At 41.2% G+C, this 72,089-nt stretch overlaps 1 protein-coding gene and 1 non-coding gene across 2 annotated transcripts; one reads left to right on the forward strand and one right to left on the reverse strand.

Moving 5' to 3' along the window:
• The first annotated feature begins 12,262 nt into the window (after positions 1-12,262).
• On the forward strand, positions 12,263-12,338 carry TRNAV-AAC (transfer RNA valine (anticodon AAC)). Its single transcript is given in 2 exon segments — positions 12,263-12,299; positions 12,303-12,338. It is a non-coding gene; the product is annotated as a tRNA-Val (tRNA).
• A 745-nt stretch (positions 12,339-13,083) lies between these two features.
• Positions 13,084-35,280, reverse strand: LOC138366747 (cuticle collagen 19-like). Its single transcript, XM_069328024.1, has 2 exons — positions 34,836-35,280; positions 13,084-13,250 (listed from the first exon to the last, which is right to left on the reverse strand). The coding sequence occupies exons 1-2, from the start codon at positions 35,278-35,280 to the stop codon at positions 13,084-13,086; spliced, it is 612 nt and encodes a 203-aa protein (XP_069184125.1).
• Between the last annotated feature and the right edge of the window lie 36,809 nt (positions 35,281-72,089).

Genomic DNA, 72,089 nt, shown 5'->3' on the forward strand with positions numbered 1-72,089 from the left:
ATTTGTTATGAATGCAATTTTTTTAAACTCGTATAAATAAATAAGATGTAAAATAGGTAATTTTTTTATTTTTAAAATAGGTTAATTTGATTGATTGATGAAGATTAAGCCATCCAAAAGGTGGCACGGGCATGAATAGCCCGTAAGCAAAAAAAAAAAAAAAATAGGTTAAAATTGGTACATTTTTCATATGGTTTCCTGCTTGGACCAAGATGTCCAGGTGCGTAATGGGGCTCTGGTATTACGATCATGCAGATAAAGCTTTATATTCAAGCAGATAAAGCTTAATATTTAAGCAGATAAAGCTTAATATTTAAGCAGATAAACTATGGGCTCACCATAACCTATGCTACTTGGAACTTTTGTTCCTAGTAGCTGAATCTAAAACAACAACAACAACAGATAAAGCCTTAGGTTCAAGCAGACAAAGCTTTAGGCTCAAGCAGATAAAGCTGCACTCTCAAAACACACTTGTTATCGTCTTACAAGACAACTAGAGTCCAAATATCTCTAAATTAATAGGTTTGCTTGAGACACTGTCACACGGACCGTCTAATCCGGTCATTGTTGTTTTTTTTTGCTTCTGTCTACGTGGGTTCGATGATCTCTTATGTTATCTTACCCAGCATCGGGGCCATTGGACAAGCAAACTATGATGCAGTTCATTTGGCAGGCGATAACACAACATTCGCTAACTCCACAAAAAACTAATAGACACCACCTAAAATAAATCTTCCTAAATACATTAAGGTTATGTGAAAAAGAGGTGAAGATCTTTTATTCACATTAAACATGACATTTACACAAAATGAGGCAGAAGTCAATCAAAATTACATGTAATTACGTCATCACAAATTGAAATTTCTATGCTTAGAATTTATTCCTGTCAAATTAATGAACCTGTAATGCTACATATGACCTGATATATATATATATATATATATATATATATATATATATATATATATATATATATATATATATATATATATATATATATTAGTATATTTTGGTAGCAGTCTTTCCTGTAGACATATATTATTAAATATGACCGAAAAAGTAAGATTAATAATTCTAACACGAATTTTCTCAATCTTTCGTACATTTCTTTTCACTGTTGGAGGTAATTCAAAAATCAATTCTCCAAAATTCATTTTTATTTCTAGTCTGACGCGACACTTGAGCGCGTTTCGTAAAACTTATTACATTTTGAAAGACTTTAGTTAACATATACACAACTGAATAGAACTTACTGAATAGAATAGAACATCTCCGATTTTGTTTATATCTACATTTGAGTGAGGTGGATGGGGTGAGGTGGTATTTAATAAGGTATTAATTTCATCAACACAAGCCAGAACATGAAACAATGGGTATTGAATAGAAGTGATTGTAGAAAGCCTATTGGTCCATATTTCTTGATGCTTCTATATTGGAGCGGAGTCTTGAGGTGGGTAGAATATAGTTGTGCATTAATTGGCTGTTGATTGCTGGTGTTGACTTCTTGATGTGTAATGCCTCGCAAACGTCAAGTCGCCTGCTATCGCTGTATCTATCGATGATTTCTGTGTTGTTTACTAGGATTTCTCTGGCGATGGTTTGGTTGTGGGAAGAGATTATATGTTCCTTAGTGGAGCCCTGTTGCTTGTGCATCGTTAAACGCCTAGAAAGATATATATATATATATATATATATATATATATATATATATATATATATATATATATATATATATATATATATATATATATATATATATATATATATATATATATATATACCTTAAAGCGAGAGAGAGAGAACTGCTAGATACCTGGGTAAAGGACCAATCCATAGGGTCCCCAGTGAGAGAACTACCAGGATTCTGGAGAGAAGTGGTTTCCTGTTGATACAAACTACATGATTTATGGGGTGAGTTTGGGTCCAAGTGAATTAAACTGAAAATGATTTGATGACGGAACCAGGCAGGAGGTTCTGAGAAAACCCGGTTCATGACGACAGAACCAGGCAGGGCCATAATGAAAGAACCTAGCAAGGTCTTGAGAAGGATAGGACCCCTTGCCAGGGGTCCTTACTAGGACCTCTGGCAAGGTCCTAGTAAGGCAGGGACGACTCAGATCCTGGTGAAAGAACTTCCAAGTTAATTACGAATCACATACTTGGTGATCCACAGCGCTGTGCCTGCACCAAGATCACAGGCGCGTGCGACAGCTCCTCTGTAAATCATACTATAATTTTCTCTGTCGTATAATTAACATACAGGATAAATGGAACTTGTATTGATTACCGGCGACGCTAATGACCGTGTCTCCCCGAGTAATTATTAATCATCAAATTATTGAGGTCAGAAAGGTGAGTGACCATAATTGTTATGTAACAGAGGTTCGCTGTACCCTCAACGGTGCTGTAACCAACGGTGCTGTAACCAACGGTGCTGTAACCAACGGTGCATGGTATACCCCTATTATGCAGGCGATGAGTCACAATAACGTGGCTGAAGTATGTTGACCAGACCACACACTAGAAATTGAAGGGACGACGACGTTTCGGTCCGTCCTGGACCATTCTCAAGCCGATTGTGAGAGATCACAATCGACTTGAGAATGGTCCAGGACGGACCGAAACGTCGTCGTCCCTTCAATTTCTAGTGTGTGGTCTGGTCAACATACCCCTATTATATTCTTAAGTAAATCACATAATCAAAACAATGACAGCATTAGCACATAAGTTGAGGATAACTTGTTTTTCTTGACAAAATGGTTTGGATAAAATCTCTTTTATTGTATTGAAGGATTAAGCAACTCACAGCTGACAATAGGGTATAGACAATCTAGAATGTTGTTTATATACAGACTAAAGGCTATTTAGAGTGTAGACTATATTGACTATAGACCATATGCAAGGCGGCTGGGAGCTATATTATGAATGTAGGGAAATATTTACAAATCTTGATCATCCTTTGTTCGAATCCGTCTACCTACCCCCCTCGTTCTCGTATCCCAGCTGCTTGTCCTCGTATCCCAGCTGCTTGTCCTCGTATCGCAACTTTTTGTCCTCGTATCCCAGCTGCTTGTCCTCGTATCGCAACTTTTTGTCCTCGTATCCCAGCTGCTTGTCCTCGTATCGCAACTTTTTGTTCTCGTATCCCAGCTCATTGTTCTCGTATCCCAGCTGCTTGTCCTCGTATCCCAGCTGCTTGTCCTCGTATCCCAGCTCCTTGTCCTCGTATCCCAGCTCCTTGTCCTCGTATCCCAGCTCCTTGTCCTCGTATCCCAGCTGCTTGTCCTCGTATCCCAGCTGCTTGTCCTCGTATCCCAGCTGCTTGTCCTCGTATCCCAGCTGCTTGTCCTCGTATCCCAGCTGCTTGTCCTCGTATCCCAGCTGCTTGTCCTCGTATCCCCAAGTGTTATATAGTCATACTGGTCTAGCGTTAACTCGCGATAATTACCTTAATAACACACATTACTCCACAACAAGAGAGACATAAATGGAGACGATAATTACAGAAGAAGCGAGGACTAGTGCCCTGCCCCCTCGCGAACCCCCAACAAGCGGTCGTTACGGGTGGATTTCGCTATTTTTAGGCAGGTATTTTGGAAGTAAGGGAAAGGAAGTAGTGAGGGGGTTACACCTATACTGCTCCTACGTCAAACTTAAGGTCAGACTTTGGAGTATATTTTGTTCTATTTATTTCCGCTATCATTATAATTGCTATTATAGACCTATAACTGTTATTATTGCAACAAAAAGGAGTATTATTTTTTTAAATAATTAACGTGATGTTTGCCACTGTGTAGTAGCCATTGTGAGTTGGTATGATGATCCGAGATTGTTTTTGATTATGCTCGTATCAGAGCTCAGGTATCGACCAGGACTCAAAGTACACAAGCTAAGGCTCTTTTTGCTTCACTCTGGGGGCCTCCTGCCTCCACACTCTAAAGTGTTTCGCGGTTTACAGTCTACATGATCTAATATAGGATCGATATAGTTTACTAGACTTCCAGGAAGGTACAAGAGGCAGGTCTAGCAACAGAAAGTTTAAAAATGTTTTTTTTTTTGCAATTTGCTGATGAAGATCTCTCTCCCATTTATTGAATCTGCTTCAACAGAAATATTCAATGGATACAATCTGAGTATAATTAATGGTTTGTACTCTTTGAATCCATTATTTATTGATCAATTAAAAACAATGTTTTTAATAAGATGATTAATACACACATTTCCATTCTATAATGTATATAATACACATTAAGGGTTTCTATAGTAACTCTCATGAATTACTGTTTCACTTGGAAAGAAATAGTTAACAAAAAGTCTTCTTCCTCACAGACACAAACGCAAGTGAAGATCTTGGGCCTGACTGTGTAAGTCACTGCCCCATTGATAGATGTACACTGCCCCATTGATAGATGTACACTGCCCCATTGATAGATGTACACTGCCCCATTGATAGCTGTACACTGCCCCATTGATAGATGTACACAGCTCCATTGATAGATGTACACTGCCCCATTGATAGAGGTACACTGCCCCATTGATAGATGTACACTGCCCCATTGACAGATGTACACTGCCCCATTGATAGATGTACACTGCCCCATTGATAGATGTACACTGCCCCATTGATAGATGTGCCAGCCTCCTGTGGAGCTCTCTTCAACACTTGCCTTGAATACTAAGCTTTAATACCACTAATCTAGGAGAACACTAATATCAGGATTCACAGAGCACTTATACGTGTCCATTTAAGAGGACACGTAAGTGCCTTGTACCTCTTGGCCTCGATAATGGTGGTTTTGTCTGTGTTTACTACTTGAGTTTACGACCTCTGAAAGCACTATACGAGGTTAATGACCTTGAGTTGAGTGCAATCTCGTAGCGCTCCGAAGCTCGTAAGATGTTCAGAAGATACGTAGTTTGCTTCCATAGTAATCTAAGAGGCGGCGAGGTCTTAAGTGGATAGGTTATAATTCTCTAAATCATAGCTTTGAGTTTTTCTGAGAGAGATTAGGAAGACATATTATTAAGAATTATTTTCTTTAGTCCAAATAACTTAATATTAGAGATATCAGAAGCGGATTAGATCTGCTGTTGTAAATGACAAATAAATCAAATAAGTATTAAAAATCAGAAAAAAGAGCTATGTTATAATTTAGAATATTGCTACAGTATTTTATAGTTTGGGAGAGAATACTGATGACAACGTTCCAGAGAGTAGGTTAATATGGCAAGTGTCTGTCAACTTGGAAACTCATTAAAAATCGGAGTTTGTTCTGGCTATTATTTATATTTAATATTGAATTTGTTCTGCTTATCATTAAAAATTTAATTTTAGTCCAGCGGCAGTATTACTGGACCGCTCCTCACTCACTCTCCCTTCGACACCATGTTGAATTCAATACAAAAGGTTTGAAATTGTGCAAGTTTTTACTATTTATTCTTGTAAAGAATAAAATGCCTTAATTAAATCCTTTATAAACTATCTGGTCGTGGTAGGCCTGTTCTCAAGTTATATTTTTATATGAGACCAAACTACCAATGTAAACAGACTATATATCGCGAGCTATTACACTTTACTATCAGACAGACGACATTAAATATAATGTTATTCGATCAATTTCAAGTACACTAATATCACCTACAATAACATTTAAATAAATATAATGCAATGGTTAAGACTGGACACCCAAATATTCAGATCAATTTACCAAAAATGTTAAATTTAAACTTGCAATCACCATATGATATGACGTGTAAGCCAAAATTACTGATAATGAAACTTATAAATAGAAATAATGAATGCTGATAACAGTAATTATAACTAATATTACAGTAAAAAAAAATGATTACATACAGGAAAACTCACCTTCCAAATACAGGATTGAATTAACATAAGTCTCGTACCTCAGCTCTTTCACTTAAAACCTTCAGAAGAGAATAAATACTGCTACAAAAGAAACTTTAAGCATAATTATATTTTTGATTGCAGAGAATTTCAGAGTACACCACTCTGAATGTATTCACTCATAATATGCTTTTTTGTACAGTCAGTGTGGTCTAGAGGTATTGTCCATGGAGCCCTGGCTGTCTGGGTTCGAATCCTTCAGGGGTGAGGAGTATATATATATATATATATATATATATATATATATATATATATATATATATATATATATATATATATATATATATATATATATATATATATATATATATATATGAATGAAAACTCACACCCCAGAAGTGACTCGAACCCATACTCCCAGAAGCAACGCAACTGGTAACTACAGGGCGCCTTAATCCGCTTGACCATCACGGCCGTCAAAAGGAAGTGATAGCCGAGGCTATTTGAGCCACTTCCCCGACGGCAACTCGGATGGTAATCTTGGGCATAGCATTTCACCAAATCACCTCATTCTTTGGGGCACACGTGAGGAACACAAATGCGAACAAGCCTGAATGGTCCCCAGGACTATATGCGAATGAAAACTCACACCCCAGAAGTGACTCGAACCCATACTCCCAGAAGCAACGCAACTGGTAACTACAGGGCGCCTTAATCCGCTTGACCATCACGGCCGTCAAAAGGAAGTGATAGCCGAGGCTATTTGAGCCACTTCCCCGACGGCAACTCGGATGGTAATCTTGGGCATAGCATTTCACCAAATCACCTCATTCTTTGGGGCACACGTGAGGAACACAAATGCGAACAAGCCTGAATGGTCCCCAGGACTATATGCGAATGAAAACTCACACCCCAGAAGTGACTCGAACCCATACTCCCAGAAGCAACGCAACTGGTAACTACAGGGCGCCTTAATCCGCTTGACCATCACGGCCGTCAAAAGGAAGTGATAGCCGAGGCTATTTGAGCCACTTCCCCGACGGCAACTCGGATGGTAATCTTGGGCATAGCATTTCACCAAATCACCTCATTCTTTGGGGCACACGTGAGGAACACAAATGCGAACAAGCCTGAATGGTCCCCAGGACTATATGCGAATGAAAACTCACACCCCAGAAGTGACTCGAACCCATACTCCCAGAAGCAACGCAACTGGTAACTACAGGGCGCCTTAATCCGCTTGACCATCACGGCCGTCAAAAGGAAGTGATAGCCGAGGCTATTTGAGCCACTTCCCCGACGGCAACTCGGATGGTAATCTTGGGCATAGCATTTCACCAAATCACCTCATTCTTTGGGGCACACGTGAGGAACACAAATGCGAACAAGCCTGAATGGTCCCCAGGACTATATGCGAATGAAAACTCACACCCCAGAAGTGACTCGAACCCATACTCCCAGAAGCAACGCAACTGGTAACTACAGGGCGCCTTAATCCGCTTGACCATCACGGCCGTCAAAAGGAAGTGATAGCCGAGGCTATTTGAGCCACTTCCCCGACGGCAACTCGGATGGTAATCTTGGGCATAGCATTTCACCAAATCACCTCATTCTTTGGGGCACACGTGAGGAACACAAATGCGAACAAGCCTGAATGGTCCCCAGGACTATATGCGAATGAAAACTCACACCCCAGAAGTGACTCGAACCCATACTCCCAGAAGCAACGCAACTGGTAACTACAGGGCGCCTTAATCCGCTTGACCATCACGGCCGTCAAAAGGAAGTGATAGCCGAGGCTATTTGAGCCACTTCCACTAAGACGCCCTGTAGTTACCAGTTGCGTTGCTTCTGGGAGTATGGGTTCGAGTCACTTCTGGGGTGTGAGTTTTCATTCGCATATAGTCCTGGGGACCATTCAGGCTTGTTCGCATTTGTGTTCCTCACGTGTGCCCCAAAGAATGAGGTGATTTGGTGAAATGCTATGCCCAAGATTACCATCCGAGTTGCCGTCGGGGAAGTGGCTCAAATAGCCTCGGCTATCACTTCCTTTTGACGGCCGTGATGGTCAAGCGGATTAAGGCGCCCTGTAGCTACCAGTTGCGTTGCTTCTGGGAGTATGGGTTCGAGTCACTTCTGGGGTGTGAGTTTTCATTCGCATATAGTCCTGGGGACCATTCAGGCTTGTTCGCATTTGTGTTCCTCACGTGTGCCCCAAAGAATGAGGTGATTTGGTGAAATGCTATGCCCAAGATTACCATCCGAGTTGCCGTCGGGGAAGTGGCTCAAATAGCCTCGGCTATCACTTCCTTTTGACGGCCGTGATGGTCAAGCGGATTAAGGCGCCCTGTAGTTACCAGTTGCGTTGCTTCTGGGAGTATGGGTTCGAGTCACTTCTGGGGTGTGAGTTTTCATTCGCATATAGTCCTGGGGACCATTCAGGCTTGTTCGCATTTGTGTTCCTCACGTGTGCCCCAAAGAATGAGGTGATTTGGTGAAATGCTATGCCCAAGATTACCATCCGAGTTGCCGTCGGGGAAGTGGCTCAAATAGCCTCGGCTATCACTTCCTTTTGACGGCCGTGATGGTCAAGCGGATTAAGGCGCCCTGTAGTTACCAGTTGCGTTGCTTCTGGGAGTATGGGTTCGAGTCACTTCTGGGGTGTGAGTTTTCATTCGCATATAGTCCTGGGGACCATTCAGGCTTGTTCGCATTTGTGTTCCTCACGTGTGCCCCAAAGAATGAGGTGATTTGGTGAAATGCTATGCCCAAGATTACCATCCGAGTTGCCGTCGGGGAAGTGGCTCAAATAGCCTCGGCTATCACTTCCTTTTGACGGCCGTGATGGTCAAGCGGATTAAGGCGCCCTGTAGTTACCAGTTGCGTTGCTTCTGGGAGTATGGGTTCGAGTCACTTCTGGGGTGTGAGTTTTCATTCGCATATAGTCCTGGGGACCATTCAGGCTTGTTCGCATTTGTGTTCCTCACGTGTGCCCCAAAGAATGAGGTGATTTGGTGAAATGCTATGCCCAAGATTACCATCCGAGTTGCCGTCGGGGAAGTGGCTCAAATAGCCTCGGCTATCACTTCCTTTTGACGGCCGTGATGGTCAAGCGGATTAAGGCGCCCTGTAGTTACCAGTTGCGTTGCTTCTGGGAGTATGGGTTCGAGTCACTTCTGGGGTGTGAGTTTTCATTCGCATATAGTCCTGGGGACCATTCAGGCTTGTTCGCATTTGTGTTCCTCACGTGTGCCCCAAAGAATGAGGTGATTTGGTGAAATGCTATGCCCAAGATTACCATCCGAGTTGCCGTCGGGGAAGTGGCTCAAATAGCCTCGGCTATCACTTCCTTTTGACGGCCGTGATGGTCAAGCGGATTAAGGCGCCCTGTAGTTACCAGTTGCGTTGCTTCTGGGAGTATGGGTTCGAGTCACTTCTGGGGTGTGAGTTTTCATTCGCATATAGTCCTGGGGACCATTCAGGCTTGTTCGCATATATATATATATATATATATATATATATATATATATATATATACAACTTTAGAACACTTTCCCACCAGGAGACTCGAACCCTAGCCAGCACAGAAGCCTTCCAGCAACTGGCATAACAGGTACGCCTTAACCCTCTTCACCACCTGCTCAGACCCTTAAAAGAGATGGTAATTTCGGAGTATTTAAATACACCAAAGATCAACACCTCCCAAGAGCACTAGAGCAAGTGAGGGGTCATTTAGACGTTAATTTCATCAAGTCCCTGTTAATATGGGAAGACACAGTGTCTATGCTTAAGGCACAACTCTCCTAAACACGAGAGTGAAGTATACAACTTTAGAACACTTTCCCACCAGGAGACTCGAACCCTAGCCAGCACAGAAGCCTTCCAGCAACTGGCATAACAGGTACGCCTTAACCCTCTTCACCACCTGCTCAGACCCTTAAAAGAGATGGTAATTTCGGAGTATTTAAATACACCAAAGATCAACACCTCCCAAGAGCACTAGAGCAAGTGAGGGGTCATTTAGACGTTAATTTCATCAAGTCCCTGTTAATATGGGAAGACACAGTGTCTATGCTTAAGGCACAACTCTCCTAAACACGAGAGTGAAGTATACAACTTTAGAACACTTTCCCACCAGGAGACTCGAACCCTAGCCAGCACAGAAGCCTTCCAGCAACTGGCATAACAGGTACGCCTTAACCCTCTTCACCACCTGCTCAGACCCTTAAAAGAGATGGTAATTTCGGAGTATTTAAATACACCAAAGATCAACACCTCCCAAGAGCACTAGAGCAAGTGAGGGGTCATTTAGACGTTAATTTCATCAAGTCCCTGTTAATATGGGAAGACACAGTGTCTATGCTTAAGGCACAACTCTCCTAAACACGAGAGTGAAGTATACAACTTTAGAACACTTTCCCACCAGGAGACTCGAACCCTAGCCAGCACAGAAGCCTTCCAGCAACTGGCATAACAGAGGGTTAAGGCGTACCTGTTATGCCAGTTGCTGGAAGGCTTCTGTGCTGGCTAGGGTTCGAGTCTCCTGGTGGGAAAGTGTTCTAAAGTTGTATACTTCACTCTCGTGTTTAGGAGAGTTGTGCCTTAAGCATAGACACTGTGTCTTCCCATATTAACAGGGACTTGATGAAATTAACGTCTAAATGACCCCTCACTTGCTCTAGTGCTCTTGGGAGGTGTTGATCTTTGGTGTATTTAAATACTCCGAAATTACCATCTCTTTTAAGGGTCTGAGCAGGTGGTGAAGAGGGTTAAGGCGTACCTGTTATGCCAGTTGCTGGAAGGCTTCTGTGCTGGCTAGGGTTCGAGTCTCCTGGTGGGAAAGTGTTCTAAAGTTGTATACTTCACTCTCGTGTTTAGGAGAGTTGTGCCTTATATATATATATATATATATATATATATATATATATATATATATATATATATATATATATATATATATAGGGGTAATACCTCTGGTGCAATTGTAGGGACCCACATCCTCGAAGAAGAAATTAAAGAGTATTCAGAGAATACCTTGTGGATTCTAACTGAACTCTTTAATCTTTTCTTCTCTTTTCCTACCACCCCCCTCTCTCTCTCTCTCTCTCTCTCTCTCTCTCTCTCTCTCTCTCTCTCTCTCTCTCTCTCTCTCTCTCTCTCTCTCTCTCTCTCTCTCTCTCTCTCTCTCTCTCTCTCTCTCTCTCTCTCTCTCTCTATATATATATATATATATATATATACATATATATATATATATATATATATATATATATATATATATATATATATATATATATATATATATATATATATATATATATATATATATATATATATATATATATATATGTGTGTGTGTGTATATCACGAAAATAAACACGTGATTAAAAATGTGACAGTGTCAGACCACGGAGGAAAATTGAAACAGGAATTTCCTTAAGTACTTTCGTATATTAATGTACTCCTTCTGAAGATGTATTCAAAAATTCCTGTTTCAATTTTCCTCCGTGGTCTGACACTGTCATATATATATATATATATATATATATATATAAATATATATATATATATATATATATATATATATATATATATATATATATCTAGTCTAGACTAAAAATTAAATTAGAGACTATAAAAATGAATTTTGGAGAATTGATTTTTGAATTACCACCAGCAGTGAAAAGAAATGTACGAAAGATTGAGAAAATTCGTGTTAGAATTATTAATCTTACTTTTTCGGTCATATTTAATAATATATGTCTACAGGAAAGACTGCTACCAAAATATACTAATATATATATATATATATATATATATATATATATATATATATATATATATATATATATATATAATATAATATAATATGTCCAACAAACACTAAGATATCTTGAAGTCTATTCATCTGCATATTGAAGCACTCTGGACATAATTAGTTCTAACTGTAGTGAGTATAAAAGATAACTTTAAAACAAAACCGACCTTGGGGTAGCGTGTGTAACGAAGCCTCCAGAGAAGGCATCTCGAGATCTCACAGGAGGACTATAATGCTAGTCTCTGACTCCAGCAGCAGCACACAAGACCAGTTTTTGTCTAGGTACAACTTGGGGCGCTGCTGGCAATCAGCCGTGTTGATCTGTCCACGTGGGGGCCTTGTTTAAGAGCACAATGGGTTATTTGTAGCGATTCGGTGTTATTGCAGGTCTGGTTGGTCACTATTAACGTTGATAAGCTTGTGTTGTGTGTGGGAGATATTCAACGGGTTTCTTGTTTTGATCTGAAATTCTGTTTTATTTCACTCGTGTTTTTTCTGTTAACTTTTTCTCGTACGTCATGCTTGGATGTAACCTTGATTTATAGTCACGCACATATATACACACACACATGCACACACACAAACACACACACACACCCGTGCTCATGGTGTGGTGGTTATCACATCTGTCTAACGCAACACAGAAGGTCCCAGGTTCGATCCCTGGTGAGCACAATACTTTTCACCTGTTGCTTGACGGTTGAGAGGCGGGACCAAAGAGCCAGAGCTCAACCTCCGCAAACACAACTAGGTGAGTACACACACACACGCACACACACACACACACACACACACACACACACACACACACAGTACATCTAGCAGTATACATATGGCCAAGTCTCTCTCTCCACGGGCCCATGTAAACAAAGTGTCAAGAGTAACATAGGCAAAGCTGGCAAACATTTCTGGAGGCACGGAACCGTCGCCCAAAAAAAGCACAAGACCATACTTGAGAGTGTTCAAAAACATGCCATAATAATTCTTTAATATTCATTCCTGAAATACGAGGAAAGACTGAGAGAACCTGAATCTTATTACATTATATAGGAAAGGGCAAAGAGGAAACATGATTGCGTTATATAGGATCTTAAAGGCACTAAATAAATTAGATAAATGCGAAATATTTTGTATGAACAACATCGCTGCAAGAGACATAGCTAAGTCATAATGATACAGGGTGACATTTTTTTTAACTAAAGTCATCTGGAAATTTGAGGGAATTAGTGAAGGAGGTATTGAAGGTCAATGACATACATTGTATTGAAGGTCAATGACATACATTGTATTGAAGGTCAATGACATACATTGTATTGAAGGTCAATGACATACATTGTATTGAAGGAAGATGCAACAGAACTGTAGTAAGTGGAAAGTCATTCCTGGGATCGCAGATCAATCTTCCCGCATGATATCATGCTCAGTCCAAAGGCACAATTAGAGGAACAAGATAACATTGGCAGTACATGTGAAAGTTACCAACTTCCATATAGCCTTCACGAACATCGACAAACGTGATTTCTGAGCGCAATATGCCACCTACAGGAGTGCCGCGCTTGAGTATGCAGCGCCAGCATGGAACCAGCCCTTGGGAAAAAAATCTATAAAATGTAAATTTTTTTAACAAGGGTGGTTCCTGAGCTGAGGGACCTGAGACACGAGGAGAAATACATCACTGGTTCACCTCAAGCAACGAAAAAGAAGAAACAGAGATGACAGAGTACCGATATATATAATTTTATTAAAAAATTGACTAAACGAATATGCCAGGCTGACTTATGGTATATTCTGCTGCTGCGTTCTGCTGCGAAGGGCAGCAGAACGAGAGGTCACTGGTAGAAATGAAGATGGTGAGAGACCAGAGCCAACATAATATTTTAAGAAACTAATGAACATGAGAAAGAAGAGAGAAAGAGAGAGACCAAATGGGAATGACATGATCTCCCCATGTTATTTAAAAGCTAATTAAGAAAGATTGACGAGGAAAACAACTGTTTGAAACAGGTCCCACGTAAATAGAAGTACAGAGGAGGAACTAAGAATCTGGATGAGTAGTAGAGATATTATTGATGTAGAATCAGAGCAGTATGTTGAGAGTACTTGGGGAGTCAAAGTGGTAGACAAAAGCCTGCATTTACACCCAAGGTAGAAAGGTCAGATCCCAAAGGGCTTGGGAGCCTGTATATTAGTCGAGTTAGGGAAGAGAGACTACGCCCAGTTCAAACACCTACACTTTTCAATTAAAGAGTTAATCGGGGAACTGAGGTGTCAGCCACAAGTCTCCTTCGTCGACACTAAAAGTCCCTGATCTCACTGCAGTGAGAAAATTACGTGTCAGGGGAACACAATTCACAATTTTTTGTTTGTCAGTGCATCCTTTTTAGTCGTGTGCAGAGAGGCGTGGATCACATGGCTTGCCTCGAATCGTCTTCGCTAATTGGCCTTAACTGCTCAAGATATACATATTCAATTTAACTTATCCATTTTTGAACTGTTGACCATAACAAGCTGAGAACAGGAAAATTCTGAGGATTACCCCAGTCGTTTGTAGATTCATTTTTAAATCCATCATTGTTACGTGTACAAAATATCTCTTATAAGTAACTGTAATTATATTGTTGGACTTGAATGCCAAGATATCTCGAGGAAAAAACGAGGGTAGTTTAAACAATTACTATTTATAATTGTGGTCCTATTTCCTTTCGACTGAAAGAATTAATTACTTCTTGTAGTCCACACTATTCAAGGCCCTTGATTCAAGATTATTTGTAATATGGTAAAATTCGTATTTAAAACGTCTTACAAGATTGCCCTTAGTTTGCAGATAATCATACTTATCCATCAGTCATAACCTGTCAGTGTCTACGTGGAGATAGATCGATCGGGCTTCTTGGGCCACTACCTCCAGGATCTAAAGATTTCCGGAGGATATCTTTACAAATAAATTTACATTCTAGGTCTGTTATAATGTGATGTGGTGGCACAGGAACCCTTTATCTTGCATCATATCCTGTTATTAGATCGTTGTATACCAAGAATTCCTTTCGTTATACATTTGAGTCCACAAAACATTATTGAGAATATCAGGATTAACAGTAAATGTAGTTTAGTGTTAATCATTGCAAGAACTAAACAGAGGGGAGAATTGTAGCTAACATTAATTAACACTAGGCAAAAAATATGAGGTCAGTGTTAATAACTATGATTTATGTGTTAAATGGTTAATAACTCATACTACTCTGATCAACTTTATATTAAACTCATACTATCTTGGCTAACGTTACCTGTAAATCATACTACGATGACCATCCCTATTCATTTAATTCAAACTTCCAAGGACAATGTTATTCACACTACCATCGCGAAGGTTTTAAATAATGCAGACGTTTACAGCTTTCTCTACAATCTCATTCATTAAAGTCATTGAATCAACGTTTCATATATTACAGAACCATTGTATCAACGTTACATATATTACAGTCATTGATGTGGAGGACAATAATATTCTCGTTTTGTTAGGGTGAGATAAGGTCACACGCATTGAATTTCTGATCATTAAAATATGTCTCAGAATAGATCAATTGACATTTGTTGCTCTAATCTGAGAGATCACAAGATCATTTAATTGTCATCTCAAAATCGTGAGTTATATTTGATGAGCTTTGCCATGATGATGATACTCTTCATACCAGTTATCGATGTTGGGGTCAGTTATCACAAGTTATCGATGTTGGGGTCAGGAAGCCTGTATTTAGGCTAGTATCGTGGCTCCCTCTAGGTGAAACTACTGAGCTTTTCCCAAGATGCAAATTACACCAGTTGTCTAACTCCTAGATACTTATTTTATGCTAAGCGAGCGCAGGCATCAGGTGAAAGGAAATATTCTCACCCGTCTCAGTCTCGTCCGGGAGATCGAACCAGGGGTCTTTATTTGTAAGTCGAAAGTGTAGACCACTCTACTAATTGTAACATGTTCTCTACATCAAATGTTTGAACGTGATTCACTCTGATGTTCCATCTCATTTATTTTTATCTAACACCCTGAAAAAATCCCTTTTTCTGAAATTTATATCCCTGAAAAAAGAGACAAATTGGTAAATTTTTCACAAATCAATAAGGCGAATTTAAGTAATTAATTCGCATACAATATTGAAGGAGTTGGGGATGTGGGAATATGGCTTCTTCACCTCTGTGTGGAGCAAGGTCATCCATCTCCCCTTCATAATACAGCTATAATCCTTCCATTCACCTGGGCTGTAGGAGATTCGAACCCTGGACCCCATGCTTGTAACGCCGAAGCTCTATTAACTATTAACGCCGATTAGTTTGAATGGTAAATGAACGAGCTTGGCAAAGACTCCAAAGGTGGCAGACTGAGACTTTAGAAATTAGGAGTCAGAAAGTGGGGTGGCGAGGGTTGGGGAAAAGATAGTTGTGATCTTGGAAGAAAAGAGTGTTATGTTGTGCACACAAAGAGAGAGTTGGAAGTGATCTCTGAGCAAGAGAGTTTGTTTATGAGTACGTAAGACAAGCTCTATGTGATCTTAGAGCTGGAAAGGGAGTTGGTGAATGTACAGAGTTAGGAGTCATCTTGAAGCAAGACAAGATACATCTCAGAACGAGTGTAAACATTGATTTTCTTAAGAATATTAACATGTCTTTGGCTGAGCACAAATTGGTAGAATAAATTTCTATCAGTTTACTCTCTCTAAACACAGAGAAAGAGAGAGCCAAAGCTGTTTGACTACCATACCTGGAGACTTGCTTCTGATGAATGAGAACTTGTTACCCTTCTAATCCCTTCCTTGATGTCACGATCAAACTTCCCTCTGAAAGCCAAGAATATCAACAATAATTCCTTAGAATCCAAATTTCCGACAGTCTTTCATAGGTCGAATGAAGTGGAAATACGAAAATAAAGTTCCGTCTTGATATGTGTCTTTAAACTCACAAGAGAATGCAAGGCAATTCCATAATAATAATCCAGCGGCGAACTCCATCTTGGAACCAGTTATGCAACATCCACTTCTCTGTCTCGTCCAACCCAGTCACTCGGGATGGCCTGAAACTACAACAGAGCCACACATGAACACTCAAGTCACACCTTCCCCTCACACACACTACACCTACACCTCCTCTCATACACTTCAGCAGAACCTCTCCCCCCCCCTCATACAACCAGCCCACACCTCCCTCACTCACCATTTGGTCACCATTTGGTCACCATTTGGTCCGGGAGACATCTCCCGTCACGCAGGGTGCAGTCGCACCTCCACAGATCTCCAGTATCATCTTTTGATACTGGTAATGGCTCAAAAAGGGCCACCACTTACGGGCTATTCATGCCCGTGCCACCTTTTGGATGGCTTAATCTTCATCAATCATCAAATCTCCCTCACTCACTTCAGCCAAAATATCGACGACATCATTTACAACCAAACTGTGGTTGACATCCTTCACAACGTATGTTCGACAGAAAACTTTTTTACAGACATACCGCCAACGACAACAGTTTTGAAAATCACACTATCAGCGAGAACAACTCGCTTCCCAGCCACACTGTTGAGGATTACAACTTTGACAACAACTTACAAATTATATCTTACTTCAAAACCAGCATTTCAGATGATATCCTTTTGTTATAATTTCACTATTAACCACGTCATTTACAACCAATCTACCACCAGCCGTTTTTCACAGTCACTCTATCTACACAAAGTACCTGGGGGTTGATATCACACCGGATATCAACAGGTGTGATATCCGGTGTGATATCTGTCTCCTGAACCCTACATGAAAAGGATGTCATCAGCGGCATATTCTAGGTTGCCCAAGATAAGAACTGTATTTATATATTTGTGTAAGGAATCATTCAGATCCTTGCATACCACATATGTCAGACCAAACCTAGAGTATGCGGCTCCGGTGTGGAGTCCATATCTAGTCTATGACTAGATGAAGTTAGAGAAAGGTCAGAGGTATGCCACCAGACAAGTTCCGGAACCGAGAGGTATGTGTTACAAGGAAAGGTTACTGGAATTAAACCTCATGTCCCAGGAAGACAGAAGAGTTAAGGGGAGACATGATTACCACCTACATAATTCTCAGAGGAATTGACAGGGCAGATTAAGACAGCTTCTTTACCACTGGTGAAACACGAACAAGGGGACACAAACTGAACTTAATGACCAAATGAGCTACAAAGAAATTAGAATGATTTTTTTGTTTCAGTTTCAGAGTGGTTAGCAAAATGGAATGACCTATCAGAGTGATGTGGTGGAGACAGACTCCACACACAGTTTCAATTATAGATATAATAGAGTCCAATAGGCTTAGAAACCAGTTAACCAGTTGAATGATATGTGTGAGGCGAGATCAAAGAGCCGTAGCTCACCCCCCACCCCCCGCCCACAAGCACAATTAGGTACTCACCTAGTTGTCTTTGCGGGAGTTGAGCTCTGGCTCTTTGGTCCCGCAGGTGAGACCTGGTCCAGCAGGTAGACCTGGTTTGGTAGGTGAGTACCATATACAACCACACTACCGACATAATCCGTTGTTTTCTGTGTGTGTGTGGAGGGGGGGGTAGGGGTGATGGTTCAGTGGTTCAACATTCACGACGGATACGCGGGTTCGAGCCTCACAACCATATCACATGACCTGTAAGTCATAGTATCGTGGTTACAAAGTTTGCAACTACTTGTACAATAGTTGTTCAGATACTTGTACAATAGAAAATAAAATTCAAATAAGTGTGGCATTAAGATGCACTTGATTTGGATATTTTACCAATGCACTCTAATGAAGTGTTCTTCAAAAAATATATTATAAGTGCATTCAAAGATACAGTCGTCCCTTTATCACCCCGGACTAAAGTGCTCACAGTAAATAAGGCCTCGAGAAGCAGCTTGAAGCTGTCCTCTCAACTAATTCATCTCCTTTTTTGTGTGTGTAATGTTTTCCAACGAACACAATAACAGATACACTGTGAAAGGAACCCACTTACATATAACCTCGTTTTCTATACGTGCGCTGATTAGTTCAAGGGGGTGACTTGGGTATCGCGGGTCATGGTACCGCCGCTTATTTTTCTTCGTTGTGAAAAACTGAGAGAACGAACTGAAGCAATATGCCCAAGAAGCACCACGGCACAATAAACTTGAGGTTATCTTGAGGTTATCTTGAGATGATTTCGGGGCTTTAGTGTCCCCGCGGCCCGGTCCTCGACCAGGCCTCCACCCCCAGGAAGTAGCCCGTGACAGCTGACTAACTCCCAGGTACCTATTTACTGCTAGGTAACAGGGGCATTCAGGGTGAAAGAAACTTTGCCCATTTGTTTCTGCCTCGTGCGGGAATCGAACCCGCGCCACAGAATTACGAGTCCTGCGCGCTATCCACCAGGCTACGAGGTGGATATCATCCAACTATATAGCAAATGGAGAAAATGAATCGAGGTCTTGCAAAAAAAAGCTATTTCGAGGACTGAGATCTATGTCTAATTTATGAAAATAAAACTAATCAACAAATGCCTATTTTAGGGCTGATAAGCTACTGTGTATGCAAACTCGAGTCCCGAGACTCCCAGGAACAATGACAGCGAGTCTGCATGCTCCCTCCACTTAAATGTTCCCATGCATATTTTGCTGTGCTTCTGGAACAAATGAACAATCTAAAAACAGAACAAAAAGAGAAATGACCTTTAGCGCGCCTTCACCTAAGTACTACATAGTTGTTACAGTGAGAATGGCCAATTACCAGCTCGCCGTAAAGCTATAAACATGACACCTTAGCGCAAGATTCATTCAGGCAAGGAATTTTTATAGATCTTTTACAATAGCATCTGTCTGCTTTTGGGAGCAGACAGACAGACTTTTGGGAGCAGCTCCTTGCCTAATAAAATATCGGTTGAGCGCTTTTTTTTTGAGGGGGGGGGGGGATCGTAGTGAAATAATGCATCTGGAGAAAGCTTGACAATGGGAGTGTATTCTATTTAGATGCATTATTTTATGAGTGCATTCAAGGGACGAGTTCATTTAGATATCTTATGACTGCATTCAAATGACGTGTTCTATTAAAATGCATTATGAGTGTATTTTACGGATGTATTGTATTAGGATTCATTATTAGTGAACACTAAGGACGTATTCTATTAAGATACATGATTAGTGAACACTAAGGACGTATTCTATTAAGATACATTATTAATGACAGTGAAGAAAGCATCTTCTGTAGCAAGCCAAAACTAAATACTTCCATTAAGCCAATAACATTTTCGTAGTAGTCAAAGACCTAGAAGAATTAACTTGCTAAAATGCTATCTAGACTCTAGACACTCACGACCATGAAAATAGTGATAACAGTCTCGGCCTTTCCTGGATGAGTTAATAACAAAAAACAAGAACCATCTCTGATCACCAGCGACTATACCAAGCCAGCGACTATACCAAGCCAGCGACTATACCAAGCCAGCGACTATACCAAGCCAGCGACTATACCAAGCCAGCGACTATACCAAGCCAGCGACTATACCAAGCCAGCGACTATACCAAGCCAACAAACACAGGTTGATGTCTAAACTGTAGGAGTGAGGGTCCCCTATAGATATAAAGCCAGTGTTCTCAATGCTTATCTTCGTTGACCTTTTACCCACGGCTCTGAATGGAGCAACGTGAGTAGGGAGTTTTTAAGGATAACACAAGTACTGGTGAACAATAACTGGTGAACAAGTACTGGTGAACAAGTACTGGTGAACAAGTACTGGTGAACAAGTACTGGTGAACAATGACTGGTGAACAAGTACTGGTGAACAAGTACTGGTGAACAAGTACTGGTGAACAAGTACTGGTGAACAAGTACTGGTGAACAGTAAGCATGAGATAAACACTACCACAAGATGACACTTGGACCGGTGGTATAATCCTGAACCTAGAACAGAAATCACAACACCTCCAATAAAATTATATTGCAAATCCTCCATGCGCAGTGAATATACGAATGAGAAAAGAATAAGGAAATAAATAATCCGTAAATGAGCAACAACCCAAACCCCCTAACCAAAACATAGACATCTTTACATACTATAAAACAAAGACCACTGATCTTCTCATTAAAACCTGCCCGAAGCCAACTAAGAACTCTCTACAGCCGTCGAAGATGGTGTACATGTACACCTGCCCCCCCCCCATGAAGGATGTAGCCTTCAATCTAAGTACACAGGTATGACGTCGACTAAGCTGACGAGGCGCGTGACCTGTCATCTTCAATCAGATGCCCCCCAAAAAAAATCATAGGAGAGAAGCCCTTGCTACATAGTAAGGACTGACGATTTAAATGCGCGCTTAGCACACAGTATATCCCTAAGCCACCGCTTGGGTAGCTTAATCTTCATCAGTCAATCAATCTGTCTCCTCACTTGAGAATGAACCTTGTAGGTTCGAAACGTTGTATAAATTATAATACGTATGCTGGATTCCAGTCATAGGGATAGAAGCCCTAAACAAGAAAATAATGAACACGGTATATGCAATCATATACAATGACGAGAATACTGTACTAAACCCACTGCAGCCTGTCCTCTTAAAAATAACGTCGCTTTTGGCCCGTATTGCCGAAAGTGGACGTAATTTGAGACTGAAAAAAATGAAAATAAATTTGGGATTTTTTTTCAGCAATAGTAAGTTAAGGGACCTATGATAGGTTAGGTGGGCAGGAAATTCTCATAAAATTTCAAAACGTTATGAAAAACGTTAATTGAAAGTCTCCTATTCTAACCTTACAGAGTCGGCCGGACGACTCAAACAGAAAACGGAACAGAACGTCACTTTTGTGAGTCGATTTCATTTCAAATTACGTCCAAATTTGGCCATAGCGCGCATATTGACGTTATTTTTAAGAGGAAGGGTTGCACTCACACTACAAACATCACATCACACCAAAAACGAACTAGTTCGAGCTTCAATGCTAAGCTGCTAGTTTCTGCCACGTATTGTATAAATCTATTCCATTAGTATGGAGCCACAATAAGCTCCCTCACTCTCATTTGCTTTTCTAACTATCGCGTTTCCTATTCAGGTAAGACCATACCTCAACCTGTGAGCCATAGATCTTGTCTCTCTCTCTCTCTCGTAGCTCAATATTTCTATAGGAGCCAAATACGGGAATGGGATATAGTGGTAAGGTCGTTATATAGCGCCTTATGTGTTCATCGGACTGTGTTTACACTCGCCACATTTGGCTCCTAAAATAATAATTGGTGGCTGAGGCGGTGTAGAGTCTACCACCACCATCAGCCAATAAGCAGCCGCCGCCATCATGGAATACCGGTACCATGATGGCGTATCACGGCGGCAGGTGACGTAGGGGTCCAAAACCTGTAACATCTACAGTTTTGACCCCACATCAGGTGTGGTGTAGATAGCAGGATAACATGATAGTAGGACAGGTAATCCGATTACGGGTTCACTATAGCTCGTGCTACGTGGAGATTTTGTTCAGATTGGCTGACTATAAAACAACAACGGCAGGTAATCAGAGTACTCGTCAGCGTCCTCTTGCACGTATCAGTGACGTTTTTCTGTTAGCCTGTTTGGCTTCCTCCGTCATAATACCGGAACTCTTGAGTAATTAGTTGCCTGGCTCAGCCAATTACCCTATCAGCACTTACGTCCGTCCAATGAGCACACTCAGGGTTACCACTGTCATTCATTAACTCACTTGATGAGTGTCTGCCACTTTCCTTATCTAGATTTAGCCCCAGTTAATATAATTCATCAAAATGAAGACGAGGAGTCACAATAACGTGGCTGAAATATGTTGACCAAACCACACACTAGAAAGTGAAGGGACGACGACGTTTCGGTCCGTCCTTGACCATTCTCAAGTCGATTAATTCATCAACTGTGTCATCAACATTGATAACAGCAGAACCCCAACATGCAGACGTCCCGATATGTTGGACTTAAATTCCATGCTCATTTACCCTACCCTCTATTTGACCTCACGTCCATTTCCCCTTGTCCTTCCGGTCATTTGACCTGAGTTCTATGCTTCTTTGTCCTACCCTCTGTTTGGTCTGACTCCCCCCCCCCCCCTGCTCTCCCCCACAATCTTGCTCAACTCCCTCAATTTTGCCTCACCTGATTGCAAAATATATTCCATAATAACTGAGCTGACACGACCTTTGTCACCTGCCTGTAGAATAAATTCCCCGCACGCATTATCATTCTGACGTGACATTACAACACATTTGTTGAAATATCGCCCCAATATGAAAGTCTGCCTTTAGAGACGGCATACCTTATACGATTTACTTAGACAGGAGAAGTAAAAGTCGCAAAAACACACCATTAAATGTCTCCCGGGACGCTAGTCTCTTATAATTGACCTTTATGGTTTTAACCTGCTCTCTCTCCCCCACCGAGTTTATACCAAACTTTATGTTGACAGTGTCACCCTTTGCGGGCGGCGGGAGGGATTTTAACCTTATTTAACGCTGGCTCCAACTTGGGATAGACAGTGTATCATCCAGGCTTACTAAATACTGCTTTTATTTCTCTACTAGAAAACTTTGTGTCTATGACTATTGATAGGATGCATGTGGCCTATCTTAAGGCCTTTGCGGAAGTTAATCTGTATATTAGGACAGTGTGAAACTCTTCGGGTCCACGGGAGACATCTCCCGTCACGTAGGGTACAGTCGCACCTCCACAGATGTCCAGTATCATCTATTGATACTGGTAATGGCTCAAAAGGGCCACCACTTACGGGCTATTCATGCCCGTGCCACCTTTTGGGTGGCTTAATCTTCATCAATCAATCAATCTCTTCGAATCCACAGGAGACATCTCCCATCGCGCAGGGTGCAGTCGCACCTCCACAGATCTCCAGTATCAGCTCTTGATACTGGTAATGGTTCAAAAGGGCCACCACTTACGGGCTATTCATGCCCGTGCCACCTTTTGGGTGGCTTAATCTTCATCAATCAATCAATCTCTTCGGGTCAATATTAATTGGACGCATGCTTATCTTGGGTGTTCCTTCTTCATCACCTGCACGTTGAATGCACTAACTTGTCTCCTGACCATACTGAGTCTCGTTGCATGCTCCGAGATAGATCAGATAGACGGACACTCTTCATATTGCGCACCTCCCTAGTGCAGTTTATTTGGGGATTATGTCTCACGTGTATTCGGTATGGCTTCAACCTCGAGTCTTCATCGTTTGGACGCTTTGCATCGTATACTGACTTTAGCCTCAGCTCGGGAGCACTTCGTTCTTTTCCATCCAGGAGTTTATGTTTGGAAATCATTGTATGGTTGTCAAATAGGCACTGTGATCGACACTACTTTCAATGCAGGCGATGAGTCACAATAACGTGGCTAAAGTATGTTGACCAGACCACACACTAGAAGGTGAAGGGACGACGACGTTTCGGTCCGTCCTGGAGCATTCTCAAGTCGATTGTGATCGACTTGAGAATGGTCCAGGACGGACCGAAACGTCGTCGTCTCTTCACCTTCTAGTGTGTGGTCTGGTCAACTACTTTCAATGCCTTGCACAGACCCTCCATAACCTTTCCAGTCATTACGGGTTATTCATGCCCGTGCCACCTCTTGGGTGGCTTAAATTTAATCAATCTCCCGCCACCAGTAGCCGGTGCCTTGACGTTAAACACCACATGTTTAAATGAATTTCCTTGTTCGTGGAAAGTACAATGTAAAAACTCAGGAAAGCCTCAATACACCTTTTCCTTTAACATCTTCACCAGCATTTACAGTCTACTGCTTCATTTACAAACTGGTCAAAATCTCTCATGTTTAAGATGGCTTGATTGTGTTGGCCAAATTCAACCTTTGTGTCCCGTCTTTTCCCAGCGACAACACGTACGATCCTGTTATCATAAACATTATTCCACGAAGTCATAGTCATAGATCCCTTAGACACTTGTCAGCGTCTAAGGAATGTTACACTTAGATATCTTGACCCTTAGACATCCCTGGGACACTTTATCCCAGAATGTAAGTCGTATGCTGATGACGCCATCTGTTTGTTTGCTCTGAGAGAATGAACATTATTGTATAATATTGTGGGAGATTGAGCATATGCGAGACACCTCATTTTGTTGACATTCATCAGGATAAATTATCTCAGTGTTAGTATTTATTTTAGGCTGGTTATTCATAATTCATATGATTATCAGAGAGCCTTAGTTTCCTGTGCAATTTTTTCAATTATATTTTGTCGTTGGAGGTATTTGCTTGGTGATTGTTTATATTGTAGTATATATGGATATATGTAGTATATATGGATATATATATATGATGTATATATATGTATATATATGATGTATATATATGATATGTATGATGATATTTTTATATATATATATAAGTATATATATGATGTAGTATATATGGATATTGTACTATATCGAGGGCTATATGGCTATATCGATAGCCATAACTATTTACATTGTGCACTTGTGCTTACGAGCGAGAAGTTCTCATTCATGGCTCTCAAGTCTTTATTCACGTGAAATACAATCATACACATTTTATCATATATAAAAAAGATTTTGGGGGTGTAAAATTCTGTAATGTAAATTTATTTTACACGAATTTCTGTTTGCTGGTATTTAATTTTCAGCGCTTTGGGATTATAATGAAATTTTGGACCTTTATGGCAGCAGGATATACGTAAACGCAGTCACATTTTAATATCTGAATAATAACCAGCTCATGAATAATATGAGAAATGTAATATCTTTCCTGAATATTTAAATTCTCGTCTTTCTTTCTCTCTACCTTCTAGCTCTCACTGTCTCCATCTGTCACTTTCCGTCTCTGTCTTTCTGCATCTCTCTCTCTCTTTATCTCTCTCTCTCTCTCTCTCTCGTTGTTTTCCTAAGTTTGGTTGTGTATATTTTCCTTTGGCAATTATTTGTATTTGAAGTACGTGGGTTGAAGAATTTCGAGAATTGAGATTCGAACATAAAATGTGAGTGAGGAGTTGGCTGTTCGAGATTAAAAATATCGAACATCATCAGTTATGAGCTGTGTGTAGTGTTTTTCTTTCCTAAACTGGTGAGGTGGGATCCGGATTAACGGGCATTGAACAAATATTTATGAAGACAGAGTGAATTATCTGCACGCTAATTACGTGGGTGAGATAATAAGAGAGGTACTGGACTTGAAAGAAATTAATGAAGCATTTTGTCAGAGGTTCAGAACCCTCAGGCAATGCTCGTTCATTCACCGATCATCCTCAAAGAGGAATTTATCCAGCCCGTCCTCCAAACAAAGATCCAAAAGTGATTCCATGCACCCGCCAAACCCCCTGTTTATGAATGAAAAGCGGTTTACACACGACTCACAACTGCTGACGTTCGAACATGAACATATCCGGAACAAGTGTTTCACTGACGAATTTTGTTCGAATCACAACGCTATAAATGCTTCACCCACGTACTACAAATACAAATAATCGCCAACAGAACCTAAACACCTAACCTAACCTAACCTATGCCTATATATGCACAATATTATAATATTAATTTATACTTGAGAAAATTCCCGTTTTGAATGAACAGCATATTAAAATTTATGAATGCGTCTGTGGGGTCGACCGCTGGATGTAATGGACTTGAGTCGAGGACGGGTTGTCCTCAAAGAGGAATTTATCAGTGTTCATTCAAACTAGTATTCATTCAAAATTAGGATTTTCTCGAATATTTATTAATGTTTTTCTGTATACCAATATGTGCATATTTAGGCGTAGGGAAGGTGTTTAAGATCTGTTAACAATATATTTGCATTTGTAAAACTTAAGTGAAGCATCTACAGAGAGTTAGTTTGAACGGAGAATTCGAACAGCGAAGCCCTTTTCGAGAAATGTTCGAACGTCATCTGATATGAGTCGCGGGCAGAAAGCGTTCTTCCTTCATAAACAAGTGGCTTGGTAGCCGAGTTAACGAGCATTTGGCTTTTATTAATGAAAACGGCCTGATGTTTTAAGGCTGGACTGTGATGAAACATTATCTAGTTACTAACGGGGTTTAAACCACCGTCTCGAGAAGGGTTTGAGACTATTCAAACTATTAGGCTATTTCTAATAGTTTGAACAGTCAATTCAAACTATTAGGCTACCTATTTGTTAGGCTATTTCTTCCTCTGGTGAGTCTCGTTTAAGGGGGCAGCTGGTACCCCGAGACGCAGTTTTCCCCCACTTTTCCCAATCAAAATAAGTTTGTTCACTATATAAATTTATATAATTATACAATAATAATTCAATGTACTGTTATAGGCATAGTTTAGGTTAGGTGTTTAATTTCTGTTGGCGATTATGTGTGTCTGTAATACGTGGGTGAAGCAGTTGTTAGCTGTGTGTAAACCGTTGTTCGTTCATAAACAGGGGGTTTGGCGGCTGGTTTAACGAACCCTTGGCCTTTGTTAATAATGACGGGCTGGTTAATGAGCAAATACATTGAAAACGCGAAAGAAAAGGTATTGATCTCTTCACTTCTGCTGATGTGATCATTAAGGCTTTAGTTATGGTTGTTCCTTGATGCGAACAACGTTAACATGTGAAGTGAAGCCTATTCATTCTACCTTGGAGTGTTCAATGAGCTATATTTGCTGGTTACTGTAATATTGGAACGCAGTCAGCGAATTGTCATTAGTTGGTGTGTGCAACCCGTTCTCACACTTGCTTATAGTCAATATTGGCTTATTTAATAAGGGCATATGTGACATACTAATTGATTGTGAATATTTTAGTTTACCTTGAAAAGCTTCATAGAAAACACCGACCTCACCTAACCTTCTTAGTATGTTAAGATAAGCATCTTATTGCTTCTTATTTACAATTATTACTTAACCTATACCGTCGGCGCGTCTCTGTAGCGAGTGTTTTAATTATTCGTTCCTTTCGAAACCATTGTTCTGTGGTTGTGTTGGTTGGTTAGGCCAGGTTCCCCAGCGCCCGCACCCTTCAAGGCATGGTTAGTATGTTCTTAATACTCAGATATATTCGCCGCAAGGTGCGTAATAGTTTCAGCCAACGGGAGTTAGAAAACTGCCACGGGCTGCTTCCTGGGGATGTGTGTGTTCGTCAGGAGACGTCAGGAGACGTCGGGCCATGCGTTTTACCCTTCAAGTGAATGCCAGAGGGCGCTTCCAGCACCACTGACGTCATGGGCCTAAACTCAACAAAAACAATCGCCAAAATTACCTTTATCTGAGGTGATTGTTATATGGATTAAAATATGATGGTATAGAGGTGATTGTATTATAAATATATATATGGTGTATGAGCAATGAAATGCATCGAAGCTTTTTCAACTGATTATATAATTAATTCGATTTGATGCGATTTCAGGTATGCCCAGATCCTCGAGGGACAGGAAACGATCAATTTTAAGGTACGTTCTACCTTGTCTCCACAATTTTACATTTTCATCTCGTCCTCGAAATAGAACGTCACATTATGACGTATAATTTATCTAAGTCCAATAGGGGGGTAGAAATAACCTAAGCTACTCTATCCCTTTGAGATGTATTTCTTTCTTATCTCAATAAACGAACTTGAACTTGAAGTCCAATAACTGTCGTACTAGAAAATAGTAGCGGTTCACGAAATTGATATACTGTTCCGTTTTCTGTTTTGGGGTCCTGTTGTAGGTTGGGAAAAGGGCACCTTAGTACGACTGTTTTTTGACGTTGGGGAACATTAGGAGGACGGGCTGATATGTTTTAGAGATCAAGTAAACTGTGGGGTGTGGGAGGCGGTCATATTTTTTGTCGTTTAATAATTGTAATTGTGGATAATTGCGTGTACAACCTAGGTTGGATGGGCGCCGTGTTATGCCAGCTTCTTAGTCTCTTGTTAATAGACTTGAGATTCCGGGCAAAACGTACTTAAATTAACCCCATTGTGGCCATATTATGATGCTCAGTAATTATTCTCAACTTTACAAAACTATCAGTTTTTTAAGTGAGAAAAACAGTCTCTGCATTAAGCTATTAATGGCAGAGAGGCGGGGCTTAGGAACTGATACTCGCCCTTTGCAAACTCTGTAACTAGGTGAGTACATCTAGGTGAGTACGCACAGAATAGGCAATTGCTGCTAGAATTAATTAGGTGACAAAACCGAAAACCTGTTTCAATACTTGGTTAAATTGTTCTTTCTCCTTGAGCCGTTGCTCGCACTCCCCCCACCCCCAACACCCCACAGTGTGTGGGTGTAGGTGTGTAGGGGTGTGTAGGGGTGTGGGTGGGGGTGTAGGGGTGTGTAGGGGTGTGGGTGGGGGTGTAGGGGTGTGTAGGGGTGTGGGTGGGGGTGTAGGGGTGTGTAGGGGTGTCGGTGGGGGTGTAGGGGTGGGGGTGGGGGTGTAGGTGGGGGTGTAGGGGTGTGTAGGGGTGTGGGTGAGGTGTCTTAAGCAGTTCATCTGCTCAAGGCACCCACTGGAGGGAAAGTTGTTTGGGTAGGACTCAAATGTGAATGAGTTTATTAGTAATGGTCGTGAAGAGGAGAGAATTGTTTGTGTTAGTGTCCTGGAGAGGTGATAATTGTTGGCAAAGTGTCCTTTAGAAGAAGGGGATTGTTTGTTGAGTGTCTTTAGATGATTGTATGCGTTGTTGCTGGAAGAGATGATTAGCAGAGTGTCTTGATGATGAAAGAATTGTTTGCGGAGTGTTTTGAAGAGTAACTAATTGTTTGGGGATTATCTTAAAGAGAGTGGAAGACAAAAATGTATGCAAAGAGTCTTGAAGAAAATTTATTGGGGTGAAACCTTTGAAAATAAGAAAATTGCCTGGAAATGATTTTGAGGGTAATACACATAAATTGTGAGGGGTGTTAATTGTGAGAAAATTTCTTGGAAAGGAACTAAATGGGTGAGCTGCTTGGACGGCCTCTAATAAGTGTGAAAATTTATATAGTGTGTGTTCTGAAGTGTGAATATTGCTTTGGAGGATTCTCATGGTGAAAATTTTACTCGACGAAAGTTTTAACTGTTGAGACAACTGCCTGAATAGAATTTTTAAGCTGAAATAAATGCTTGACAAGAGTTTTAAAAATGAGAGAATTTCTTCCAGATTATTTTTAATGTGGAAAATTATTACTTCGGAAGTGTTATGGAGAAAGACATTTCCACAGATATTTTAGACAGAAAATACCTTAAAAATGAAGAGTGAAATAGTATAACTACTTGGAAAGGAAAATGAGCGAAATATAATTTGTCTTGGAATAATATGACGAAGAGTGATTTTCATGGGATGAAAATTCTAGGCAACAGTGTTACTTAATTAGTGATGTAAATCAGAAGTAATTATTTAAACTAAATTCAAATAAAAAACTGAATTGGATGTATTCTAAAAGTAAAAGCATTTGCTGATAACGTTTAAAAAGGTAATAGTATTTAGTTTGTATTCCTCTGAGGATAAAATAATTACTTGGAAATAGTAATAAAGTTGCAATTGCTCGATTAAAGAGATAGTATGGAGTGAAAATTTGCGTGTGAAAGTTTCACAGGTTATATAACTGCTTAAGATGAGGATGCGGAGCTGTGCTGGGCTTAGTTTGGGAACGGACGGGGGTTATGTGGGCTCTGGGAAGTGTGTGGGGGCTGCGTGGGGTGGGTATATGGAGAGTGTGGAACATATTGGGCTGTGTTCGTGTAGGCTTCGTCACAGAAGGGTTAGGGGGGGGGAAGGGGGGAGGTTTGCTCTCAAAACAGAAGAGTTTCTCTGAAAACGTGTAGAGGGTACTAATCTATACTGTAAAATGGAATGTCTGTCTGTCTGTCTAAAGTTAGAGGCCTGACGTTTGGGGTTAGACGGGAGAGGAGGGAAAGAGGAGGAGGGGGGGGGAGAAGGGAGAGAAAGGCATTCTTAATATTAAATTGCCTGGGAGAAGGGGATGAGGAAGGAATATTGGTGGAAGGGAAATGACCAAGGGGGAAAGGGGAGGAAGAGGCAAGGAAGGTGGACAGGGGGAAGAGACGAAGGAGGTGTCCGGAAAGGAATGGGTAGTGTAGGGAAACTGCAAAAGCCTCGTCTGGTACAGCCCTAAAATAACTTATTAAACGTCCTGTCGAGAGGCATAACTTGGCATACTATGGCATAATATAATGGCCATATCTGTTGAGTATACTGGCATGTGGAAGGGAACTTGGCGGTATATCTAGCTGGAATAACAGAGGCTCGTAACTGGACAATGTGAAGGTGATTAGGGAAAGACATTATGGAAAAGGAAAATAGAATAAGTGGAGTCAGGAGAAAGTGCTAAGCCATATCGACTATATAGCACTTGGAAGGGGTCAGGATAAGGATTTGGGATGGGACGGAGGGGAAAGGAATGGTGTCAAACCGCCCGTACAGTCAGGGATTGAACGCCGACCTGCATGGTGACTTGTTCGAGGACACAGTGATGGATGGCGCATAACGACTCACATGGTAGTTAACTCTGCTGAAACGCGGTGTAACGGTCCCTATTGATACAGTCCTACACCTTGTTACAAAGTTGTTGCAACTTGTTACGAAAATTTTATGACGTGTTAGAAAGTTGTTACAACTTGTTATAAAGATTTTATGACGTGTTAGAAAGTTGTTACACCTGGCTATTGATAGTTGTTAACAACTTGTTCGAAAGTTGTAGCAACATCGTAGTTACGTCGTGTGTTTAGAGGGGTTAATTAAGATTATGGGAATGGTAACTTGAGGGCAGAAGTGAGGAACCCCCAAGAAGAGGCTACTGGAATTTGCTCGAGGGGGAGATTACCCTAGTTAAGGTCGCGGGAAGATGTCACCCCAAAGAGGTCACGTGAGACGTCGTGAGAGGAAGTCACATGAAGAGGTCGCGGGGCGGCGAGAAGTAACTTTTAAAATGTCGCAGGATGTCACTGTGAAAGGTCGAACGAAGAGTTTATAGTAAGGTATTTGTTGGGAGGTGATGAGAAGGGGTGTGTGGAGGCAGCACCCAGATGAGGCAGATAGTGGTTGTGAGGGTGTGTGGAGGCAGCACCCAGATGAGGCAGATAGTGGTTGTGAGGGTGTGGAGGCTGCACCCAGGTGAGGCAGATAGTGGTTGTGAGGGTGTGTGGAGGCAGCACCCAGGTGAGGCAGATAGTGGTTGTGAGGGTGTGTGGAGGCAGCACCCAGGTGAGGCAGATAGTGGTAGTGAGGGTGTGTGGAGGCAGCACCCAGGTGAGGCAGATAGTGGTTGTGAGGGTGTGGAGGCAGCACCCAGGTGAGGCAGATAGTGGTAGTGAGGGTGTGGAGGCAGCACCCAGGTGAGGCAGATAGTGGTTGTGAGGGTGTGGAGGCAGCACCCAGGTGAGGCAGATAGTGGTAGTGAGGGTGTGGAGGCAGCACCCAGGTGAGGCAGATAGTGGTTGTGAGGGTGTGGAGGCAGCAATCAGGTGAGGCAGATAGTGGTAGTGAGGGTGTGTGGAGGCAGCACTCAGGTGAAGCAGATAGTGGTTGTGAGGGTGTGGAGGCAGCACCCAGGTGAGGCAGATAGTGGTTGTGAGGGTGTGGAGGCAGCACCCAGGTGAGGCAGATAGTGGTTGTGAGGGTGTGGAGGCAGCACCCAGGTGAGGCTGGCCTGTTATCTAGGAGTGGCAGAGAGGACGGGCCAGCCAATAGTGGTATGTATTCACTTGCTGCACATGACTTGTTGCGTCCTGGGCCATAAAAGGTGCGGCTATTTACAGACCATTCAAAGGCTGCTCCGGGAGCAGGCAGAGAGGTCTGCGTGGCCTCTGCCAGCAGCGCTCGGCTCCACTAGCACAAGAACGCCTTAAATTTTTATATTTCCCCCAAAGGCTAGTTTATTGAGCAGTCATTCATCCTGTGAGTGGCATACTGCTATAGCAGCATGTACAACACCCCCTTAATGGGTAGTGAGGCCCCCTGGTTGTTCATCCTGTCACTTGCTTTTTTATTTTCGTTATATGTAAATGAGTGTATGATCATTAGGCAACGCGCGGAGGCTCAAGACACGCAGTTTCACGCGTTAACAAACTACGCTGACTCTCCCTAATAACGAAAGACTTCGTTGTTCGTGGTCAGGAGTCGTTATACTGATTGAACTTAATCATCCTACGCAGTTATCGACATTACTCCGCCTGTTTAGTCCCTCTGATACCCCTGTCTCCCTCCTTCCTAAGTCCTTGGAAAGTACTATGGAAAGTTGCGGCTCACGAATATGTTGACCAGACCACACACTAGAAGGTGAAGGGACGACGACGTTTCGGTCCGTCCTGGACCATTCTCAAGTCGATTGTGACACGAATATCTTCGTGGTAAGAGGAAGGCGAAACGTATGGATGGGATAGATGTAAAAGGTGTGTAAAAGGGTAATATTTGGAGTAATAATGGGAACGTAAGATAAAGAGGAGAAAGAAAAAAAAAGAGAAAAAGGAAGGGTAGGCTTATGTTAAGTCGCGTTGGTTAGAAAGTTTAGAACATTTGAGTATATACTGTGAAAGGGAAGAGTCCACAGCAACAAAGCCAGGACTCAAGTTCATGTTGGGTAGATTGTGTATCAGAGCTGAGTCGACAAGACGGCGTCTGTGTAGAGTAGAGGCAGGAAAGATTATTTTAGAAGAGGACCAATCAATAAGATGATTAGAATGCCTAACATGACAGAAGCGAGCATTATTAGTGTCTGCAGACTTACCACTTCTTTTATGTTCCTTAAGTCTGTCATTAAGTGTACGGCCAATTTCACCAAAGTATTGAAGAAGACAGGACGAACAGGAAATAGAGTAGACACCAGCAGCTTTAGCAGCAGGAGGAACAGTGTGAACCAGATTGTTACGAAGAGTGTTAGTTTGTCGAAAGGCGAACTTTATGTCAAGAGGACGAAGGGGTATTAGTGAGATTTTTGAGTTCAGATATGAAGGGAAGATAGAGCACAGTGGTACTAGCGTTGGAAACAGGTTTGGTATGAAAGAAATTTCATCAGAAACGCCTTCGTCTCCTCATTTTAAGGTGTGTGGTTTAGTCTTCATGTAGTTTCCAACTGTGAAAACTTACGCAGGTAGTGGCTGCCAATAGACGTGAGGTGCTAACTACTGCAGTTATGAGTATCCAGTCGTCACCTGGTGGTCTAACTGTGCCCACCTATGCCCCACCACGACCTGCTAACCCACTTGCAGCTCAATAATACCCACTCACCTGTTGCTCACTGCCCACCACATGTTTGCCGATGAAAAATACCCAACCACTTGCTACTGACCAACCAACCCTCGCTCGCTAATCACTGACAGACGTCCGCCCACCTGCTCTTGCTAATTGTTGAGCCCGAGGTTGCAGAAAAGCTCTGCAATTAGACTGTCTCCCTGAGTACACGAAAGATACACTCGTGTGAGGTTCTTCTCTGCAACAATCCCAACATATTAGCCACTCTCCAAGTACCCGAGTTCCTTTGCCCTGACTAATACAATCCAGAGAGCCGTGGAGTGACTAGCAGAGGCAACAAGCTCGTTCTCGTTTCTCGCTCGTTATGGAGAGGATAGCTGACGATCAACATACCAAAATGTGTTTAGTCTCGTCGGAAGGTGCGGCTGGGGGGAGTGCACATATGGTGAGGATAAATTGCTAATGTCAAACATCCACCGAGGTCTGGTTAAGACCATTTATGCACTCTGGAATCCTTTTGCGCTACCGCTCTCAGGAGGAGTATGGGGGCCGCGCAATAAGCCAGCCGCCGCTGGCGGGAAGAATCAATGGTTAGTGTAGGCTACCCTGAGTTACGGGTTTCCTTATGGCGGATACAGTAGACTGTTCTGTATTTACTGGTGTCTGGAGCGACTGACTAACTTGATAGTGAGCTTGTTACACTACAGCTCATTAGTAAGGGTAGTTGTAATTGTCTCTCCTTAAATATAGGTTTTGTAATGTGGGTCATGTTCAACTGTAATATTTAAATGGAAGGCTTAGTTATTCTAGTTTTACAAAGATGCCTTAGAAAAATAACGTACAATTTACAGTGATTCAATCTACTCGCTAACTGGAGCCGAGTCCGATTCCTGGGCCGGGTGTGGCGTTCAGGCGCGTTTCGTTGCACCTGATGCCTCTCTTCACCTAGCAGTAAATAGGTACCAGGGGGAACTGGGCAACTGTTGTGGGCTACATCATGTGCAGTGTTAGTCGTTGGCCAAAGGGAATTACGATATGTCTTGCGTCCAGGCTTCCTCTTGCGTCCAGGATTCCTCTTGCGTCCGGACTTCCTTTTGCGTCCAGGCTTCCTCTTGCGTCCAGGTTTCCTCTTGCGTCCAGGCTTCCTCTTGCGTCCAGCCTTCCTCTTGCGTCCAGCCTTCCTCTTGTGTCCAGGCTTCCTCTTGCGTCCAGGCTTCCTCTTGTGCCCAGGCTTCCTCTTGTGCCCAGGCTTCCTCTTGCGTCTAGGCTTCCTCTTGCGTCCAGGCTTCCTCTTGTGCCCAGGCTTCCTCTTGCGTCCAGGCTTCCTCTTGCGTCCAGGCTTCCTCTTGCGTCCAGGCTTCCTCTTGTGCCCAGCCTTCCTCTTGCGTCCAGCCTTCCTCTTGCGTCCAGGCTTCCTCTTGCGTCCAGGCTCCCTGTCCTCGTATTTACGAAAGCCATACCCTAAGATCTTGCTCATAACCGATAAACTAATGTACCAAGTAAACAAAGTTAGGTACTCTGAAAATACCGCTGAAAGGGCACTCTGAAAGGTACAGCCACGCATGGAGGAACTTTATTTTGAAGCGCCTATGTCAGGACTTTCATTCTCCATAACTCATCCTTAGAGACCTTTCCCCATGCTGAGCATTAACATAAAACATGCTATGTGATGTTGGTAAGAGAATTAGTTTGGAGTTATAGACGATTATTGGTAATCAAATCAATTAATTTATGTGATAAAAGACCGAATTCAGAACCTTCAAAATATTTCTATGGTTATATCTCGTTGCTATATTACTCCAATAGAGAAGAACAGTTATTTCACCAATTACATTTGGCCACGATGGAAGAGATAAGGTGCACGGTCCAATCAGAAGAAAGTAGGATTAACTCTGGCAAGCAGTAAGCTTCGTTCTAGCTCCAAGAGTTGTGTGAGACAGGTTGTAAATCGCCACTGAAAGGAGGTTTTCTGGTGTGTAAAGGTTAATTGGTTTCTAGATCATCTTAGAATACACAGTTGATTAATAGAACGGTTCTCCGTTAACAATCTTCCCCTTCGTTACTGCATTTCTCGACGTAAGAGGAAGTGATGAAGACTGGTGATAGAAAGGAATATATATGGTAATGGAATCCTGCAGCCAATATGCAAATGCAAAGAGAGCTTTGCAATGTCTTAAGAAGCTTGTGTCTGAAACATGAGCATTTAAAAGCCCCCTTCCACTTTTTTGGTTTTCATGTGTGTGTTCTGAGTGCCTGTGAGCGATTAGGCACATCTACGTAATTAAGTCTAGATTTTTGGTTGTGCCTCTTACCGCCAGAGGTCCCTTGGGGTCGGGGGAGAGGTGCTTGTCTTGATTTACTTGGGGAAAAATCAGTGCTCACCTAACCTCAGTCAGGAAAAACATGTCACTTTTAACTATCAAGTCTCACCCTATTCCCGGTGGCGGGAATACGGGCTCACCATAGCCCGTGCTACATGGACATTTCGTTCTGAGTAACTTAATCTAAAATAACAACAACAATCTAGTGGCGCTCAGACAGAATGTTGCTTTTCGTTTAAGATTCAGCTACTGGGAACCTAAAGTTAGAAGTAGCACTTATAGTGAGCTCGCAGTGGACTTAGCCGGCACAGGAGCGGGGCTGTAACTTGGAGGAATGTTACTGTTAATAATCGATGTTAATAGTAATTATTAACTTATTTGTGATGCCAGTTAGGTCTTCCTGAATAAACTTGTGGAAGTAGTTAATGATGTAATGATTGTGAGTTCCGGCAAATACAATGTTTTTGTTGCTGAAGTTGCATGCATGGGTCAAGCCCCTGGAGTTATTACGGAGCGGTCTGAGGCATCGTAAACATTGTCATATTAACGTCCTAACCAAAAATATAGCTGCTATATTTTTGGATAATTTGTCCTTAATCTATTTGTTCATAATAACAAAATGAATATTTTTTTCTAAATACTTTATCATAATTATTTTGCGGGGTTACAGGAAGTAAAACGCATTTTTAAAACCTTCGCTTATATTTATGGCAATTTTTACGTCTTTTCAAAGTAATCTCTATATTTTCTAACATCATAAAATTTAAGGTTTTGTTTTAGTATTCTGAGAACTGAACAAAAAAATAAATTAGAGCAAACTGTAGCACTAAGCATTTTGTTTAGATCTAATATGAGCGAATTATATAGATTACCTTTTATTTAAAAACTACCAGAAGGAGATAATTTTTACCAGCAAAGGAATGAAAGAAGAGACTTAACCCTCCTCTTGAAATCATTGACTGGCGATAGTGAGATAAATGAGCTTGATAAATCCTCCATTGGGTACCTGCTCAACTTAGATGTAACTAATACCTCAGACTACGAACAACATAGCTTAATTGGTACCTATTTCATGCTAGACGAACAGAGGCATTAAGCGAAAGGAAACGTGCTGAACCATTTCGATCTGGGAACAGATATTTCATCAAATCACTTCATCTGCTGGAGGATACATGTGTATTATTTGCGCGATACAAATGATACGCGCGTATCCCCCGTAGATTAAGTGAAATATCTGTGCACAATGACCACTGGGAGTTGTTGGGAATTGGGTTACGGGTCAGATGACTTCCAATTCTTTTGTACAGTCAGTGTGGACTAGTGGTAAAGTACTGGACACAAGGGTCATGGAGCCCTGGCTGCCTGGGCTCAAATCCTTCGAGGAAAGAGTTTTTTGATTATATATATATATATATATATATATGTGTGTATATCACGAAAATAAACACGTGATTAAGAATGTGACAATGTCAGACCACGGAGGAAAAATGAAACAGGAAATTTCCTTAAGTACTTTCGTATATTAAATACATCTTCAGAAGGTCCAAATAATTAATATATATAGTTATATATAATGTAATATATATAATTAATATATAAGTTAATATATATATATATATATATATATATATATATATATATATATATATATATATATATATATATATATATATATATATATATATATATTAACTGGTGAGTGAACAGAGGCAAACAGTTAAAGATTGACCCCCAGATAATTCTTCCTGACAAGGGCTCGAACCCAGACAAATCGCTGGCGAGGCGCACAGCGAATGTACCACTAACGATACAACTGGGTACCGTCACTGCATTCACACATATTCTATATCATTTCTTGTGCAGTATTTTCTTGTGTGGTCGGGCGTGTATTCTGGTATGTAGTGCAGAGTGTCGAAGCACCACAGTAAGTTAAGTGGGATTTATGTGTCACTCGTTCAGTGTTCTGTCGTTGTTAACATTCTTTGTTGTAATGTTTAGAGCTGATTAGTTATACATGAATGCTCTTTGCCACTGGTGGTCGTGGGTGACACGCACGCACGCACGCACACACACACACACACACACACACACACACACACACACACACACACACACACACACACACACACACACACACACACACACAACACAGAGCTCCCATTTCACGAAGCAAGCAAGAAAAACTAAATTGGTTCAGAGTTGTGCAGCGAAGCTTGTCCGAGAATTGCAAGGGATGGCGCTGGTAGGACTGAAAAGTGCTGATGTTCACGTCGCAAGAAGAAGAGGATAAAGTGAGACGATATGATAGAAGGGAAGGGATCTATCAAGGAGAAAGCGCCAAGTCATGACGACTACATAGCACTGAGAACTGCTCAGGATAAGGATTAGGGATGGGACGGCGGGGGAAGGAATGGTGCCAAAATACTTGGATGATCGGGGATTGAACACAGACCTGCAGGAAGCGAGACCGTCGCTCTACCCTCCAGGCCAAGTGGTGGGAATAGAGACGCTTCAAATACTTTGATGTACCAGAAGAATGCCAATAGATCGAAGGGCATAGATCGATGCTTGTGAAAGAAATGAATCACAGAGATGAAAGAGTCGTAGGAAAAGTGAATGAACTAAATGAGCTGGTTGTAGACGTGAACACTATTCATATTTTCAAATGTAGATATTGATAGAAAAAGAGGAATGCGAGAAATCATTGTCAACTGGCGTCCGCGAAGGCGGGACCCATGAACTATAACCCAATCCAGCATACAAAAAAAACAAAAAAACAAACAAAAAGGTAACTAAAAACAAATACAAACATGCAACGATTGTTCCAAGTTTTATTATGAAATAATCTACAGTAAAAATAATCAAAAAATAAAAACATTTTTATACAATTTAACATTTTTTTTTTGTCTTGGAAGATGATACAGGTCGCGGGGAATTTCCTGCATCTGCAATGGAAAAAAAAGAGTTAAGTTGCAGGCGAGGAGTCACAATAACGTGGCTAAAGTAAGTTGACCAGATCACACACTAGAAGGTGAAGGGACGACGACGACGTTTCAGTCCGTCCTGAACCATTCTCAAGTCGAATCACTTGAATCGATCATTCTCGAATCGACTTGAGAATGGTCCAGGACGGACCGAAACGTCGTCGTCTCTTCATCTTCTAGTGTGTGGTCTGGTCAACAGAGTTAAGTTGGTCAAGTTAGTCTTCTGATACCGCTCCCTGCTCAAGTGTCGTTGTTAAATTTATCATACGAGAGAAAATATTTCACTGGTGAACATATATGAAAAGAGCACTAGAGCATGAACAGTGATAAGTGTGTCTCCAACAGACTCCCTGCCAGAGGCTTGACTAATTGGAGGGAAGAACAAATAAAACAGCCAAACAATTATAGCAAATCAGATTAAACACATAATTTGTGTGACCAAATATGTCGACTCCATTATCTAGTCGAGCTGAAGAATGACCCGAAAAAGGCGGGTAAAAAAAAACAAAAGTACACACAGGTTTTATCTGCGGACGAGTGAATGTCGCTAAATCTTTTCACGGCGAGGTGTTCCTCTCACTATATTGAAGGTGTCTGTGGCCAGTCTGACCCCCGTGGTGTTTACGGCCGTCTCTGAGGGATGGTGCAACAGTCTGCAACACCATAGGGGGCCTCGTAGCCTGGTGGATAGCGCGCAGGACTCGTAATTCTGTGGCGCGGGTTCGATTCCCGCACGAGGCAGAAACAAATGGGTAAAGTTTCTTTCACCCTGAATGCAGTAAATAGGTACCTGGGTGTTAGTCAGCTGTCACGGGCTGCTTCCTGGGGGTGGAGGCCTGGTCAAGGACCGGGCCGCGGGGACACTAAAGCCCCGAAATCAACTCAAGATAACCTCAAGATAACCATCTGATAAGAGCAGTCAACAATGCAATGGCTGCAGGCCTCGCTTGACACTTTCTTCAGCCTTGTTCTGCTGAGATACCTTACAATAATACTCCTAACTCATCACTTAAAAGCTTCACCTCATCTTTACTCGCGAAGTCTTGCTATGCATTAATCACTTCGTTATTTTGATCATTATTTTATAAGAAAAATGTCGCAATATGTAATTTGAATTTTTTTGGTTTACCTTTTTGAGTTATTTTCTTTCCGTCTGATAATGGTTAGTTATTAGTCACTTTTAAAGTCAATATATTGAATGATTCGTGACATTCATTGTCTCTCCATTCTCAGTTTAATCATATTTGCTGGTAGAGCCTCTAATGTTGCTTCATTTCCAAGTGAGGAGGTCTGGCAGTAGTGTTAGCACTGCCCATTACAAACAACGTGGTTGCATAAGCTTTGCAACAGATATAAAACGATTGTATGCCACCACACCTCGTTGTAATGTCATTTGTTTTCAAAACACAATATGCGAATTGATATACAACCAGGCCAGCAATTACGGCTGGGTGAATTGGCCAAATGGTGAAATATATGGTCCTGTCTAGGATTTTTAACCTTTACCTCTTGTTAGCGAAGCGAGGGTGGTAATAACCACGCTATCGAAGATAACATTTCCCGGTCTATTAGACAGGGGAGGAGATCCCGTTGAACTGCGTGAGAGTATTGACCGCTGAACAAATCCACAAGGGCCGTCACGAGGATTTGAACCTGCGTCCGGGAGCATCCCAGACACTGGGATGAAGGCAGTGTCTGGGATGCTCCCGGACGCAGGTTCGAATCCTCATCACGGCTCTTGTGGATTTGTTCATTTGATGCATCACGTTAGTGTGATCTCTGTGTGTAGTATTGACCGCTGTTTTTAACGAAGGTTTTAACGAAGGTTCCTACATTGCTAAACGACGTTGTTATCGACTTGTTAGAAAATGGTGTGTGTGTATTTAACATAGATAATCTCTAGTCATGGCTTGGTTAACTATAAAAGCTTTTTCTATAAAAGTTTTTCTTCATTAACAAACAGGATTCAAGCTCAATGTTGAATCATATGTGATTCAATGTTGAGTATAAATATTATTACAACATATTTATACCACAACACTACACAATTTTCTTTAAGAGATACGTACACTGATGCTTAATTAATCCTTTCCCCCAGGATTAATTAAGCCAGGATTAAGATTCAAACTGGTAGTTAATCCGTCAAATTGCGTAGCGTCTTAGTAAGCTTTGGGCACCTGTCTTAATGAAATACAGCCGTCAATAACCCGTCAAACTGCGCGGTGTATTGCATTTTTGCTCCATTGAGTCCTGATCGATTTTCGGTGTAGTCAACCCGGAATTATCAATGATATCCTGTCAAGTTATCATTTGGGGCCTTGCACGCATCTTGATGAAGACTGATCATTTAGGCGTCAGTATCCTCGGCATTGAGAAGTTCGGGACATTGTTTGAGTAAAAACTTGTAATTACTTGCTTATCACCCAGACCAGTGATAAGCAAACTGTAATTGGCTCACCATAGATGTAAACAGCTCGGCTCAGAGTCTGTTGTAAGCCTGTTTATAAACTATTAGACAAACTACAATATTGACATATACATTAAATAGTGCAGCTAGCTTCACAAGATTTTTACTGGCTTAGCTGAATGTATTTTGAGGATCAGTTCGTGAGCCCATTATGTGACTCTGATATTTTCCACCATCGTCAAATGGATGGGTATTGGGCAGGTTCACTACTTCCCACGGGATGGGTATAGATTCACCACCGCCCACGGGATTGGTAAGGGGTGCATAATAAATGAACAACGTAAAATCAACTTTTTCTATCTATTCTTTGTATCCTAGCACAGATAAACATAGAAGAGCAGACACAGAGCAGCAATCATCACACTTATTTAGGTCCCCCTCTTCTCCATAATATGTATAGCTTCATCTCAATTATATGTGTCTTCTTATTCTAATCATATGTGTCCGCTCATCTCAAACATATGTGTCCTCTAATCACAAATATATCCCCCTTATCTCACTTATATGTAGCCATCTTTTCAATCAATATATCTTCTCTTCTCAATTCAAGGTATCGCCCTGAGTCTAAGTACACGAATCCTTCCATCTCAATTATATATATATATATATCGTCAACTCGGTAAACAGAGTTGAGTGAAAGGGAACAGCTTCCTCCAGTCTGCTGCTGGACACCTTCCCTATTACTGAGTGCGCTCGCAAATTGTAAGTTAGAGTGAGATGGACGTTAAAATGAGGCAAGTCTCGATTTGTATTCAAGCCTTCACTCGTGCTTCATCTCTGAACTTTACATGAAATTGCTTTTAGTATCGATGATTTTCACATCTTTCAGGAGTCACCCCTCGAATATTTATTTCTTATCTGTTTATGGGTTACGTTTCTAACTGATTCGTTAATAAAGTCCTCGCTGTTAACGAGCTTCGTCTCAAAAGCCTTTTCCAAAACTTGCCTAGGTGAATAAATAAGATTTATTATTTTTAAAGTTAAGAACGTGAAAAAACGTTCAAAGTTTTTCCAAAATCTAAGATTTTTATTTCAGGTTACAAAATATTTTGAATAATCTGTAACTAGTATTAAAACTGGCTTTATGAGTAAAAAAAACTTTAAATAAATGTTTTTAACCCGATTTATCTATATCCTCACCTATTTCTCACTAGCCATATGATGAGAAAATACTCGTATTACACACAATACATTCATGTAGTGGACCAGTATGGGGTGAGACACATGACCCCCTCTCTTTGTTCCTCAGGCGCTGAGACATTTCTCTACGCTGCCCCGTAACTCTTCAATTTTCAATTACTTCAATTTCCACTAAACTACTGCTTTCAGCCACACATTATCTCCTTTACGGTGGAAGTCGTCATTACCATCAATTGAGCAGCGCCATCTCAGTGATCTTTACTGTTAATCAGTTAGGCAATTGGATCCGTGATCCATTATCTTCAGTAATATCTGTTGATAATTATCTCTATAAGATATTTTGAGGGGGGGATTTTATAGGACATGATAAAGGGTACAGTTGGCGTTCCTCATTCCCCAGCTGGGAATGGATGGTTGTTAGTTTTAATCCTCTTTATGGCCATAAATAGCATGTGTTATCAGTATCACCACGATCTCCTGCTAATCTTGCCTGCCATATCCACCCTGGTGATTATATCACATTAAGTGTTACTTTAAGGTCAGTGTTACCTCTCTGTGACTGTGACTCTCCGCGTGATTGGGTAGTCATTGATTGGATAAACGAAAGAGATTATCTAAGTAATGTTGTTTGACTCATATCAATAATTATCAGCTTGAATATATAATTAACTATTTACTTTGCATCATATGCTAAGGTAAGGTGTATAATTTTTTTGTTATACATGTTAATCTTTTAGGCTTTGCTGTTTTTCGCAATAAGATATTGGTTGAATTATTTCATAATAATATTCTTAGAATAGTGCCTATTGGGTATTTGTTTTTGCAAATTATGTATATTTTGAATTCCATTCTCATTATAAAGGGTTTACTAGTTTAGTAAAGAAGCGAGACTAATGATTATGTATTATTTTTGTATACATATTGGGGCTTTCGTATACGAGGGAGGGAGGGGATGGGTTGTATATGTATCCATTGGTTTTTCCTGCATCTCCGTTTCTGACTCCATCTCTTTGTCTCTCTGTGACTCTTTGTTCTCACAGTTTCTATCTTCGTCTCTCGGAATCTTTGTATTTGTCTCTCTGTTTCTCTCTTTGGGGGCTGCGAGGGAGAGACTGTGGCGATGGGGAGGGAGAACTATCTCAATCATTGTCTTCACTAAAAATAAAGAACCCAGCCAAGGCAATTATCTTCGCATAACGACCGACATTCTCCTTAAACGAGCCTCGTTATTCCTTATTGCTCCTCTCGCTTTATTCTGTGTTCCTTTCATTATCCCTGTTCCTCATTCCACCCATGTCCCCCATACACTTACAGGAAGGCATTAAGACAAACGACCCACAGACCAGAACGTCTTCGAGGCCAACTTTCAGCATTTTTCACTCTACTGAAAAGTCGTCGAAAAATGAAAAGTTTCTGGAGCCCCTCAAAGAATATTGAAAAACATTTCACGCAAGACGAATCCACGAAAATTTCGCATCTGAAGGGAACAGGTTCTCGTGACAATATATTGAGAGAGAGAATGCAGGTCGCGAAGGAAATAAACTGCATTAATGCAATTGAATAATATTACAAAATGGCTCGTTTAAATACCTGCAGCGGATGAAACCTGCTCTAAGAGAACAGTGGCGGTGAGTTAAACTGGAAAAAAGTGAATGAATGAAGTGGTTGAATATGTCTGTATAAAATGAATGATTGAATTGAATGAGATTGACGAGACAGGCTTAAGAACTCGCCGCATAGGCGAGTTCTGGGAGGCCTGGTCGACGACCGGGCCGCGGGGACACTAAGCTCCGGAAGCACCTCAAGGTAAGGTAGCATATAGCCACAGCACTTTACTACTCTCCCCAACTCTCCACTCCTGTCATAACTCTCTACAACTCTCCACTCCTGTCATAACTCTCCACAACTCTCCACAACTCTCCACTACAATATCCGTCTCTCACGGCCTGTCTACACTTTTATGACAACGACAGCTAGAGAGAGATTCTGACGATACTAAAACAAGAATATGACTTCAATCTTCGCTTACGATAGCCTTAACCGGCACTAACCGAGTCGCTTTTTGTTTTATGGTGCCCGTATCCTGATGGATCAAATGACAATGACATATTTACCAGCTCTCAAAAGTTGGCGAACCCCCCACCATGGTTTGAACTGCAGTTCTCAGCCTCAGTCTTCATAGAGTCTCATCTCCTGCTCACGCTGGAGTCTAAAGTCTTAACCACAAGTTAACGAAAAGACTCACCACACTTATTACACTTCAACCCGTTCTCGCACTTGCTTATAGTCAATATTGGCTTATTTAATAAGTGCATATGTGACATACTAATTGATTGTGAATATTTTAGTTCACCTTGAAAAGCTTCATAGAAAACACCGACCTCACCTAACCTTCTTAGTATGTTAAGATAAGCATCTTATTGCTTCTTATTTACAATTATTACTTAACCTATCAACGGTATAGGTTAAGTAATGCTTCTTATTTACAATTATTACTTAACCTATCAACGGTATAGGTTAAGTAAAAATTGTAATTAAGAAGCAATGAGATGCTTATCTTAACATACTAAGAAGGTTAGGTGAGGTCGGTGTTTTCTATGAAGCTTTTCAAGGTAAACTAAAATATTCACAATCAATTAGTATGTCACATATGCACTTATTAAATAAGCCAATATTGACTTTAAGCAAGTGCGAGAACGGGTTGTACACTTCTGAATAAGAGAAAATTCGTGAATAACTGTGTTACGGATGCTAATGACAAAACAATATGTTGACCAGATTATATATTTTTTTGATCTAGCTACTCATTAATATTGTTGGGTTAAACTATATTGTTGAGTATATTCTTGGATGTGTTAGTTTATGAGTCTATTAGTCGTCGAGTATGTTAGTCTGTGAGTCTATTAGTCCTGTAGTATGTTAGTATGTGAATCTATTAGTCCTGGATAATGTTAGTCTATGAGTCTATTAATCCTGGAATATGTTGGAATTTGAGAGAATTCTCTCTCTCTCTCTCAGTAATAGACTCTATAATTATATAATAGAATAATAGACTCACAGCTCTGCAACATACAACATTGAGTCAGGGGTTGGAATTTGAGAGAATTCTCTCTCTCTCTCTCTCTCTCTCTCTCTCTCTCTCTCTCTCTCTCTCTCTCTCTCTCTCTCTCTCTCTCTCTCTCTCTCTCTCTCTCTCTCAACACACTCTCTGTTATTGTATGAGTTTGATTTTGGTCTATGCCAGCCACAAGGTAATATAATACTGGCCATTCAACAAGATTCCCGTCTTGTAAAGTCTTTTGTCTTTTGCTGTATTGCACTGTGAATCGTATATTTAAATGTTGCTATATCCTTCTTTTTATTTAGATTCGTGACCTTTAAATTAATTGTTGTCGTGTTTAAATGTTAAAAATACTGTGCTTAATAAAAATTAAACCATAATTTGTTTGGGAAAATCGTGTACCCAAAGTTGTTAAGCCATCAGACAAGGGTAGACCTTAAATCTCCGAGTTATTTTCTCCCCTTTTAACGCATCAGATGAGCAGCTCAAAGCGGGAAGGGGTGGTGATGGGAGCCACGGTACATTACTGCACCAAGAGCCACCACCATCACCACCTCCAACAATCCCTCCACCACCACAATCATGGAGATTGTGGTACACGCTCTGGCAACGCTCATTGAAGTGGTAAATGCTGTGAGTATAAGTTGCTTTGTCTCTCTCTCCTTTGTCTCTCTTTCCTCTCTCTCTCTCTCTCTCTCTCTCTCTCTCTCTCTCTCTCTCTCTCTCTCTCTCTCTCTCTCTCTCTTCTCTCTCTCTCTCTCTCTCTCTCTCTCTCTCTCTCTCTCTCTCTCTCTCTCTCTCTCTCTCTCTCTCTCTCTCTCTCTCTCTCTCTCTCTCTCTTCATCATATTACAATTATAAACTTAGATGCAATAATAGTTTCAAACAAAACTTTGCCTACTCATATACCACAGAGAAGTAATGCCATTAAAAGACCCCACAAGGACCGTTTTAGTCATTATTGCGTATCAGAATAAACACGTAATAAAAATTTTCACTCAAAAAATTAAAAATAAACTATAATTGCTAAACACGAAAATCTAGAAACCTTTGTAGTTGAAAGTAATCAATTCGAAATTAAATATTCGAGTCATTAAAACATTTCAGAATGGCGAATCGCTTTCAGCCTGTTGTGAATGAACGGCTCGGAAAAGTTCAAGGAATTGCACCAGGGGTTGTGAAAGATTCAAATGATTGACCGAGTCATTTTCACAACTGAATCATGGTTGTGAAAGATTCACAACCAAGACTGTTATGAAACAGTCTTCTTGGAACCTCTTCACATCGGTTCCTTTTTTGTCATCAAAACTTTGCAGGCGATGAGTCACAATAACGTGGCTGAAGTAAGTTGACCAGACCACACACTAGAAGTTGAAGGGACGACGACGTTTCGGTCCGTCCTGGACCATTCTCAAGTCGATTCAACTTCTAGTGTGTGGTCTGGTCAAAATCATCAAAACTTTGTTTTTTTTCTTGGAATCTGATCACATAGACGGACTAGAATGGAAATGGGATCCTCCTCTTTTCCTTCTCTTGAGTTTCTTGTCGTCATTTGATCGTATTTCCCTTCCTTCCCACAGTTTACCGACCAGTCTCACTCTCTTTACCTTGTCAGGTGACGGAGGAGGCGGTGAAGAGAGTGACGCTCAAGGTGCAAGAAAGGTGGTGCAATTTTTTTTGTATGTCTATTTTTTGGGGTCATATTTTGTGCCATCTTGAGGCTATGGAATATTCTGTATTTACTTTCTTAGTTCAGTTTTCCTTATGCTACCAAGTTGTCTTTTAAGTGATAGGCAACAGTTCATTTGTCGGTGAGTTCTTTATTTTCATGTAATGTTAGGAGAACAAAAATCCTCCTAGGAAACTCTCCATTTTTTTTTGTAGAATTCATTGATTATTATTTTTTACTCTGTTAGATATTGCTCTTGAGGGCAAGCTTAATTTTACTTCATTTTTTTGTTTACTTTAGGAGAGACTCTTTAACTTACAATTTGTTTTACGTAACAATTTACAAAATTTTTTACAATTCTGGCTGTACAGAAAAGATACAAAGCAGTGTAATTGCAATATACAGTTTTAGGCATAAAGTGAAAAACATTCTTGAAATCAAATCATCAATTAGGAATAATTATATAAGTTTTTCAGACAGATGAAGAAAATTTCTTATTTGCAGTTATTGGTTGTTAAAGTCAATCATTCCATCATTTAGTTAAAACTTGCTTCAACACCAACAGAAGACAACTCTCATTATTCTGAACATAAGCATTACAATGACAAAATCTTGGGTTACATTATTACGCCTCCTGAGAGCCCATACGCACTCAGGAGTGTCATAAAAGATGTATTCTTGCAACTGATAGTCTGATGGGCAAACACACTGTTTTCTGAAGGCACTGTTTTTCTGACCGGACAGTGTTAAATTTCTTTATTATCTTCCGTCACTGTGAAAAATATCACGACAATGTGCATGAATTATTGTATTTTTCACATTTCTGTCCCCCGCTGTGTTGGACAGTAGACGTTCGACATAGAGAGGGGACGGTCTCCCCCCAGACGAACGTCCCCCTTCTGTGTCGCAGTAGCTAACAAGGCAGAGAAAATTTTCAAAGAGCAATTGGTACAATCATAGATGCAATGAGGTATTCTTTCCGATTGCTGTTTTTAGGCCTACCAAGAGGAGTCAGCCTATAGGATGGATTCTACTGATAGTGCGTAACTCCTATTTATTTATAGTTTTATATATTTATCTATACAAGAGTTCTTACATTCTTGTAAAGGCACCAACACTCATAGCGTTTCTGGCAGGTCCTTAATCTTAATTTTTACCCGGAATACGACCCGCCAAATCGTTTTACAACCAGGTACCCATTCACTGCTGGGTGAAGAGAGGCTATACTTAAGGACTGGCGCAAAATCAATTCTCCCTGGCCAGGAGACGAACCCAGGCCAAAGCGCTCGCGAAGCGCCAGGCGAGTGTTTTACCACCGCGTCACGGAACTGTTGCATTGATTAATTATAATGCAACATGAAAAGTGGCAACAGAAGGACATATATTCATGCAGTGTGGAAGGAGTTGGTATCCAGGAGGCCTGGTCGACGACCGGGCCGCGGGGACACTAAGCCCCGGAAGCACCTCAAGGTAACCATTGTGGTAACAGTGTTTACTCCTTTAATCACAAATCACTCATAGTTATATACACAATGATTTTAAGGAATATTAAGTTATAATTGTACATTGTAATTATAAAGGGAGCACTGTGTACAAATGAACAAATCCACAAGGGCCGTGACGAGGATTCGAACCTCGATGCTCCCGGACGCAGGTTCGAATCCTCGTCACGGCCCTTGTGGATTTGTTCATTTGATGCATCACGTTATTGTGATCTCTGTGTGTGGGAGCACTGTGTATTCTTCCTAGCTTAGCGTAGCGACGGCTGGAAGTGATGACCCTTGATTCGCCAGTCAAGGATTATACAGCAAATGCGGTGATTGAGTTAGTGATGATTGATGTGGCTTGACAATCAAGTACTAAGCTTGACATTGTACTTAAGCGTAGCAAATTACGGTTCCCATGTACAGAGTGACACTGGTACAGTAACATGGGTACAGTTACATGGGTACAGTTACAGAGTTATGCTACCAGGAATTTTTCGTCCTCGCAGTGCCATTAGTCCGCAGCTGTGAGTGCCATATATGTACTCCAGAGTGACAGGTATATATCATTAGCCACTTGTAACTTTTCTGAGGATCTGGAAGACTTTTTTGTACTTCTTCCAGGTGATTGTCGCTCTAGCATTTGACACCAATCACAGATCTGTTTTTCAAAACATGTTTTACATTTTTGTTAGTAAAGCTTTGGAAATCATTCACAAGAACGCGATGTATCGATGATACAATATTGAGATAATACGGTATGTGTGTGCCTGGGAGTCAGGGAACGGAGGTTCGATACCAAGGCATCCCTGTCCTCCTCCTCAATGTTTCTTCCTCTCAAACATATGGGTATAGAACAATCTATTCAGTTTTTTTTATTCATTTGCATGACGAATGTTAATTTTCTTTGATCACTCGTTTCATATTATCTTGAAGCATAATTTTCTTACTCGTTAACAAGTGCTGGAGTCTCAAATTGGTATATATATATATATATATATATATATATATATATATATATATATATATATATATATATATATATAATATAATATAATATAATATATTAAAAACAATCCTCGCTCATGCTTTTGAGATATTTACGAATTAAATTAAAAAAACTCTTCAATGAATTAAGTACAACAAAAATCCCTACAATCCTCACTCTTTTTAATTGAGTTAAAAGCATTAAAGAAGAACATTATTTATATTTTACTTATACCTTTCCCCCTTTCATATTAATCAGTTTCTAAATGATATAAATTTTATTTAGCTCTTTTAAAATGAGAAAAAAAATATATGAGAATTGTGAGCCCGTTTGCACTGTCTTAGGGAGCTAGAGTAACGATATGTAGGTGTTTATGTAGTATGTCTGTGATGTGTGTGGTTTCGTATGTGCTTTTGCTGTGATGTGTCTGTGGGTGTGCTATATCTGCCCTATAGTACATGCCTTATAGAAGGCAAATGTGGGGGTGGGTGGGAGGGGGGAACCTTCGACAAGCCGGCGGCTTCCTGTCCTCGTCGAGGTCACTAGTATTAGTGGCTCTCGGGTAAATTCAGGTAATTATAATATACTCGAGATGTCAGAAGATGTGTGTGCTTGACGTTCAGACGTAGAATCGACGTCCTCAGACGTATTGAGCTGGAACAGAAGTCACCCAGACGTGAGATGCAGAAGAAGACGTCGTTCAGAGTAATATTGTTACAGAAGGCTTGTAACTAGACGTACGATGCTGTGAAAACGTCACCCAAACGAGTCTAACTAGGAAAGACGTTACTTAGACGTATGGTACTAGGGAAGATTATCCATACTTGTGGTGCTAGGGGAGACGTCATCCAGTAGTATGATGCAGAAAACATTACCTAGACGTATGATGTTAGAGCAGACGTCACCTAGACGTATGGTGCTAGAGAACACGTCACCTAGACGTATGGTGCTAGAGAACACGTCACCTAGACGTATGGTGCTAGAGAACACGTCACCTAGACGTATGGTGCTAGAGAACACGTCACCTAGACGCATGATACTGGTAAAGACGTCAGCCAAGCAGCCTCCTTAACACCAAACCAGAAGACTCACCTTGTTGACTAGAAATTAATGAGATTTTAAGTTACAAAAATATTAAACTCTTGATTTTCGTACACACCAAAACCTGTTCGGCAGTGTCAATCATTCTCAAAAATTACATCTTAATTTTTCTTAACAAAAATCTGTATAATTATTCTTCAAGAAATAATTTTCGTTGCGTAAAAGTGCCCGAAAATTATATATACGAACATGAATATTCTTTTTTTGTCTGAAAATATGAAATTTAAATAATTGCCAAGGATGACTCGCCTGAAATGTGGACAAAATATTCATATTTTTTTGGGGGTGACTGAAGCGTCAGATTTAAAGTGCATTTGCCTAATCAGTAGCGTACGAAGCCGAACAATTCGTCTAACCTTTAGTCCGAGGTTGCGACAAATTGGTTGGTGCAAATAGGTGCAAATAGGTGCAACTAAGGTGCAACTAATTGGACTAAAGGGTAGCGGCATTGTAACGCTATAGTCGATAACGTCAGAAATACGGCGTGTTAAGTAGGAAGGAGAGAGACGGGTTGAGTGAGAGATCACACAACACATTCTCTCGACTAATATGTCTCATTTTGTACCCTATGGTTCTCAACGGATAAAATAAAGGGTACTATAAAAAGTAGGGGCCAGCAAATATCCACGTTTTCTATACGTTGGTAAGTTAGGTTAGGTGTGTAGCTAAGGCTCGTGTGTGTGTATGTGTGTTAGTAGGTCTTATTTTGTACGTTGTGGCAAAACATGAGCTGTATCATCAGCTTTGAAAGCTTTATAAACAATGGTACTGTGCCTGTAGCGCAGTAGCCTACATCTTCGGTTAACAACTCGAAGATATCTCGAATAACATGCGACAGAGACGGTTGGGCACGTTTCCTTTCACCTGATGCCTCTGTTAACGAAGCAGTAAATTGATACCAGGGATTTAGGCAACTATTGTGGGTGGCAACGGCTGGAAGGAGCAGAATAATTGGCACCTGGGTAATCCTAGCTACAGGCTTCCTGTCCCCGAGACTATGGGAAATGTGTACACTTGTATTTATGTATTCTAGTAAATAGAACGAACATTCTACACCCGCTCATGGGCTGGACGGTAGAGCGACGGTCTCGCTTAATGCAGGTCGGCGTTCAATCTTCTCGACCGTCCAAGTGATTGGGCTCCATTCCCCTCCCCTCCCCCCCTCCGTTCCATCCAAAATCCTTATCTTGACCTCTTCCCAGTGCTATATAGTCGTAATGGCTTGGCGCTTTCCCCCCTGATAATTCCATTCCTTTCGGTTCGTCCAGCACCAGTATCGAACCATTGTAACATTTATATACTCTAGACTCAACAAAATGGGTTCTTTATTTATATTGTATATACTAAACTCAGTATATTTTAACTAAGCAACATTTTTACCCTCCATGTCGTGGTACAGTTGACTAAAGCGCGTCTGGGGGAACATCCAGTGTACAGGTTCGAATCCCCTTCACCAAGGTTCCTTGTGGATTTGTAAACTTAGCATTGTCAACCCGGGGGGCCACTGACCCCTGAGGACCTGCTCAGAGTACATTCAGAGGCACACGAGCCACAAGCCGCCTACACGCCCCGAGCGCCATGATCATTACGACAGAAGCGAACTGTTTCACGGGTCATGTAAGTCCCCCCTTTAACCCGGGACCCAAATCCCGTTTTCCCGGCAAAGCAATATCAAGGGAAGGGAAGGGAATTGTCAGGAGAAAGCGTTTGTTGTTGTTGTTTAAGATTCGCTACTTGGAACAAAATGTTCCAAGTAGCACGGGCTATGGTGAGCCCGTTGTGGACTTACCTGGCACAGGAGCGGGGCTGTAACTGTTTGGAGAAAGCGGCAAGTTATTACGACTATATAGCACTAAGAAGGGGGTCAGGATAAGGATTTTGAGGTGGGACTTGGGGGGGGGGAGTGAAGGAATGGTGCCCAACCACTTGTGGACGGTCGGGGATTGAACACCGACCTGCATGAAGCGAGGCCCAAGTAGTTGACTCTCCAATATGATGGAGAGTATAAGCGTTTTCCTTACCATTCATGTCTCGGAGGCAAGTAGAATATGTTTCATATTCATAGAATATGGAGCATATTAATGTAGAACATATTAATGCAGTATAATAAGTAGCTAAACAGGAAATACAACTTCATATTTCAGTTAAGAATAATGCGGTAGACGCAAGGAAAAGCCATAGTAACAATGAAATATCTTTATATGTATAATCAAAACTTTGCAGGGTGACTAGTCTCTGGTCGGGAATGGTCATAAGCGGGTTGAGGTCGATCGCTCTCTACCTAAATACCTTGTTCCTTTCCCCATCAATATTCATCAAATATATGGAAATGGAAAATTATAAATTATCCAGATATAGACTCCGACTAAAATATATCAAGTGGGGAAAATATCCCGAGAATTATAATACGGAAAAGTCTTCAGTAAAACCATATTATATCCCATTTTTATAGTCGGTTCACAAATATAGATAATTCTAATTTATCCAGTACATGGACGTATATAATATATTCACTTGGCTTTAATATACTATAAATGTCAGCTAACGAGTTATCAGAGAATAATTATGCTGCCAACCTTGACCACTGAACAACATAACTAACCTTAAAGTTGATCAAGAATATCTGTAACTGCTCATAAGGCAAGACATTTAGTTCGTCACACACCATGGGAGGAACGACGTAACTACTCCCTCGTGAGGGTGACTTAATACTCGCTTTAGGAGGAATAAATGTTTACGGGCTATTCATGCCCGTGCCACCTCTTGGGTGGCTTAATCTTTATCAATCATCAGGAATAAATGTAATTATAGATATTGATTCATCCCAACTGACAATATAATCACCGATACATAGACACCCCTTGAGGTTATCTTGAGATGATCTTGAGATGATTTCGGGGCTTTAGTGTCCCCGCGGCCCGGTCCTCGACCAGGCCTCCACCCCCAGGAAGCAGCCCGTGACAGCTGACTAACACCCAGGTACCTATTTTACTGCTAGGTAACAGGGGCATAGGGTGAAAGAAACTCTGCCCATTGTTTCTCGCCGGCGCCTGGGATCGAACCCAGGACCACAGGATCACAAGTCCAGCGTGCTGTCCGCTCGGCCGACCGGCTCCCTCCCCTATATGAGATACTCGTGTGTCCTTTAGATAAGTGGGATAACCAGTGCTCAGTGGTTATCCACTGAGTGGAAGGGTTATCAGTGGTTATCTCTGCACCACCCTGCAACCATAGGGTACAAAGTCTAGCCGAGAGATTACCTTTCTCTCCCACATCTGGGTCACTGAGTTATTTAATCAATAAGGATCGGCTTGCTTCTGTGTCGTGTTAAATATTTACTTTACCTTAAGTTGATTCACCTACCATGACGCCCTGACTTTAAAAGGCATTGAACTCTCCTCGTAGGTCATGTTGCTTATCGTATCTGCTAATTTACGTGCTTATTTTGAGCAGAAAATAATTTGAAAAGGCTGCATTGTAGATATTTTTCAAGTTATTTTCAAGTGGTTATATGTATGTAAATACAATATGTATTCAGTTGGCGGTGGACCAAAATCATGCCTTTTGTTTACCGGCAAATACTGCTGTCTATATGGAATGGAAGGGAATTATCAGGAGAAAGCGCCAAGCCATTACGACTATATTTGGGATGGGACGGGGGAAAGGAATAGAGAATTAGTAAGTTTTATCTTGCATCTTTGCACTATTGCCTTCTCTACTGCTTCATTTTCCGTAAGTTACGTCCTCGAAAGCAGTGCCCTAATGTGTTGCAATTAAAGCACTTGAAGTTATTTTTGCTTTGGATTATTAGCCGATTCCGAAGTTCTCAATATCCCATTAGGCTTCTTTACCAGCAAAGTTTAACTGCTGGCGACTGACTTGTGGCTAGGTATGTAGAACGGGTCCTGTAGCTGAGCAGTCTACGTCCTCTCCGAATCGAGGGATCGGAGTTCATTCCCCGAACAGAAGGGAAACCGTTGTGGCTAGGTATGTAGAACGGGTCCTGTAGCTGAGCAGTCTACATCCTCTCCGAATCAAGGGATCGGAGTTCATTCCCCGAACAGAAGGGAAACCGTTGTGGCTAGGTATGTAGAACGGGCCCTGTAGCTGAGCAGTCTACGTCCTCTCCGAATCGAGGGATCGGAGTTCATTCCCCGAACAGAAGGGAAACCGTTGTGGCTAGGTATGTAGAACGGGCCCTGTAGCTGAGCAGTCTACGTCCTCTCCGAATCGAGGGATCAGAGTTCAATCCCCAAACAGAAGGGAAACCGTTGGATACATTGCTTTTCACTTGATGTCTCTATTTTACGTAACTGTTGTGGGTGGCATCTAATGGTAAATTCAAGTCAGGGGTGGGGCGTGTACATCAAGCGTTGTGTACAACCTGTATGAAACCCATTCTTGGGTATGCTGTCCCGGCATGGAACCCCTACATAAACATAAAAGAAAACTAGAAAACTAGGCTCGTTCCTTTGCTATGAGGACTGAGTTTGGAGAAAACTAAATGAATTGGGCTTTTCCACACTGGAATAAAATAGAAATAGGACAGACATGTTAATAACGTACATGATTCTGAGGGAAATAACCATGAACATTGAGAAACATTACTGAGAGTGAGGACACTAGAACGAGGGAACTTTAATGGAAACTGGAGACAGATGCTTTACAGAAGAAAGTCTGAGTTTAAAGACTGAAAGTCTTTTTCAGTCTGAGTCTAAAATTAGTTGACGGACAAGAGGAGGAAGTTGTCGAAGTTAATTCAATACACAGTTTTAAATGTAAATATGATATGAAAAACGGTCGAGAAGAGTCAGTGCTACGAACTACCACTAGTCAAAAGGCGGGGCTTAGGAGCAAATGCTCGACTTAAAAGCACAGTTATGTGAGTAGAGGTATTACGGGCTCACCATAGCCCGTGCTACATGGACACTTCGTCCTGAATAGCTAAATCTTTAACAACAACAACAACAGAGTAGAGGTAGATGAGTACATACACACACACACTCTCACACAAACACCTCGCTTCCCACACTCAAGCACACACACACACTCACATATATCTTGACTGCATAAGTGAGTATTGACATTCTGGGAGAGGAACTTGCGGACGAACCTGACTAGCGAGACTTCGCCACATGTTGGGTCTTAGTGCCGGACTTCGTTCCTAATCACAAGAGACAGAAAAATGCTCTTGGCGTAAAAGATACCTAAATCTCCCCCTAAGTGTAAATCTAAGTGTCCATGTAGCACGGGCTATGGTGAGCCCGTAATTGGGTTTGGTTATACATGATAACCTTTTTCCTGTGATATACAGTTGTGATATAAAACTATCATTATAATTGCTCCTTCACCTCACCCCACAATTCCTCGACTCTCACACACGAGTATTTTACTAAAAAGTGAACGTAATACATTAATTATTTACCTGTAAATGTTCCAGACAGGAACGAAACGTTGTAGAAGGAAGGAATTATCAAGGAAAAGCGCCAAGTCATTACGACTATATAGCACTGGGAAGGGGTCAGGATAAGGATTTGGGATGGGACGGGGGGAAAGGAATGGTGCCCCAATCACTTGGACGGTCAGGGATTGAACGACGATCTGCATGAAGCGAGACCGTCGCTCTACCGCCCAGCCCAAGTGGTTGGTTGAAACGTTGTAGAGAATAAATCCATCAATAATGATTAGATTCTTCCATACCATCCATGGGAGCCGGTCGGCCGAGCGGACAGCACGCTGGACTTGTGATCCTGTGGTTCTTGGTTCGATCCCAGGCGCCGGCGAGAAACAATGGGCAGAGTTTCTTTCACCCTATGCTCCTGTTACCTAGCAGTAAAATAGGTACCTGGGTGTTAGTCAGCTGTCACGGGGTGCTTCCTGGGGGTGGAGGCCTGGTCGAGGACCGGGCCGCGGGGACACTAAAAGCCCCGAAATTATCTCAAGATAACCATGAATTTTTGGTAACTTTATTGTTCTTCTTAATACTGATGCTAAGAAAGCTGAAGCAAAGAAAACTTACTCTTATCAAAAAACTTACTCTTATCAAACTTACTCTTATCAAAAAACTTACTCTTATCAAACTTACTCTTATCAACCTACTCTTATCAAATGTCCACATTGCCAGCAATGCGGTCATTTAACCAAATATATTTACATATTTGTTTAAGTAACTGACAGATTACAGATTTCTTATAGTTTCTTATAGAGACAGTATCGAGCTGCTTGGTTTATTACCCGACAGAGGCGTCGCGGAGCAGTGTCTGACCTTCCTCTTAAAGAATGACAACGAAACTTAATACTGTTGCCGTTTACCTCGGTGATTGACATTCCAATTTTGTCCCGGTAGTTCTCTAGTCCTGTCCCGTCCCCCCTCAGCCTCCAGGAGGCCACTGGGACAATTCTGATTTGCCTCACAGACACTGGGGGAGTTTCCTTCCATAGAAGGAGAAGTCCTTGAAATCCTTGTTGCTCTCAAGTAGCAATGCTGCTCCCGGCCCAGAAGGTATCACTTTTCGTTATCACTATACGTTTACTTCCGAGACTGTTATCACTATACGAGACTTCCACCATAGGTAGAAGTCTCCTGAGGGAGACTTCTGCCATACGTGCTCCTAGGGGCGTCGTCTGGCATAGGCTCCCCAAAGGGAACCTATTAACTGTGGACTCGTGAGTTTTGTGAGTGAACCAAACTCATTAGGAGGAAAATTTTCAGATAGTGAGTAATAATTAGAGTAATTAGTACTCTCATACTAATTAGTATTCTAATACTAATTAGTATTCCCATACTAATTAGTATTTTCATACTAATTAGTATTCTCATACTAATTTGTATTCTCATACTAATTAGTATTCCCATACTAATTAGTATTCTCATACTAATTTGTATTCTCATACTAATTAGTATTCCCATACTAATTAGTATTCTCATACTAATTTGTATTCTCATACTAATTAGTATTCCCATACTAATTAGTATTCTCATACTAATTTGTATTCTCATACTAATTTGTATTCTCATACTAATTTGGGGGGTCATCTTCGGAAGACACTGCGGCGTCTTACACTTTTCCTATACCAAGATACCAAGATACCAAAATACCAAGATAAATCAGCTTTAGTTGTTCAGTTATATTGGTCTGTATTTCTAACGTCTCGAACAGTGCCTCACCGACGACCTCTGCTCGAATTGCAATTGAGTAAGTCCTTCGCCCACGTACTTTATATGCACTTAATCACCAACAGAACTTATTCACACTTAACCTATCCAAAACTATACAAAGAACTCTTATATACAATAATATTAATTTACATACTAGAAAAACTATTTTAATTCACAATTCGTTAATATTTATGAATAGGTCTTGAGGATCAGCCACCGCTTTAACGAGCCTAGCCTGAGGAACGGTTGGTTCATCTCATCCACCGACCGACCAAAAAATACGTTTTGATCAAACGTATGTTTGTTCTCAAATAAAAATTAAGGTTATATATTAGCATATTGTTCATATTTAGTCATAGTTTGAAATTGGTTAGACGTTTGGGTTTTGTTTGCAATTGTTTACATTTGTAGTACGTGGATTGGGAAATCGTAGAACGTGAATCCTGCACAAGTTAGAGTGGCCAGTGATTGGTAAATACATGAAAAAGGTACTGATTTAATTTGCTGATTGGGTGAAGATAGTCTTCTGCAGACAGAAGACTATCATTCATTTGCGAATTATTTCTTAATTAGTCTTCTGGGGAGACTACAATTCTCCCAGACACCCGCCTCAGACTTCCTTGCTACTTCAGGCGAGCTCCAGACTCTACCCCCTAAAAATATTTAATTTTATTTGTCAATAATCATTTCAAGTATCTCTCATTTTTTGCTGCTATCTCATCCTTCATTATATCATTCCCCTTCTGTTTCATTCTCACTCTTATGCTATCATCATTCATTCTCTCCTCGCAACTCCAGCTACTTCCTCCTGATTTTCTGTGATAGCGAACTGTGATGTTATCGTGTGATGGAGGTCCAATACCCATGAGTTCGGCTCCGGCCGGACTGACAAGCTAATCCACTTAGGGAAGACAGGTTCCTGCTGAAGCAAAGCCTCTCTGCTCTCTGTCCGTCAAGGAGAAGAGCAATACCAGCCACCTGTACTCACCCGACCGGGAGCCGGTCGGCCGAGCGGACAGCACGCTGGACTTGTGATCCTGTGGTCCCGGGTTCGATCTCGGGCGCCGGCGAGAAACAATGGGCAGAGTTTCTTTCACCCTATGCCCCTGTTACCTAGCAGTAAAATAGGTACCTGGATGTTAGTCGGCTGTCATGGGCTGCTTCCTGGGGGTGGAGGCCTTGTAGAGGACCAGGCCGCGGGGGCACTAAAAAAAAGCCCCGAAATCATCTCAAGATAACCTCATCATCTCAAGATAACCCCCATCCCGGCGGCTTGTCAAAGGTTGTGTAGTTGAATGGATTTTGATTTTTTGGTAGTATGAAGTTTAAAGGTATGATAGTATTGGTAGGAGTATAAGAGGGCTATTAGTAGTAGTAGGAGTAGTACCAGTAGTGGTAAAAGTAGTTGGAATAAGAGTTGGAGTTGTAGAAGAATTAGTTGTAGTAATAATGGTAGTAATAAAGGTAGTAGCAATAGCAGAAGTGTTCGAGGTGTTCTTGTAGAAGTAAAATTACTAGTAGTAAAAGTATCTTTTTATATTTTTGTATATATATATATATATTATATATATATATATATATATATATATATATATATATATATATATATATATATATATATATATATATATATATATACAAAATCATCATGACTGTAACATCTAAGTGAATGATCTTCATCGACGTAACATACCAGAACCTCCTCCTCCCCCTCCCCCCCCCAAAAAAAAAAACCATCTCTAAGCCCCCAAAAATCATAATCTTGAATTTTAAGTGATCATTGTGGAGGCCAAGGCGTTCAGAAAGCAACTTTGAGCTTACTAATTGAAAGTCCTTTTGGAACTAGCCAATTTCAGGATAGTCGTAAGGAACACGGACATCAGGGTCATCCGGGGTGTATCCTGTACCCCAAAGTTATACAAGAATTATTGTTCCTAACTTACAAGTTAGAGAGAAAAATGTAGAGAACTGGAACTGACAGCACTGAAGGAAGGATGGAAGTAACAGGAAATTTAACAGACCAAGACAGGTCTTATATATATATACTAGCAGCTATATAATTATCTGCTACATATTAGCATCTACATAATATGACGTTGAATATATATGTATGTAGTTCACATGAATGATATTTTCAAAGAGCTTTAAAGTTGAGGATATCGGCGCGAGCAGAGTGTCTGGATGTGACGAAGCAGGATTTACAAGGAGAATCCTAATGGAAAAACAATAGCAGAGCTACTCAATCGCTCGTAGTGAGGGGAAACTGAGTTTTTTGTTTTTGTTTTTCATTAAATTTCTCCTGTTGCATATTTCTTCCTCCCTTATTCCTCTTTCTGTTTTAAACTATCGGGCTCTCTTAAGCTCAGACTCTGTCCTTCAACTAATCTTTAATTGTCTACCTTCTTACTCATTTATCCTGTCCTCAATCTCTCTCATTTCCACTTCTCCCCCTTACTTCCACTTCTCCCCTCCAATCATTAATCCATATATCCTAGTCGGTTACTCGATTAGAAATGGCGGAATAATCCCCAAATCCACATTTTGCACTAAAAGAAACCCATTGGCCGCCCACACTGAGCAAACTGTCACAGCCGGAGCCCACCATCCATCTCCCAGGACCTCACTCCCCCACTCTCTCTATATGTCAGTGGGCGGTGTTGAGGGCGGGCGGGCGGTGGGTGGGGTGGGGCGGGACGCGGGTTGGGGCGGCGGCGCGTGCCTGCGCTACCAAAACCAGTGGGCTTCCTCACCGAGCTGCCGACGGGGACAAATAGCGACATAGGTTGTGTCTCCGCCTCCTCCATCAGCGTCTTGTTCCGTGGCGGCAAGTTTCACGAGAAAGAGATTGTTCAGTAGCTTCTTGGGCGGTACTGATTTGAAGGAAGACAGGAATTTGCTGACGTTGTTGCGTTGAGTTTATTTTGAAAGAGAGAGAGCGAGTTATTCTGCTTTAGAATAACTCTCTCTCGCTCTCTCTCTCTCGAGAGAGAGAGAGACCAAGAGAGAGAGAGAGAGAGAGAGAGAGAGAGAGAGAGAGAGAGAGAGAGAGAGAGAGATAAAAAGAGAAAGTAAGAAGCGAGTAGAGGAAGCAAATCTCTGCTAAGTGAAGCTCTGATATAGTGAAGAACCAATTGTTCCATATGTTTATAATTAACAAATGTAAATAAAAATAGACCTAAATGTTATTGCCTTATAAAATTCTGAAACACTTTTGCATCGTATTCTATCATTTAAATTTTAAATAAATCCATAGCAATGCTTTTTCTAGAATACACACAAAAGCGAAAATCCCTCTCATAAAATTCCCGTGAAACAATATGACTTGCAAACTCAAATATCTCATTAATAATTCCTGGGTGTGAGTAGTGGAAAACGAGACAGGGCAGGCTGGCCCAAACGTTTCCTCCAGTCTAAAGCTGAATTCAACAGCATATGATTTCCCATGGGGGAAGAAAATAATATAATGTTGTTTTAAATGCGTGTAAATAATGTAGCATGAATAATTTTCATTGTACATAATTAGGCAAATGCACAGACAAAGTTGTCCATTCAGAAAGCAGAGGAGAAGGAGAGGGGAAAAGGAGAGGGGAAAATGAAGAAAATATATTTAATTCGTTTTGTTGGGAACACTGACGATATATATACAACACTGATATATACAACTGACGATATATATACAACACTGATATATACATCAAAAACATTTATCATAGGTATTGATACAGTCCAGCGATCAGACGTCTATTAAGCTGCCGGTAATTTTTTACCCAAAATTTACAACTAGAATTCCAAACCAGTATTTACCCGGGTCTTTCCTGCCTCAACTCTTATGCAATTTGAACCCATTGTTTTGTGTTCTATTTTGTGTTGATACATTTAAAACCTTATTTAAATTCCCTTTGTTATTCCCTTTTGAACCATTTATATTGTTTATTCGTGTTAACTCCTCTCTCTTTGAGGATTAAATTCTTGTTATTTTATTTTCTCTTTATAAGGAAGGTGATCTGAGCTCAGTTGGCACTCAAAATGCATTAATGTTTTTGTCGTCAGTCCATTAGTCTAGTCCATCTGCACCATTCCTCTCCCATATTTATCCCTTCCTCACTCATCCCTTCCTTTCTACCCATCCCACAAACATCCAATCCCCTTTCTGTCACCCATTCCCCCCTTATACATCACCACCCTTCATATCCCCCTCTCCCTCATCCATCCCACAACCTGTCCCCTCATCCATTTCCTCTCCATTCCTCACCCCATGGACTCGCCCCTTCCTCACCCCTCCCGCCAGTCCGCATCACGCAGCAAGCCCTGTTCCACATCTTCACCCCTCTGGAAAATCTTAAGATGTTGAGGGGTTTTGTGCAAAGAAATTGAACCATTTAAGTCTCTAGTCCCTCAGGCCGGATGAAACGGCCGCTAAGGCACCAGGGTGAAATACTCCATATGGCCGGTGATGATAAGGATGAGAACGGGGGCGTGTTGCTTCTGTTATTGCCTCGTGGCGTGCCGCGAATTTTAACGTTGCGACAATGATAAACCATGTAGGATATGTCTCCTTCCGCTGGTTAGGGCCGTGTTGGTAGTCCGAAAGGGAGGTCCGACCACAATGAATGCTCCATATCGCTCTTGTCCCTCCCTATGATTCACACTGTCAAGGTACAAACTCAACAAATTTTACGCAGTTGGCCACCTAGATCTTGGCGCGAAAACCTCGCGGTGACTTTATCATTTTAAAATTTTCTTCTTCAACAACTGTGGTCAAAATTCATACCGAAAATGATTCCCCAAACGACCTGGTTTTAAAGATAATTTAATAAATATTAATTACCAATTTCACGCCCTTGTCTTTTAATGAGATCCCCGTCTGTCCGTGGAAATCCTTTGAGACAAGGCTTCTTCCACGGGCAGAAAGGGACGCGAGGAGGCTCGGGCAGCATCACGTCCAGATTAGAGGCTTCTAGGAATGGCTTTAGATGCGGCCGCCATTGTGTGTCCAGGCATTAGGCTCGACGTCTCTGCGTTGTCATTGTGTGGACGTGTCTGAGAGGCTGTATGAGTGGCGCCTCCTCCTGCCCTGCTGTATTTAGGATACACTCGTGTAACGCCCTTTGACCTATTGTCTGAGGTTGTACATGAGGCGTGGCGACCTTTGACCTCCCTTGCCTCGTGTTGTGTCACCCGCTTGCCTGTGTTCCAGGCAGCACCAGACTCTGGGTACCTACCTACCTTGAGGCTACCTTGAGGTGCTTCCGGGGCTTAGTGTCCCCGCGGCCCGGTCGTCGACCAGGCCTCCTGGTTGCTGGACTGATCAACCAGGCTGTTAGACGCGGCTGCTCGCAGCCTGACGTATGAGTCACAGCCTGGTTGATCAGGTATCAGGGTAACCAGAACCCTATATTGCCTTCCTGATTCGCGGCTCCAGGATCACTGAATGTCTCACTTTCAATCTGTTTTTAAGTCACTGTGTGGCGTAGATGTAACGCACATGCCAGGGTTCGTGTCCTGGACGTGGAGGATTGTCTGGGCGCAAATCGTCAACTGTCCACCCACCTTGTTCACCCTGCAGTTATAGCGTACCTGATTGTTAATCGATTGATGGGTCGTGTTCCAGGGAAAACTAATAGGATAAGACTTACCATGAGCTATGGGAAGGGAAAGCTCTCAGCCTGCTTAACAGGAGTCAGCAGTCGTTTGCTCCTGTACTCACCTGTGTAAATATAAAAGTGGTGCCTACTAATGTTAATTTTCCTCCATAAATTAATGTTTATCATGACTGTCTCTTATCATACTTAAGGTGTAAACTTTTTTACATTATGGCTTCGCTGATCATAATTAGTAAAGTGCGAATTTTCGTCCTGATGGTCTATTGTGACAGCATTTTACTATCCAATGTGACGGGAACGGTTTTCTCTGGTGTTATATTTATTCAGGGGGGTTTATAGAGACAAGAGTTATCAGTTGTCATGGTGGACAGTAGCGATACTTCATCGTCAAGATGGCTTTAAGTGTGTTATAGTGTTTAACTGTTCGTCTGGTTCCATATGACAGGGCTTTTGTCGCTCTGCTGGTTCATTGTTATATTTACTGTCCAATACACGCACATTTACTGTCTAATACATGCACATTTACTGTCAAATACACGCACATTTACTGTCTAATACACGCACATTTACTGTCTAATACATGCACATTTACTGTCAAATACACGCACATTTACTGTCCAATACATGCACATTTACTGTCCAATACATGTACATTTACTGTCCAATACATGCACATATACTGTCCAATACATGCACATTTACTGTCCAATACATACACATTTACTGTCCAATACACGCACATATACTGTCCAATACATACACATTTACTGTCCAATACACGCACATTTACTGACCAATACAGTGGTAGTGTGCGTGTGTGTGTGTGTGGTTGGCCATGCCTTGGTTATGGGTTCGCCTTGCCTCACAGCCTGAGTGGATTTTCTCATTTCTTACTGCCTAAACGGTTCGATGAGACATCGATATTTCATCTGGGTTGGTCACTTGGACAGTAGTGTTTCTTCTGGTTGATTCACTGAGACAATATTTGTTTTCAAATTTATTTAGCTCACAGTAACAGTGTTTCAGTACTTTTTTCTAAATTTTCTTGCTACCTGTGGAAGAATTTCAATCTGAAGTCACTTCAGAATTTCACTTCATTCAAATACATTTTTCAGTATTTTCCCAAATACACCATCGATGCCTCATTCAGCTATACGTTATCCTGAAATATGAACCAATGAAGGTGGAGCTTCCTGGATCAAATCAGACACAGGATTATTACTTTGCTTAGCTAAAAGAACTTTGGGGTTCAGTTCCTGAACCCTATTATGTGCCTTTGTAATCCTTTCCACCACCGCCCACGGGATGTGTATTGGGTGCATAATAAATTGAAGAAACTATACTAAAAAAATAACTGATAACATCAGATTTCAGATAGATATCGTCTGCATATTATGGGAAATATAATTCTCGACACTTCAGGAGTGATTATAGGCATTTTTTGCAATAAACTAGCGTAATATATTTCTCAATATATTACGTATATTTTTATTATGTATATATTATGTATATTTCACAATATACATGAAGCTGTTTCATGTAGCAGGTTGTTTGCTAGACGAAGTCGTTATTCGTCCTTGAAAACATTGAACATGTGCTTGTCGATGAGGAATTGTCTTCTGGTTATTGAGGTGGTTTTAAATTTTTCAGATGTTTCCGTGACATGAATTAGATATTTTATGAGTTCCTAAAAAAAAGTGAATTTTGGCCGATTCTCTCATTTCCAGTTGCGGCTTAGGAAGGGTTTCGTTCGGTCCAAAATATCGTCACTTTCATTTGTTTTTATGTGTGGGTTAGGCTGATAAACTGCTTTAAATTAATATTATCAGCGGAGATGATAATATTAGTTTAATGCAGTAAATTAATAATTTAATTTACTTTTGTATTTAACTTTGTTCCTGCCATCAAAAAAAATCATCATGCTATTGGGAATAGTTTGACCACCAGAATTAAATAGTTTCTTCACGAATATCTTCATGTCGCTTTGATAAGCTCAAGGCAGAGAAAAATTGTCCCCATCTTTGTGCATTTTAGTTTATCTGAAGACAAATATATAAATGTTAAAACAGTTAACAGCTTTTAGAGTGCTGATCATGCTAGAGAGAAAAATCTCGACTCACAATCGGTAATCCCGGGTTCGATTCCCGGGTGAATCGATAACAACCGATACATTAATGATCAGTTTACGGCCCTCGAAGGTGTCGTTCAACCAGGCAAAACACTTTGACAAAACAAAACCACATCATTTGTTTTTCTTCTTCTAAGATTTATAATTAAACTCTCTTCTCTTAGCCGTCGAATAATGTCTTCCAGGTCGCCCTGAGAACTTTTACAGCTCACCTGCCTTGATATAAGAGTCATGCACGGACAATGAAGGAGGTGGAAGGGGCCTTGATCTCTCCACTCGCCTGTGTTCCTGATTAGCATTAAAAAATTAATGAAAAAATGAATTAAAAAATGAAAAAATAAATGATTATGGTAGCATTAAACTTATCTCTTTGTATAATGGAATTTACAATGGCTTCTTGTAAAGTATGTGTTAAGGAACCGAGACGATACATGTGTCGTCTCTTGAGACAGTAATCTAATTCCAAATAATTCATCTCGAGAATATACAATAAATTCTACGAAAAAAAATACAGTTCTAGAACCCAGGATTATAAATGACAGATTCGAATCTGTCATAATTAATATAAGTCCTCTTCACGCCAGCAGAGATAGCATCAGCTGAGGTCAATGGTGGTCATTTGGAGGTCTAACTAGCCCCTGCTGGGAACGACAATAGAACGGGATTACTACGCGAATCAAGGTGTCTCACCTACAATTGAACGGAAGTTTTTGCTGTTACACCTTTGATTACTTTTGACTAGCACCCCCCCCCCCCCGAGGTTCTGGGACACAGTACACACAACACCTCGTTCAGCCGTGTACAAAATATGGGATACATGTACACTGCGAAATATGTATCACGTTAAATAATTAATTTTGTCGGGGAGAGGCTCTTTTCCCCTGAGCATTTGTTCGTTAGACTTGTATTGAGGTCCCCCCAAGGTGGAGCTGTGGACCCCATGACCCCAAAGGGGAAGCTACGGACCCCAGGATGCAATCTCACAACAGTTGACAAACTCCCGGGTACCAAATTACTTCTAGGTGAAGAGAGGCATTAGATGATAGGAACCATGCCCAGTCATTTCTGTACGACTCGTGTATATGTGCAATCAGAGTTTATATTAGAACTCGATTACAATCAGTATACATGGTGCCTAATGAGGATACCAGTACCACGGACTTAATAGCCCCTCAAGATGTTGAGAGACAGCCATATTAACGGGAGTGAAAGTTAGACACCTAAATAACCCATTTGGGAAATAATAGAATTACGACATTTGTGTTCGTCTTGACCTTTGATAATGACTCGGCATGGACCGAAATGTTGTCACTTGTAATGTTGATAATTCTTTGGCCCATTACCACCACCACCACTACTACCACCATCACCACCATCACTTCTACCACCTCGAGGTTACCTCGAGGTGTTTTCGGGGCTTAGCGTCCCCGCGGCCCGGTCGTCGACCAGGCCTCAGCACCACCACCAGTACAGATCAAGAAAACTCGATAAATACTAAGAAAAATGTTCAGAACTTCCCTGTCATCCACAGACGCACATGTCGCGCTGAAGTTCAACAACAGCGTCGCCACCTTTTTTCGTCCACACGTAAAATAACGAAACAAAACCTCCCGGCACTATTGCATTAAAGGAAACGAGACTATATGACACAAAACTAAACATTTTAAACAATGGCTGCTGATATTCTCTCAACTGATTCCTTGCGGACGATTTTTTTTTAGTTGGGAGGGAATATGTTAATCTATATTCTTCAGGAAATTTAATTAAAACATTGATACGTATTGTAATATCTTAGTTTCTTGGTATATATATATATATATATATATATATATATATATATATATATATATATATATATATATATATATATATATATAAGAGAGAGAGAGATAATTTTTTTTAGTTAAATTCACCTGTTCAGAGAAAACGTTAACGATGTTAGTTAACCCTAACGACCGTGAACTGGCTAATGACCTGCTTAAGATCATTCCGAGGAGGAGTTGATAGGACGGCTCAAGACCAGGGGGCCAGACTCACGAAGCAGTTGCTCAAGCACTTACGAATCTGTACATCTTTTCTCAATCTTTGGCGGCTTTGTTTCCAATTATTAAGCAGTTAATGAGCTCCGAAGCACCAGGTGGCTGTTTATAACAATAACACCAGTTAATTGGGAATTTTTATGCTTGTAAACTGTTTAATAAAAGTAACCAAAGCCTTCAAAGAGTGAGGAAAGATGTACACTTTCGTAAGTGCTTGCGTAACTGCTTCGTGAATCTCTCCTCCCAGGAACTTCTTGTATTCATCTGGATGGGATTCCTTCGCCTGTTAATTACACTGGAACACGTACTCCTCTAAATGTACTTTACCTCTGTTATTAATTCTGGAACATGTACTTATATTAAATCACTTAGCTGTGCTTAAAGGAGCAAGCTTCAGCTTTTAAGTTTGACACTTACAGATAGTGATAGCTTAGTGTAACTACTGCATTTTGCGTGTTAGACATAATTTTTGGTGTATTAAGTTGCGTATAGAGGTTATTGAAGTGTCATTATCTTTAACCGGTTTCATAAATTTATAATTCTTAAAGTGAAAACAATCCGTGAAAACTGTAATTCATTTGTATTTTGTAATTCATCGGTGTTTCTTTGCTGTGGTGTTTACCACTGAGATTGTTGGTTGTTCCCTGTGTCGAGTCCACTTTCAAGTTCGTCTCATGTTCACTCAGCGACGGTCTCGCTTCATGCAGGTCGACGTTCAATCCCCGACCGTCCACAAGTGGTTGTGCACCATTCCTTCTCCCCCACCCTCCCCCCCGTCCCATCCCAAATCCTTATCTTGACCCCTTCCAAGTGTTATTTAGTCGTTATGGCATGGCGCTTTCCCCTATTTATTTCTCTATCTCCCTCTGAGTTCCATTTCCCTTTGCGTTCTCTCCAAGAACGCTCGCCTCCATGTAAGGTTGATCATCCACTCTCTTCCTCTCACTACAGCCTCTATAACAACTACATAATCAACAACTAATCAATTAATACATATTTGATCACTCGTTCCAACTGGCTTTTCGTGATCAACGTCAAGGTCAAGGGCCTCGTAACCTGGTGGATAGCGCGCAGGACTCGTAATTCTGTGGCGCGGGTTCGATTCCCGATCGAGGCAGAAACAAATGGGCAAAGTTTCTTTCACCCTGAATGCCCCTGTTACCTAGCAGTAAATAGGTACCTGGGAGTTAGTCAGCTGTCACGGGCTGCTTCCTGGGGGTGGAGGCCTGGTCGAGGACCGGGCCGCGGGGACACTAAAGCCCCGAAATCATCTCAAGAATCTCAAGATAACGTTCTCAATGCCCATTTCGGTCTGAGATGGGATCAGGTCTAATCTTGTTGGTTGATCTGCCCTTCTTCTCCGTGTTTCCACCTTAATATAAATTAGGAAGTTCCTTGCTGTATCGTCTATTAGTTCAGCTCTCCATGGCTCTCTCTATCTTCCCCTCTCGGATCAATTTATTCGTGGTCAGTTTGCATGTGATTAAAATCTTTCATTACTAGTATTTTTTTGCTCTGTCAGTTGTATAATAACAAGATATATTTCTCTCACTCACACACATCCCCAGGATGCAACCCACTACAGCTCATTAACTCACAGGTATACCTATTTACTGCTCGTTAAACAAGGGGCACCAGGGTGAAAGAAACTCTGCCTATTTGTTTCTGCCTCGGCCGGGAATCGAACCCGGGTGTGTGTGTGTGTGTTTATAATATATGTTCAAGTCAGCTTGTAATCTCTGTCGTTCTATTAATGTCTTAACTTCGCTGCCCAGTTTAGTGTTATCGTTTGCGCAAGACGGCTTGAGCTGCTTACCACATCTCACCGTAGCCAAGCTCCGACCAACACTGTCTCGTTGGGCACACCGTTCTCTCGATCTGCCTCAACGTACAAAATCCATCGTTCTATCGATCTACTTCAACGTACAAAATCCATCGTTCTGTCGATTTACTTCAACGTACAAAATCCATCGTTCTATTGATGTGTCTCAAAATACAATACCCACGGTTGTAACATAACCATTAAGTGTGTGTGAAAGAGAGAGAGAGAGAGAGAGAGAGAGAGAGAGAGAGAGAGAGAGAGAGAGAGAGAGAGATGTAGTAGATATGATAGAGGAAAAATATGCTGGGCATCTACATAGACTCGCGACGAATAGAAAGGCGGGGGCCAAGAGCTAGCAGCTCGATCCTGTATGTATCAGTAGTAAATTCTAGGTGAGAACACACACAAAGAGCCTCGCGGCTGAGTGGACAGCGCTCGGGGGTCGTAGTCCTAAATACCCGGGTTCGATTCCCGGACGAGGCAGAAATCAATGAGCAGAGTTTCTTTCACCAGATACGTCTGTTGATCTAGCAGTAAATAGGTACCTGGGAGCTAGACAGCTGCTTTCCTTCAGTACACCCCTCCCATTCTACACCCACATACACTCTCCCCCCCCCCCCATCACCCTCATATACAATACACATATACACCTACCTTTATTTACCTTTACCCTAATATACACCTTCCCTTCCATACACCTTCCCTATCCCCTTCCGCCCCCCCACACACCCTCCTTATCTCTAGTATCCCATCACTATAACCCTTTTCAAACATACTCCCAGAATGCAAATTTCATCTGAACATTTGGTTTTCCACGTCAAGATTTAAACGAATGTCAACTCTACGGATCCGGGGCAGAACATTTCACATCCAGCGATTTCGTAAAGGGGCTATAGAGGCCAACCTCCTTCGAAATGTGGCATAAGGCTGACCCCAAAATCCCACTATGACTCCCCGTATACTCATTGGTAAACCTGCTATAATTAAAGTAGCCTCAGGCCATCAAACTAAGAGAAACAAACAGATATGCTCCTTCATAGATGAAGATAATTTTAGAATTCAGTTCACATCAATTTGTTTCTGTACAAGACTCTATTTTAATTCCCTAAGGTCTTTTAGGTCTCTGTTCTGAATACTTCAACCTGGAGATGAATTGAATAGCATTTAAGTGGTAAAGTAAACCATGTGGGATGACGTAGCAAAGTTTCAGATCCCTTAATGAACGTTAAGAAAAATGATTAATCTAACATTCTGTACTGATGAATATATGGGAAAATAATCGACTCCCCAACTCTAAAATAACGAATGAGGTGAGCGGAATATGTAATAATAATGGTAGTGAATGGATCACATGATGAATTACAGTGAACTGTGAAGAGCAGGTCACTGTAGAGCAGATCAAGTCATGAAACTGTCATTGTAGTATAAGGAAGTCAGGAAACTGTCATTGTAGTGTAGGGAAGTCAGGAAACTGCCATTGTAGTATAAGGAAGTCATGAAACTGCCATTGTAGTGTAGGGAAGTCAGGAAACTGTCATTGTAGTATAAGGAAGTCATGAAACTGCCATTGTAGTGTAGGGAAGTCAGGAAACTGTCATTGTAGTATAGGGAAGTCAGGAAACTGCCATTACAGTATAGGGAAGTCAGGAAACTGCCAATGCAGTGTACAAAGGTTCAGAATCATCTCCTTTTAATGCACTAGAGCTCTAGAGAGTGCAGGTCTGTTCTAGCAGAGGTCCAGAACCCAGAACACTGCACATAGTATAATATACAACCCTTATAACCACGCTCTTCTCTCTCGGAGCTAATAACCTCCAGCGGGTAACAGTTCCACCCGCGACTCTGGCATTAAGTATCTACAAATATTCATGAAATTCTCGCTTGAACTAATTCAGTATAATCGTCGTCGTTTCAGAGCAGCTTCACGTGAACAGTTTAGTGAATCTTACAAATTGTATTGCTATAAAATTGCAGAGTCGTATTGCTGAGTTTCCTTGTCAGAGGAAGAATGGTGCTGTTCAGACGTCATCCTCCACCTGAAGGAGGAGCTCCTCCTGAAGGTGCTCCTTGTGAAGGAGGTGCTTCTCCTGAAGGTACTCCTCATAAGGCTCAAACACTTTCCTGTAGAAGCGGCCAAATGCAGCGACTCACAATCTCTAGCAATGCCGAGGTTAATAAAATCATTTTAAGATGAATAAACAATTCGTTAATCAACTGGGTTAAATTTTTTTTAGGTTAATGATCCATTTATCAATTATAATATTTAATCTACCTCCTGGACTGTATGGGGTCTCGAACCACGGACCCCCAGACATGTGAGG

The sequence above is a fragment of the Procambarus clarkii genome, chromosome 20 (genome assembly GCF_040958095.1).
Source record: "Procambarus clarkii isolate CNS0578487 chromosome 20, FALCON_Pclarkii_2.0, whole genome shotgun sequence".
Lineage (NCBI taxonomy): Eukaryota > Metazoa > Arthropoda > Malacostraca > Decapoda > Cambaridae > Procambarus > Procambarus clarkii.

What these genes read in the sequence shown, in the direction of transcription:
- LOC138366747 (XM_069328024.1), bottom strand. Translation starts at nt 35,280, where the DNA reads ATGAGCAAGATCTTAGGGTATGGCTTTCGTAAATACGAGGACAGGGAG. An exon ending in GCCTGGACGCAAGACATATC is followed by an intron (nt 13,251 to 34,835) that starts GTAATTCCCTTT and finishes TTTTTTCCCAAG; the next exon opens with GGCTGGTTCCATGCTGGCGC.